General features: G+C 30.4%; 3 protein-coding genes and 2 pseudogenes across 5 annotated transcripts; 3 read left to right on the forward strand and 2 right to left on the reverse strand.

Annotated features, from left to right (window-relative positions):
* Positions 1 to 8194: 8194 nt before the first annotated feature.
* On the reverse strand, positions 8195 to 8283 carry BDCG_16419 (annotated as a pseudogene). The gene has a single exon. The product of its transcript is annotated as a tRNA-OTHER (tRNA).
* A 21557-nt stretch (positions 8284 to 29840) lies between these two features.
* On the forward strand, positions 29841 to 30745 carry BDCG_01760 (short chain dehydrogenase/reductase; the record flags this gene model as incomplete). Its single annotated transcript, XM_045417294.1, has 4 exons — positions 29841 to 29988; positions 30027 to 30088; positions 30204 to 30359; positions 30419 to 30745. 4 exons carry the CDS (start codon positions 29841 to 29843, stop codon positions 30743 to 30745), a joined length of 693 nt encoding a protein of 230 aa, XP_045274152.1.
* A 689-nt stretch (positions 30746 to 31434) lies between these two features.
* On the reverse strand, positions 31435 to 31959 carry BDCG_01761 (uncharacterized protein; the record flags this gene model as incomplete). The annotated part of the gene is made up of 3 exons (XM_045417295.1): positions 31435 to 31441; positions 31679 to 31728; positions 31822 to 31959. The coding sequence occupies 3 exons, from the start codon at positions 31957 to 31959 to the stop codon at positions 31435 to 31437; spliced, it is 195 nt and encodes a 64-aa protein (XP_045274153.1).
* Positions 31576 to 34967, forward strand: BDCG_01762 (uncharacterized protein). Its single transcript, XM_045417296.1, has 10 exons — positions 31576 to 32373; positions 32425 to 32473; positions 32560 to 32798; positions 32891 to 32997; positions 33070 to 33304; positions 33357 to 33450; positions 33507 to 34021; positions 34079 to 34363; positions 34422 to 34539; positions 34604 to 34967. The coding sequence occupies exons 1-10, from the start codon at positions 32347 to 32349 to the stop codon at positions 34684 to 34686; spliced, it is 1752 nt and encodes a 583-aa protein (XP_045274154.1). The 5' UTR covers positions 31576 to 32346; the 3' UTR covers positions 34687 to 34967.
* Positions 34968 to 69755: 34788 nt separating this feature from the next.
* On the forward strand, positions 69756 to 69844 carry BDCG_16420 (annotated as a pseudogene). Its single transcript has one exon. The product of its transcript is annotated as a tRNA-OTHER (tRNA).
* The last annotated feature ends 2245 nt before the right edge of the window (positions 69845 to 72089 follow it).

Genomic DNA, 72089 nt, shown 5'->3' on the forward strand with positions numbered 1-72089 from the left:
ATTCCTATCTCTCATGTAATCAATAGGGCTAGCGGCCCTTGGCTACACACAACTATATAGACTGGAGTTCACAAATACTATTTATAACTCAGCTTGAATACTATTATACATTTAATCTCTACATTTTATCTTTCTATCATAAATACTTCTAGTAGTTAACAGTACATATCATGTCAAGCTGCAAACACCTGAATAATCATCTGTGAGTACTTATTCTTATATTTCAAGCTCAGTCAGTCAGCAACTGTCTATTATGACTGAAAGAACTAGAAACTTACATACTTCAATCTCTGTGAACTCTACTGCAGACACTCAGAAGCAGTCATCTGAATTATAAATAATCTCTGTGAAAGAAGTCTCAGAGAACTTATTAATCACTTATAAGACATTATTCTCTACATCTCAGACAGAGAAACTCTCTGAATTCCTAAATAAATCAATCTCAGTGAAGAACATTCTTAAGCATCTCTCACAGAATCAAGCTATTTTTCTATAAGAAATGCTTACTGTCTGTAAACACTCTTAAACTAAGTCTCTAGACATGATCTTCAGAGATATCTGTAAACTGAAAAGAAACTTTCTTAAGCTGTAATCACTTAAGATCATCTATTGAATCATAATCTATAAAAGCTTTTACAAGTTTGTATTTGAAATTGACTTACAAGCCTGACTATGTGATATGAAAGATGAAGAAGCTGTCATCTATATAATAACAGACCTCTATTACACTGAAGTCAAGAACTGACTGAATTATCTAGAGAATGATTATAAGAGATTCTAATAATCTGTTCTCAAGATCTATCTAAAGAATAAGTTGAGAGACTCTGTAAGTCAGACAGAGAATATCTGAGCTGTAATCATCAATATTAGAAAAAGAGATAAGAAATCTGATGAAGACTACTTACAGCACTTTATAAAATTATAATATGAATTGAGATCTGTGAAAACAGAGCTCTGAAACAAGATCTGAATGATAATATTTATAAAGAGACTGAATAAAGATATACAGAACAAGCTCATTAAGCAAGACTCTAAGCTCTTAACTCTGAAGAAACTAATAACTCTCATTCATCACTTATAGATCACTGTGAGAGTCACAGATCTGCAGAGAGCAGATCACTGACTGATTCTGTGAGAATCAGAACAACAGAGAACAGGTTTATCAGAAAAAGATGACAAGATATAGAGAGATTTATATCTGACTGCTGAGCAGAGAGAGAGAGCTTTACAAGCTTCTGTAAACAGAGTGTATAACAGAGAGATTAAGAAAAAGAGACTCTGCTTTATCTGTTTTAAACTAGAATATCTCTGTACAAACTGTCTGAACAAATCAAAATAGAAATTTGAGAAGTCACAGACAGAGTCAGTAACAGCCTTCTTAAGAGCTCTGAAGCTGACACCTGAATCTGTTACTTCTCTGATGAAAATACTTGCTTATAGAAAGAGACTGTGCTGTGATACTGCTGCTCTACAAGTATGAAAAGCATTGATAAACTCAGAATCTCAGGTCAGTGTGATGTCTCTAAAGCTCACAGAGTGAATGAGCTGAAAGATGAAGACTGAGAACCTGCTCTTATAATAAATAGAGTATGAGAACTCAGACCTATGAGCTGAGAGACTTATAAGAGTTATCTTTGAATTACAAGATCTCTCTGAAATCTGAAGAAGATTTACAGAAACTGTGATTATCACAGATATCACAGATAATATGTACTTGAGACTTGTATAACTTCAAAGACATAATCTGCACATAGCTGTTCATGAGTCAGGTTTATACTTCTGATCAGTGTTGACAGACTCACTTACAGAGATAGAAGCAGTTGATACTGTAGAGTTAATTAGAGAAGATAAGCTCATCTATATAATAACTTTATAAGTGTCTGAGAATCTCACAGTTATAAAAACTGAGCTTCAGATATCAGAGAAATATCAAGATCTTACAGAGATGTTCAGCTCAGTAAAGACAGCTGAGCTTCTTTCTCATTATAAGAAGAATCTGATAATAGATTTAATAGAAGAGCAGAAACTCTTCTGAGAACTAATCTATAAGCTCTCTCACTATGAGACAGAGATCTTGCAGACCTATGTAAAGAAGAATCTGAAGAATGACTTTATCTGATCTTCACAGATCTCTGTGAGAGTCTCTGTGATATTTGTGAAGAAGAAGAATAAAGATCTCAGATTATATATAGACTATTATAACCTGAACTTCAAGATAATAAAGAGCTGCTACTCTCTGTCTCTGATTGAGAATATGATCAACTGTTTTACAGAAGCTGTTATATTCACATAACTGAATATGATTAATATATATACACAGCTGTGAATACAGTCTGAAGATGAATAAAAGACTGTCTTTAGAACTGTACTAAGATTATTTAAATATTTAGTGATGTCTTTTGATCTAACTAATATCTCTGTGATATTTCAGTCTTTCATTAATAAAACACTTCATGTATATCTGAATATCTTCATGATAATATATCTGAATGATGTGATGATGTACTTTATAAAGAAGAAAGAACACACTGAGCATATATGAAGTGTGTTGAAGATCTTAGATAAGACAGAACTGTATATTAAGCTTGTAAAGTACAACTTCAGTATCTACTGAATTAATTTCCTAGAATATGTAATCACTGTGAATAATATTCAGATGAAATCTTTGTGAGTTGAGACTATTCTATCATAACTGAAGTTAATTAGTATTCATGAGATTCAGATCTTTCTGAGCTTTGTGAATTTCTATAGATGATTTATCTTTGTATTCATAAGAATCTTCTTAACTCTTACAGACATACTGAAGAGTGAAAACAAGAAGAAGTCATTCTATAAATAAAGAATGAAAAGATTATTGAGAAGAGAGAACTGTAAGAACTTTCTTATCTCAGAAGCTCACAGAGTCTTTATAAGATTGAAACAGATATTTATAAACACAGTGATACTGTTTCACTTTAATCTCTTACTCTTAATCAGATTGAAGATAGATATCTTCTTCTTTATAATTTCAGAAATAATCTTATAACTACAGTTAAATGAGAACTGAGTTTCAGTAGCCTTTTTCTTATAAAAGATGCAACCTGCAGAGATTAACTATAACATTCATGATCAGAAGCTTCTTATAATAGTGAAATTCTTTCATTACTGATATCACTACTTTGAGAATCTTGTGACAGTGATTACTATTAGAACTGATCATGACAGCTTATAACAGTTTACTTTAATCAAGAAACTCTCATGATAACAGGTTTGCTGAGCTCAGAGACTGAGTGAGTTCTGATTCAAGATAGAATATATCAAGAGAACTAAGAACTCAGCAGATGAACTCTCTCACAGGCCAGACTATGTTAAGAAGGCCAGAGTGACAGATATAGAGAAGCTAGAGAAGACAGAAAAGCTTTGCAGAATGCTCAGACTGAGTGTTACAAAGAGATTGACTGAAGAGTCTCTCAATTCTCTGTGAGAGAAGAGGGAAAAGAGAGAGAAGAAGCCTGTGCAACTACTCTCTATGACACTGAGAGTTAATACTCTGAGAATCTCTGTGAGAATCCTTGAAGAGAATATCTATAATCTGAAGAATTTACAGATTTTGAGAAGTGCTGCAGAAGATCTGATATAAGAAGAAACAGAATATAAGTCTTTATAAGATCTTCTATTCAGATTGTCTGAACTGTAACTGAAGAATGAATATACTCAGTATATTCAGAAACTGCTTATAGCAGGGATCAACCCTGCAGAAACAAAGAATTGAAGAGACTTAAATAATCTCTTATGAAGAGAGGACTAGATTTATGTGCCTGTAAATGAGTTTCTATGTATAGAACTTATTAAAAGACATCATGACTCTTCTCTAATGAGTTATTTTACAGATACTAGAACTTATGAGTTGCTTGTAAGAAAATACTTCTGACTAAAGATATAAGAACTTATGAAGAAGATAGTGAATTCTTATACTGTTTATCAGAGTTTGTGAGTAGTATGATTCAGATTATATAAAGAACTTACTTCTCTACTTATTTCACAGAAACCTTGAAAACAGCTAGAAATGAATACTCTTATGAGCCTCTCTGAAAGTAAGAACATATATAATACCTGCTTTGACAGTGTGCTGATGATAGTGAATTACTTCATTAAGATAGCACACTTTATACTCATCTGCAAGAACTTGAAGTCAAAGAATTTAACTCACATCTTTGTCTGTGATGTGATCTGATTATATGAGTTATCTGTGAACATTATCTCAGACAAAGAATCAATCTTTGTAGAAGAGTTCTAATCTGATCTGATGACTATACTGAAGATCTTATAAGATCTAAGTATGACTTTTCATTAATAGACAGATGATCAGACAGAATATCTGATAAGTATATTAGAACAGTATCTGTGATACTTTGTTAATTACAATTAGAATGACTGAGTGCTTTGATTATCACTTATGAAGTTTATATACAACAACTCAAAGCATGTCAGCACAGGCAAAACTTCTTTTGAGATGCTCACTGAGACTCATCTGCAGATGATCTTGATAAATCTGTAAGAGTACACTATAGAGTGTGATAATGCCTGTGAACAGGCTGAGAGAATTCAGAAGATCTGAGAGAAAGTCTATAAATTCTTGAGAAAGGCTCAAGAGTATCAGAAGAGATACTATGACTTCAAGTATATTATAAAGAGTTTTAAGAAAGATGATAGAGTCTGACTGAGTCTAGAAAACATCATTATATGAAGATCTAGTAAGAAGCTGAATCTCTTACAGACAGAGTCTTGTAAACTTATGAAGAAAGTTAGCTTACAGTTCTATAGATTGAAACTATCACCTGAGTTGCAGATATACAATATTTTTTATATCTCTTTACTCTATGAATATAAGGAATTCTCAGAAGAGAATTCTGTAACTCATTATTCTGTTTATAAAGCACTAGAGAGTGAAAGAGAATACCAGATTAAAGAGATTGTTAACTTAGAGAAGTGAGATCACAAGCTCTGATTCAAGGTTCAGTGATAAGAGTATTCTGACAAGATGAATAAGTTCACTTAAGAATTATCTGAGTAGATAAGATATCTGCAGAAGCTGAGACATGACTTCTATACTGTGAATCTTGATAAGTCAGAATAATGTGATCTTCACTAAGAATCTGATTGTGATAAGAATATTAACACTGTCATTTATGAACTCTAGTCTATAAGATAATGAATTTCTACTGAGATGAACAGTCTGCAGTGTATGCAAGAGAAGAAGAAAACAAGTTCTTATTAAAGCTAAAAAAAAAACAAGAAAATAAACAGGGCTGTGAATGCAATTTAGAGATTAATAAAGAAAAAATAAAGAAAACTCACACTTATATTATCAATATCTGTGATACTCAATCTCTTTATAACTATCAATTTTCTCCTTCAAAGAAGCAGAGAGTATTATATTCATGATACAGATAATTGTTATATTTAGCATGAAGACTGCTAGAAATGTACAGACTTCAGAGAAGCTGAACATCAGAGTATGTATAATTGTGACAGAGTCTTGAAGACTGGTTATCTGTGTATGTGATCAGATATCTCTTATGAAGCTGTGTTCACTTTCTCAGTTATGCTGAAGTATTCAGCCTGGAAACAATTGAGATATGAAGAGAGAGCTCATCTGTTCAGATCAACTCTCATCATGAATTCATAGTATTCACATTGTCTTAATTATCTGAATTTTGCAGATACTCAGAGACTCATCTCTCATTGATAATGAGATTACAGAAATGCGCCGCGGCGCGAGGATCATTGATGAGAAACCTAGACATATTTGCATATACCTGGTCAGAGATTGTGTGGGCAGAGAGAAAGTGATCATAAGCCTGTAAGACTGCAGAAGACACTGACAACACCAGAAGCTTTATAAGAACTGTTAGCTAGAGTCTGTAAGGAATTACTTATAAGAAGACTTACAGCAAAGAAGAGAACTGTGCTGCTTGAAGTCAGAGACTGGCCTGAGAAAGAGATGAAGTGAGCCACTAGCCTGAAGATTGAATGTAATAGCAGAGCTGAAGAGAATGAAGATGCAGTTATGAGCAGCAGCACTCTCACTTCATCAGCCAGTAAAAAGTGATCAGAGAAGTCACAGGAACACTCATAAGAAGCTTGATAACAGTCAGACATTATTTGTGAAGATATTGAAATTGAAAAAATTTTTTATTCTTAAGAAGTTCTTGAATCAATATATGAACATTGTCAGAAACACTCTCTCTCTGTTATCTGAGTGAAAACACTTCATGAATGAATGAGAATACTCACAGTTTGTGAGAATGAAAGCTGTTATAGAAAAAGAGAAAAAAAGATGAGATTCTGCAGACAGATCTGAGATATTTATACTACTCTAGAGAGATTTGCTTACACTGTGAGTGATTCTGCAGAACAGTCAGATCACTCTAGTAAATAAAAGTGATTATGAATCACAGGCCTGAATCTTTCTATATGACTACAAAGAATGATTACAGACTGCAGACATCTTGATTCTATAATTCTACAGAGTTAGTGAAAGAATGAAAAATTCCTCACAATTCTACAGTGTTAAAGAACAATGATTTACAAGAATGAGTGAAAGATTAACTCATGAATATTTCTCTTTGATGAGAGTAATCTCATAAAGAGTGATTCATCTGTGAGATGAATCTGTGTGATAATCACACAAGAATCTTATAAAAATAGTTAAGAGTCAACTGAAACTCTTCTATATGAAAGATGTAAGATAAATCTGTGTGATAGTCAGAGAAGAATCTGTAAATTACAAAGAATCTTGTGAAATAAGAAACTGAGTGACAGACTCTTTTCTCTTTATAATGACAAGAGATTTTTCCTCACTGAGATTTTTTATAGATGTGAAGAGTTTTTAGTGAGTATCACTGCAGTGCTGAGCTGACTCTATGAAGTCACTCAGTAAAAGGCTTCACAGATGAAGTCTTAGAGAGAGAGAAATATGTAAGAAATCTCACTTCTTACAGATTCTTTATCTCTATTTCTATCTCTCATGTAATCAATAGAGCTAGCAGCCCTTGACTACACACAACTATATAGACTGAAGTTTGTGAATACTATTTATAACTCAGCTTGAATGCTATTATACATTTGACCTCTACATTTTATCTTTCTATCATGAATACTTCTAGTAGTTAACAGTACATATCACGCCAAGCTACAAACACCTGAATAATCACCTGCGAGCACTTATTCTTACATCAATCTATTCAAAATTAATAGTAGTTTTATTAAAAAGCATTATTAAAAAGTAATATTAAAAATTGTTATCAAAAAACATTATCTTTTATAAAGTGAATATAAAAGTTACTAAAGTAACTATTTTCATCTCATTCTTATCTCAAGAATCAGTCATCTCATTATTCTTTATCTTGATATTAAGATTCTTTATCAGTGTTTATATTACAAGTTGAGTCATATGAGTAATACAGAGAATATGATCTTATTTATTATTTCAGAAATACAAAGTCAATTTTTGCTTCAAGCTCTTCATTATAGTGTAGTTATTCCCAGTATTATTAGTTATAATTATAAGAAGTCTGAGACTAATATTTTAATAGTCATATTTAATCACAGTCATTAATATCTCTGTTATATAATTCTCAGTATAACTACTGATCAATAATTCAAATTCAATTAATGTCTCTTAATAAGTTCTGTTCTCATCAATATAATAACATATAACTCTTATAAATATAAGATTATTTATACTAGTTTATATATTTACTGTGAGAGACACTCTTCAATGATTCTTCAACTCTGATTCTAGATATTATATATTAACTTTATAACTTTATAGTGTATCTCAAGATTGAACTGAAGACAGAATCAATATAAAATATGAAGATTTGAATTAAATATTTGAAGAAGTGTTTGAAATTCAGAATTTTCAATTATTATTATTATTATTATTCTTCCATTATACTCATATGCAAGCGGAGCTTATAATGAGTCCTTGCGTGATGTTAAATACAGGCCAAGTGTTGGTTATACAGGAGGAAATACAGGTGTTGAGACCATGCCAAGATAACAAGAACATAGGAAATACAAAGGAGTGACAATTAGATACATGCGATAATAACTTCCCAGCCCAGGAACATAGAGCGATTTTATTGAAGCGATTTGTACACCTCTGTATTTATTAGAAACCTGAGGTGCTTGAGTTCTGGATTTAATGTATCCCCTGCGGGTTTCGAACCCACACACCTTGGTTTCCCACGCCAAGGTGCTACCAGGTGGCCGCATTAACCATTCGGCCACCGGGGCCAGAATTTTCAATTGATTAAAGAGAAAGATTCAGAGATATATATATATAAAGTAATTATTCACAGAAGTTATCAGATGAGAGTTATGAAATCAGAGTACTGATATATAATTATTTTCATATAATTTTCTTAAAATTAGAAAGTTAGTGTTATTAAAAATTATTATTTAATAGAGTAACTTATCAGCTCAGTAGTAATTTTCTAATTATTTTTCTTTTATTATCTGCATTCTGATGACTTCAGATATCAGAAAATTTCTTCAGAGTTATAATCAGTTTATAATGAATATTTCTGAATGAAGTTACAGTGATTATAGCAGAGAGATGACTCTTCAGTAATCTATAATATAATCTATTAATAATTATTTCATAGTTCATCTCAGTATTTGTATTGAGTTTTTCATAAATTCTATAACCTGGAATCAGATATGAAGAATGAAGTAATTATTCATTATAATTGAAAGAGAGTATTCTGTATTGAATTGTAAATAATATAGACTTTGTAATTTACAGTAATTTCTTAAAGAGTTTAAAAATCTTCAATAGAAGTAAAAGAAGTGAAAGAAGTGAATTCAGAAGATATAATAATAATTTAAGAAAGATAATAATTTATTTTCAATAACTGATCACTAATATGTGTAAGAAGAATTAATATAAGAGAAAATAATCTTATTTCTTAGCTTAGTTATAATTTTAGTATTAACTCAGATTGAATATCATTGATGTATAAAAGTAAATAAATAAGCTTAATTAATCTCTATTATATTTCTTGAAATATATTAATATTATGAAAGAGAGTCTTATTAAATTATGTTATCAGATAATATCATTAAAAATATATTAATATTGTGAATATCAATGTTGAAAAAATGTTGATACTTATATATTATAGTAATTTGTAAATCATAATAGTTAAATATATATATATATATATATTATTCCTGACTTGATTACAACTTGTACAATAATTTTTGAAAACTCAAAATTAATTTTAATTATTAATAATTATGAACTTATAACTAACTAATATAAAAAGAAAAAAACTTTTTCTACTTATTATCTTTCTTCTCTTTCTCATTCTTCTTATTATTCTTTATAATTCACTTCTTATTCTTCTTCTTCTTCTTCTTCTTCTTATCTGAGATAATAATCATCTCAAAATCTCTCTTTACTGCCTTCTCAGAGAAGAGTTTCTACTACTTTCTCTTAGTCAGATTAATCTGTGTCTTAAAATCCTGCATTTTCTGATCTGCTGTCTTGACTTTTATCTCAGTAGTAAGCAGATTAACATACTCAGAGAGTAGAACTATCTTCTTAATATTCTGAATCATGAAGCACATTCAAGATCTGAATAAGATCTTAATTCTCTTCTTCTCTGTCAGCTTCTGCTAATCAATTAGAGAACAGAAGTATTATTAAAAATTGTTATCTCTTAATAAATAAAAAACTTATCAGTTTTAACTTCTTTATCTTCTATTTTAACACTCTCTTAATCTTCTTCTATTACTGCTTATTTATAGTAATACTCTTCTTCTCTCTCTCTCTCTTTATCTTGATCTCAAATTATTCTTAAGACTTCTTCTGATTTCACTACTACTGTATGAGACTCTTCACTATCTTCTTCTTCAATCTCTTACAGATAGTGTCATCTGCATTATTTCTATACTTAGTTCAGTTAAAATCTATCAGAAGTATTACTTAAAATTATCATCATTCTACTCTCTTACAAAGTTTCTTCAAGATATTATAATATATCTTATGATCTGTCTTCTCTTACTTAAATGTTTTCTTCTTCTCTCTCTTCAATCTGTGATAGCACTCATACACCTTGATAGTTCACAGAACTGTAGAATATTTGAAGAGAAGTAACATGATTAATTTCAGTTAGTGTTGAAGAGAAGTGAAGATAGAAGAGACAGTCGGAAATAATATAATAATAGTAATAATCATAATAATAATAATGCTAATAATGATTATAATAGTAATAATGATGATGATGATGATGATAATGATAATAATAGAAGAAAGAGTGTATTAGAATATATTACTGACTTATCAAATATAAAAAGACTTAAAGAAAATATTAACAGCTTTCAGTAATGTACAGAAACAGCTACAGTATTGTATAGTAATATTATCTTTATTCAATATATACACTGTTAATATTCTTTATATACAGTTATTATATAATCTGTATAAGAAATACATGCAGAAAACAGATCTTTATTACTAGAGTAAATAATTACAGTAATTCTCTATGTTTATATTATAAAGATAAGTTATTCTCATATCTTTCTTCTTTCTTTTCTTTTCTTCAATCAATCACTAATTTCAAGCTGATATGAAAACTATTAAAACACTCTCAGAAACTCTCAAATTAAAGAGTATAAACTAATTAAATTTCAAATATAGAAGAAATCAAATTATCTTCTATAGATTCAATTATTCACTCTCTTTTAAATAAAACAGCAGTCATATCTCTCTTCTTCTCAATTAAATGAAACATAGTCTGTGAAAAGTGAGTATCATATCTGATTATCATGATTAACACAGCCTCAGCACACAGAACTGTATATACACAGTATATACTGAACTGAGAGACTGTGTGAATTGTAAATCAGTAGCAGCATCTCAGAGAGAGCTGTGTAATATAAGAAAGCTATAACTCTTGATTATATGTACAGAGAATAAATCACTGCAGTAAGTGTATATATATTAAAGTAATGCTTTTTAATAATACTCAGTTTCTGATATGATGAAAATAGAGTCTCTTGATGAGATCTGTTTTTATCAGAAGTCAGAAAATCTTATATTTCTCAAGATTATCTTCACATGTCTTGTCTGTGAAATCAATGAGAGAAATCATTAATTTCAATATTCTGCTCTTGATATTATTCAAGTGATAGCAGAGTTTACTCTGATCACACTTTTTAAGTCTATATTTTCTAATTATTGACATTTATATAGATATATACTGATTATTTGTTAGATGATATTAAAATAATAACTTATTACAGATGTGTTACTCTCACTGTGAGAGATATATGATTAATAATAAATATTATAAAGACTCTGAGAAGTAAGTATTTTAAGAGTACTACAGCTCTGTAATCTTAATTTTTTTATTTTTATTTTTTATTTTTTTATTTTTCTTTTATTTTCTTTCTCTTCTTTTTTTCTTTCTCTTTTTTTTTTTATTGTGATTTTTTCTTGTTGTTATTTTATTTTATGTTTTTTTGTTCTTTTTTGTATTTTATATTTTTTTTTATTTAAAATGATATTAATTATAATCTGTATTCAGAAAAGTAATGATATTTGATAACACTCTCTATTGAATTTTCAACAAATAAGCACCATATTATGATATTATGTAAGTGAGAAATGATTTCATGATTTCATTTAATACTATTTTCAATAATGAGATTAGAATGAAAATATGACTAAGAATTCAAACATATTCTTTATCTAAGACTAGATTTTTATTTGAAAAGTGAATCTGAAACCTTTAATATTTAAAATAATATGATTTGAGATCAATGTAATGAATATAAATTATGATCAGAAGTAATGCTTTTAGATAATATAATAACTGTAAAGTTTGATTCTGATCTCAGATACGGTCACACGGTCAGTCTACATGTGATATTATATGAGATCACATTACAGTATTTTTTGCACAGAAAAGTTGGTTTTTCTTTAATATATAGAGAAATGAACGTAGATAAGAGTATAAAGAATGTAAATACAGTATAGACACAGTAGAGAACATCTGTAAAGAAAAGAATGAAGATTATCTATCAGAGTTGTACAGGCCGCAGAGCCGGCTGTTAATCTCAATCATAAATTTGATGAGATTCATGTGATATCATGTGAGATCACATTACTGTGTTTTTTGCATGGAAAAGTTGGTTTTTCTTTAATATATAGAGAGATTAATATTAGAAATAATATATATAAATATATTTAACTATCATGATTCACAAATCACTATAATATATTAGTATCAACATTTTTTCAATATTGATATTTATAATATTAATATATTTTTAATAATATTATCTAATAATATAATTTGATAATACTCTCTTTTACAATATTAATATATTTCAAGAAATATGACAGAGATGAATCAAGATTATTTATTTACTTTTATACATTGATAATATTCAATCTGAGTTAGTACTATAATTATAACTAAGCTAAGAAAGAAGATTATTTTCTCTTATATTAATTCTTCTTATACATATCAGTGATCAGTTAATGAAAATAAATTATTATCTTTCTTAAATTATTATTATATCTTCTGAATTCACTTCTTTCACATCTTTTACTTTTATTAAAGATTTATAAACTCTTCAAGAAATCACTAGAATTTATAAAGTCTATATTATTTACAATTCAATACAGAATGCTCTCTTTTAATTATAATAAATAATTACTTTATTCTTCACATCTGATTTCAGGTCATAAAATTTATGAAAAACTCAACACAAATACTAAGATGAACTATGAAATAATTATTAACAGATTGAATTATAGATTACTGAAGAGTTATCTCTCTGCTATAATTACTATAACTTCATTCAGAAATATTTATCATAGACTGATTATAACTTTGAAGAAATTTTCTGACATCTGAAGTCATCAGAATGCAGATAATAAAAGAAAAATAATTAGAAAATTACTACTGAGCTGATAAGTTACTCTACTAGATAATGATTTTTAATAACACTAACTTTCTAATTTGAAGAAAATCATGTGAAAATAATCATATATCAGTACTCTGATTTCATAACTCTCATCTGATAACTTCTGTGAATAATTACTTTGTATATATATATCTCTGAATCTTTTTCTTTAATTAATTGACAACTCTGAATTCTGAACACTTCTTTAAATACTTAATTCAAATCTTTATATTCTATATCAATTCTGTCTTCAGTTCAACCTTGAGATATACTACAAAGTTAATATATAATATCTAGAATCAGAGTTGAAGAATCATTGAAGAGTGTCTCTCACAGTGAATATATGAACTAGTATAAATAATCTTGAATTTATAAGAGTTATATGTTATTATATTGATAAGAACTGAACTTATTAAGAGACATTAATTGAATTTGAATCATTAATTAGTAGTCATACTGAGAATTATATGATAGAGATATTAATAACTGTGATTAAAAATGACTATTGAGATATTAGTCTCAGTCATCTTACAATTATAACTGATAATACTGTGAAGAACTATACTATAATAAAGAGCTTGAAGTAAAAATTGACTTTGTATTTCTGAAATGATAAATAAGATTACATTCTCTGCATTGCTCATATGATTCAACTTATAATATAAACACTGATAAAGAATCTTAACATTGAGATGAAGAATAATAAAATAGCTGATTCATGATATAAGAATGAGATAAAAGTGATTACTCAAGTAACTTTTGTATTCACTTTATAAAAGATAATGTTTTTTAATAACTCTTTTTAATAGTGCTTTTTAATAATACTTTTTGATAATACTACTGTTAATTTTGAATAGATTGACTAATAATTTAAATATCACAGATTTGCAACATTACTAATATAATTTATATCTTCTCTAAATAATAACAATGATTTTGTCACGTCTCCGGCCGCGCCAAGGCTCTGCTGCGGTTTTACACAGCTCATTGCTTTCATACAGATGATTTCATTCTGTTTAAATGGTTTCTAATCACTTCATGACATCATTCAGATATATCATAGAAAGATCTGATTAATAAATATAAGAATCTCACTTCTATACAAGGTCAGCAGATTACTCTTTCTTAGTAGTAAGATACTGCTGAGGTATCAGTCTGACTATTCTCACTTATAGAATGAGAGAAGGGTATTCACTCATCATCTATATAGAATAACTAGATACTGACTTCTCATTAAAGAAGTCAGTGATTTATTTTTCTTCTACTGAAATATATATAAGAGTTACTGCATATCTTATACAATCTTCTTAGTATACTAAGTATCATATCTGTGATATTCTTGTAATAATTCTGTAGTCTATGAGCTTGCTATTTAAACAAGATAGTCAAGCTCACTTATACAGCTTCTTAAACAACTATCTCTATATAACACTGCTGACTAGTCATCACTTCAGTTCTGTTATATTATAATTTAAATTGCTTAATCTGATTATAAGTTTGAATCAGTTAAGCTCTAACAGACTGATATAACCTCATGCACTCATGCTGAGATCAACTCAATCTCATTCTCTGAGAAAAACACTATATTATTTTCTAGAGTGTGTACATCTCTATCTTAGCAGAAATTCAAGATTTCTGAATCTGCTGCACATTTTGATATGAGCTCTTTAATTACTCTGTCACTGTCACAGTCTCTACACATCTACATCTATTATAAAGATAGAGAGATTAAGATCAGAGATTCTTAGAGATATAAGAGAAACATATTATCTGAATTTCACAGCTTTACTTATACTCTTAAATGAAAATTTCATCTTATTCTGAATCAGTATAATACTCATGAGATATAAGTAATATACACTATCAATCTTCTTGAAGACATATCTGCAACTACTTAAGTTATTAAGAAGAGAACACTTGAGCATATTCATACTATTATAACTTAAGAAGAATTCAAGAACATTCTACTGAATTAAATTAAAGATCACTGTAATCATGACTTCACAGTGATACAGCAGTTCAACTTATTACATTAATAAGATAATGAGAATTCTTTCAATTTCAATACAAGATTTGAAGAATATTAAGGGAAATTAACTGATAATTTGAATCAATTAAAAATACAGCTTTATCTTATAAAGCTGACTCATAAGATATGAATAATAATATTATAATATCAGAGTTTATCAATCAATTATACTAAGCTTATCAATCTGACTTCTCAGATCTATTTGAATAATCAATTCTCTGAGAAAAAGATTAACAAGATCTCTTCTAAGTAATCAATGATAAGATCTAAATAGTGCTGTGATAGCTTCAGTGTAGAGAAAGTAAAGAAGAATTTCAAGTATTCTGATTATTCACTCACTGTGAAGAAATATTAAAAAAGATTTGACAAAGATCTCTGTTTCAACTGTGAAGCTAGTGATTACTATATCAGTGATTGTAAGAAGCTGAAGAAGAAAAGAAATTAAGAAGATATCTTCTCAAAGTTAACTTCTCTTCTAACAAATGTATCTATGAAAGATAAAGAAGAGAAAGAAATGAAGAATTGATAATTCTTATATCTCTGAGTTTATGTTATAATCACAATATATACTCTGAATAAAGAGATATCAGTGAGATATTTACTTAACTTCAGAGTGAATATTAACTTCATATTCTATTTCTTTTCTTTGATAAAGAATTGAAAGAAGATAGATCTGTCAGATTATACAAAATTTACTGATAAAATAAAATATCACTGTTTTGATATAATTCAAGTGAAATGTATAATCACAGACTCAGAAGAAATCTTCAAGAAAAGTAGTCTGCTTCTTCATACAGTTAATATTATAGATGAGAATGTTATTCTAGATCTTCTGTGATTGAGAGAAAACAATTCTCTCATTAACTGAGTCATTCAGATATGATAGTACTGTCTCACTAATGAAGAGACAGTGATAGAGAAATCTGAAGAGTTTCATTGAAAGAATCTGAGAAAAAGATAGAGTTAATATACTATATAGCAGATGACTGAGACTTGAGAATAGATAGAGAAGTTATCACTCTCACTGCAAGATTAACAGCAGTATTTATCATTGAAGATGAATGTATATAATGTCTCTTTACAGATTATAAGAATGTCTTTTCAGAAGAAAAAGTAGTGAAGTTTCCTGATATCAAGATATAATATAAGATTTGTCTTGAAGATGATGTAACAGTGCTGTACAGACTCTTTTATAACTTGTTTATAAAGAAATTGAATATTCTGTTTAAATATCTTGAGGAAGTGTAATCAAAGAACTGAATATACTTATTAAAAAGTTCAGCAGAGATGTCTATACTCTTTGTGTCTAAGAAGAATGATAGACTATGTCTATATGTAGACTACAGAGATCTTAATAAGATAATAGTTAAGAATCACTATTTATTACTGTTAATTAATAAGATGATCAATTAATTATCTGAAGCAAAGATGTTCTTAAAGATTAATATATAAGATATCTATCATAGAATCAGAGTTAATAAAGATAATATTTGAAAAACAGCTTTTCATACTAAGTATAGTAATTTTGAATATCTTATTTTATCTTTTAATCTTTGTAATGCTTCAGTCATCTTTCAGATCTATATAAATGAAGTACTGTGAGACCTTGTTAATGTCATCTGCATAGTATACCTGAACAACATTCTAATCTTCTCAAAATCAGAGAAAGAACATGATATTCATGTTTGAGAAGTGTTGAGTCACTTGAGATAGTATTAACTCTATACAAACACTGAAAAATGCTCATTCTACATACAGAAGATTGATTTCTTAGATTATATTATTAAGATGAACAGCATTTCAATAAACAGAAGCTGAGTCTTTGTCATTGAGAACTGACTGATATTGCAGACATACTATAAGATACAGATATGTCTAAAATTTATAAATTTCTACAGATGATTCATTTATACATATTCATGAATTACTGCTTCTCTTGCAGATCTGTTAAAGAGAAGTATGAAAGACAGAAAAATAGAACTGTTTATTCTCACTTAAGATACTGTGTAGATATTTGTAGAATTGAAACAAGCTTTTACAGATACTATAATACTGAATCACTTTAACTCTGATTTACTCAGTCAGTGTGAGACTGATATATCTGAGAATGAAATCTATAAAATCTTTTCACAGTTGACACTGAAGATCTTTCAATATTGAAAGAATCAGAGAATAATCATCTCTGAAAATACAGATAATAAAATATCTGTGAAAGAAGACTTTTTCATAAAGTCTATAAGATGCTGTGAATGAAGATCAGTGATCTTCTTCTTTAAGAAGTTATCACTTATACAGAGAAGATATGATATTCATGATTAAAAGATATTAGTAATTGTTGAATTCTTTAAGATCTGGTGATATTATCTTCAGAATAGTAAGTACTCAGTATAAGTTCTCACTGATTATGCAAATCTGTGTTACTTCTTGACAACAAAGAGCTTGACAGAATGTTAAGTCAGATGAGTGAAGCTGCTTTCAGAGTATAATTTCTATATCTGATACTGTTCAGATCACCTTAACTCTGCTAATACACTGTCTAGACAGTCTGATTATAATATCATTGATATGAAGAAGAATTCTATAAAAGAATCTCTGTTATCACTGTAAAAGAAGCTGGCTGCAGAGAGTTGAGATTCTCTGAAGCTCAGAAACAGTGCTGATAAGACAGCTGTGTAACTCAGTATAGAAGATAAAAGAAAACTCAGGTCTCTGCAGAGAACTGACACTGAAGATCATGAGCTTCTTATATCACATCTTACAATTATTGAATTAATAAAGAATGAAACAGTCTATCATCTTAAAGAATGTAAATATAGTAGAGATACAGTAGAGAACACCTGTAAAGAAAAGAATGAAGATTATCTATCAGAGTTATACAGGCTGCAGAGCTAGCTGTTAATCTCAATTATAAATTTAATAAGATGCATGTGATTAGACTGACCGGCAGAACCATGAATTTCACATTTGATCTCATTTGATCTGATTTCATACATTTCTTGATGTGAGTCTCATCAGAACCAAGCCTCAAAGAAATCTGAAAATGAATTATTTCTGAGAGAAATGGCATGAAAAATGACCAGATTTAATTCAAGAACAGTGAAATGAAAGTAATTTCTCAGAATAAACTGTGAAAGATGATCATTCTTTCAAAATCAGAATGAGACTGAGACTGAAGATTAAAATCAGTCTTATTCAGTTCATTCAGTGATTACTTATATAATCAGAATTTGATAATGATTATTGATAATACTCATGAAACAACTAAATACATTCTTGTATAAGTTTATTCTTCACTTTCTCATGAAAACTACACTTCTCTGATATACTATGATCAGAGGTATTAAACTGTCTGATAATTTCATGTTTTATAATCATGAGTTTCTTGATTGTTTTTTCTTGTAATTGTCTCTGATAATAGTGATAAATATCTTGACTTGAGTTGAACTTTCACTTCATTCTCATCTCTGTAAATGAAATTATCAGAATATCATATATTATCAGTGTAACAGTTGAATATATACTCTTAACAATTTTTCATAACTCTAGAATTGATTTGATGTGTAAATTTATCAGATCATCTTGAAGATAGTAATCAAATTCAGTTTTATAAGCATGTAGTTTTGCCTGATTTTCAGTTGTAATCAATGTATATAAGTTCTGTTTGAAAGTTAGTATTATAGTTCTATATCATATGAAGTGTTATCAAAGATCATTACTTACTAGAGAATTGTATTTCACTGTCTTCACATCTTAAACATCTGCTTATTTAAATCTCTGATAGTTGACATTGTAGTAGTCTCAGACTAATTTAATATATAAGTCTCATTTCTTCTCTGTTCAATCTTGAGAAGTATAGATATTAACTTAATAGAAGAGATCTAGTAGAGCTGCTATAGCATAGTACTCTGCAAAAGATTGTTCAGTTTTATTGTAGTAATATATCAGTTTATTTCTTACAGCAATAATAGTCTGCACTATAGTATTATCTCAGACTGAATTTCTTTTTTAGTGATTCAACTGCTTCTTAAGATGAGTAAATAAACTATTATACACTCATCAGACTGACTGCAGTATTAATGTATAAGTGTTTGAGACTGTCTTTATTATCTTATAAAACTGAAACAGTAAATTAATCACATATTTCAACTAAGTTCACTTCATATCAGAAAGTTTTAATATCTGAATCTTTTCTTAATCAGAGTATTGCACTCAATGATCAATCATCTGACACAATTAAAGAGCTTAAATAGTTATTTCATATATTGAACTTTATCATATTCTAATATTCTGTATTATATTTAGTGATGTGACTGATTTATTTATTTATTAAATATCATGAAATTATTGTTATTGTTTAGAGAAGATACAAATTGCATTAACAATGTTTCAAATCTGTGATATTTAAATTATTAGTCAATCTATTCAAATTTAACAGTAGTGTTATTAAAAAGCATTATTAAAAAGCAATATTAAAAAGTATTGTTAAAAAACATTATCTTTTGTAAAGTGAATATAAAAGTTACTTGAGTAATTACTTTCATCTCATTCTCATTCCAAGAATCAGCTATCTCATTATTTTTTATCTTGATATTAAGATTCTTTATCAGTGTTTGCATTACAAGTTAAACCACATGAGCAATGCAGAGAATATGACCTTGTTTATTATTTCAGAAATGCAAAGCTAATTTTTGCTTCAAGCTCTTTATCATAGTGTAGTTATTCACAGCATTATCAGTTGTTATTATTATTATTATTATTATTCTTCAATTATAGATGTATGCAGTCAGAGACTATGACATTTACCTGAGAAGTAAAAGTTCTCAGAGTTTTTCCTATATCTATACAGTTAACTATTATACATTCACCAATTTCAGATATGCAAAATCAGAAAATTTCAGCTCTGAATATAAAAACTGTTTACAAATTGCAGTATTTTAACATCTTCTGATACTTTGAAACCATTTGACATGATAAAAGAAAAGAGAACACAGTCTTAAAGATAGACACATTAAATAGATAGATAGAAAAGAATAGAAAGAAAAAAGTAAAGTAAAATAACAAGAGACTGTAATGAAACAAATTATTGAAAGATAGTATATAGCTGTTTTAACAGACTATATCTGATCAATTTCCTTTTCTTCATATTCAGATATTTCTAAATTCAGTCATTTTCTTATAGCTGCTTGAGTTTCTGATAGAAAGTCTATTAAGTATTTAATTCCTATCTCAGTTGAGAATAAGAATCTCATATTTAATTGAGTTAGATCATACTTGTCTTTCAATCTGGCTCTGAGACTATTATATAATGCACAGTGCATTACAATATGCTTAGAATTCTCATTTATATTATAGAATGAGCATTCTATTGAATCAAATCTATCATCAAATCTTTGTATATAAGATTTAAAATAGTCATGTTCTAATTTCAGCTGTATTATAGATGAGAATATTTTCTTTCTACATTTAATTGAAAAAGATTTTCATTTGAGTTTTATTTCAAATCATGAATAATGTATACTCTTCTTTTGTTTCTGTCAGCTTTCATTTCACTTGTCTAAACAAGATTCTTTTATTTTTGTCTTTATAAAAGATCAGAACATAATTTTTTAAACAGATCTGCTTAATTCTGAATCTTTTTTTACAACTGAATCAGCTAATTCATTATCATGAATATTCATATGAGCAGGAACTCAGTGTAGATCAATTATCAGCTTTGATGTTCTTCTCTTTTGAATTCTTAAAATGAAGTGTAAGATCTGTTCAAGATTCATTTAATTATTATAAATCTGACTATTTCTAAGTGTTTTTAAAGCAGCTTGACTATCAGAGAATATTCATATCTCTTTCAAATTATTTTCTCTTTTATGAGATTTTATTTCAATAAGTTTGAAAGCTTTCACTATTATTAATAGTTCAGCATCAAAGACTTCAGATTCACAGTCTAAATTTCAGAAATCTGAGATAAAATTAATATTATCTTCAGTATAAGCAATGTCTGTATCTAATCTATTCAAATTCTCATTTTTTGAGTCATCTGAATAAATCAGAATAGAGTCTTTTATATTGATTGTAGAAATTCTCTTCAAATGCTATTCATATTCTTTCTCTTTAGATAGTTCACTTATTTATAAGTCTATAAGTGATTCAAGCTTTTCTCTTCAGAGAGATAACTTCTCATGATCAACTTTTTCAATATTTAAAGAAGAAAATTGATTTTTAATCAGTGAGCATAGTCTGTACAGTTGAGAAGACATTTTCTTTGAAGAATTATTTTTATTTCAATCAAGAAATTTATTTTAATTCAGTTCATTTTCAGAGTTAACTAATGAAAATGAGAAAGAGACTCTTTCTCTGATTATATAATTTGAGCTCATCTTTATAACACTCAGAGCATAGTTTATACAGATCTTTTCAAATCTAATAGCAGGAGAGAGAATTAAAGCTTCAATTTTTATTGCTTTAATAGAAGATGATTTGAATGCTCTCAGAATTCTTCTCAAAGCTCTGTTTTACAGACTTTGAAAGAGTTCAGTGAAATTTCCTTGATTATTTTACTAAACTTGAACTTCATAATCAGCTACTGAGATAATACAGGCTATATATAACTGTCTCATATTCTGAAAGAATAGATCTCTCTCTGTATTTAATAGTCTGATAATGTTATTCAATAGTCTTTCTGCCTTGACAGTTCTTTGTTATTATTATTATTATTATTCTTCAATTATAGATGTATGCAGTCAGAGACTATGACATCTACCTGAGAACCTTTAGTTCTCAGGGTTTTTCCTATATCTATAGAGTCAACTATTATACACTTATCAATTTCAGATATGCAAAATCAGAAAATTCCAGGCCAGAATACAAAAACTGTTTACAAATGCAGTATTTTAACACCTTTTAATACTTTGAAACCATTTGAAAATATCATGACAAAGGAAAAGAGAACATAGTCTTAAAGATAGACACATTAAATAGATAGATAGAAAAGAACAGAAAGAAACAAGTACAGTAAAGAGAGACTATAATAAAATAAAATTATTAAAAGATAGTGTATAGCTGTTTTAACAGAATATATCTAATCAATTTCCATCTCTTCATATTCAGATACTTCTGAATTGAGTCATTTTCTTGTAGCTGCTTGAGTTTCTGATAAAAAGTCTATTAAGTATTTAAGTCCTGTCTCAGTTGAGAATAAGAACCTCATATTTAATTGATTTAAATCATACTTCTTCTTTAATCTGACTCTGAGACTATTGTATAATATATAATGTATTATAATATACTCAGAATTCTCATTTGTATTGCAGAATGAGCACTCTGTTGAATAAAATCTATCATCAAATCTTTGTTTATAGAATTTGAAATAACCATGTTCTAGTTTTAGCTGAATTATGAATGAGAATATTTTCTTTTTGCATTTAATTGAACAAGATTTTCACTTTGATTTTGTCTCAAATCCTGAATAATGTATACTCTTCTTTTGTTTCTGTCAGCTTTCATTTGACTTGGTTAAACAAGATTCTTTTATCTTTCTCTTTATAAAAGATCAGAACACTGTTTTTTAAATAGATCTGCTTAATTCTGAACTCTTTTTTGCCCCTGAATCAGCCAATTCATTGCCATGAATATTCCTATGAGCAGGAACTCAATACAGATGAATTATCAGTTTAGATGTTCTTCTCTATTGAATTTTCAAAACAGAGTTTAAAATCAGTTCAAGATTCATTTAATCATTATGAATCTGACTATTTCTAAGTCTTTTTAAAGTCACTTGACTATCAGAGAATATTCATGCCTCTTTCAAATTATTTCCTCTTTTATGAGGTTTTATTTCAATGCGTTTGAAAGCTTTCACTATTTCAAATACTTCAGCATCAAAGACTTCAGATTCACAGTCTAAATTCCAGAAATCTGAGATAAAATTGATATTATCTTCAGTATAAGCAATGCCTGCACCTAATCTATTCAAATTCTCATTTTTTGAGCCATCTGAGTAAATCAGAATAAAGTCTTTTATATTAATTGTAGAGATCTTCTTCAAATACTGTTTATATTCTCTCTCTTTAGATAGTTCACTTATTTATAAGTCTATGAGAGATTCCAGCTTTTCTCTTCAGAGAGATATCTTCTCATGATCAATTTTCTCAACATTTAATGAAGAAAATTGATTCTTAATAAGTGAACATAGTCTATACAGTTGAGAAAGCATTTTCTTTAAAGCATTATTCTTATTTCAATCAAGGAATCTATTTCAATTCAGTTCATTTCCTGAGTTAACTGATGAAAATGAAGAAGAGACTCTTTCTCTGATTATATGATTTGAGCTCATCTTTATGACTCTCAGAGCATAGTTCATACAGATCTTTTCAAATCAAATAACAGAAGATGGAATTGAGGCTTCAATTTCCATTGCTTTAATAGAAGATGATTTGAATGCTCTCAGAATTCTTCTCAAAGCTCTGTTTTATAGACTTTGAAACAGTTCAGTGAAGTTATCTTGATTGTTCTGTCAAACTTAAACTTCATAATTAGCTACTGAGATAATACAGGCTATGTATAACTGTCTCATAGTCTGAAAAGATAGACTTCTCTCAGTATTTGATAGTCTGATTATACTATTCAGTAGTCTCTCTGCCTTAATCATTCTTTGTTGAATATGATATTTAAAATTCAACTTGAAGTTTAACCATACTCCTAGTCATTTGACATTCAAACTGGGTTTAATCTCTTTATTCAGAAGAGTTAGACTTAGTTCTATCTCATTAAATCTGAGAAAAAAGTGAATTAACTCAGTTTTATTCATATTAAATTGAATTAGATTGATATCTGCTCTAACAAAGATTTCCTTTACTGCTTTCTCAATCACTTCTAAATTTTCTTTGATTGTCTTTGAACTGTAGAGTAGATCAATATCATCTATATAACTTGAAGATCTCACTATTTTCATCTCTCTATTCTTGAATAAATATGCAGTGTATATTGCAAATAAAACAGGTGAGATTGAAGATTCTTATGAATCATAAGAACTACTATCTAATGTTAGAACCGTGTAATGGGATCTGTCGAATTGACAATGGAACTATCAAAAATTCTGGTCCTGGTCCCAGACACGGTCACACGGTCAGTCTACTTATGATACTTCTATTTTTATCTCAGTTTTATCTTGTTTTCTTTCATCAAAGAATAGTTGTATAATTCTTTTAGATATGAAATAATTAACTCATTTTATTAGAGAAAGTGACAGTTTTAACATCTTCAAAGTTTGAATCATCTTAGACTTTGAAACATGATCAAATGCATCTTTTATATCAATAAAAACTGCAGTTGAGACCAGGCCTTCATACTTTGCTACTTGAATATCATGAATAACTGAGAGAACAGTGTCAATTGTAGAACATTGTTTTCTATCTCTCATTTATTCATTAAATAGAAGAGAATCACTAATAGAGCTTATAAAAGATAATCTAGTAGCTATTATCTTTTCTAGAACTTTTTTCAAACAGTTCAACAGAGATATTACTCTATATAACTTAGAAACGGAAGCTTTTCTATTAGATTTTATAAGAATTACTTCAGTAGCTTCTCTGCAGCATTCAGAATGATAATCATTTCTTAAGAGAGTGAAAAAGAGCTCAAAATATTCATTCTTCAAGTAGGAATATGTGTTTTGAATAATTAAATGATTAATTGAATCAGGCTCTGCAGCAGTTTTAATTGAACTTGAGAATATTACTGACTCTAGTTCATCACATGTAAGCTCAGATCATTCCCAGTTATTTTCAATATATTCATGAAATGACATATTCTTCTCTTCTAAATGTGATGAGTTTTGAAAGAGAATTCTTATAAAAGCTTGACATTTTTTCTTAAAAGAGTTTGCTGTATATAATTCATTCTGAAATTCATATTCTAAGGTTGAAAGCTTTACTACACTTCTTGTTTTAGTATAGTTGAAGGCTTTAAAAACTTCTTTTTCTTATGCTTCTTCAAGAAATTTGTTTCAGCAATCTGTTTTGACTTTTTTAATATCTGAAAAATATTCATTTCAAATAGCTTTGAACTCTTCATCAGATATTAAGTTATTCTTTCACTCTCTCTTAGCAGTGACTAATGACTTTCTTTTAGAAGTGATATTCTCATTTCATCAAGGTTTGAAATACTCAGAAGACTTTTTCTTTGAAATATTTTCTGCAATACTTTTTAGAAGAATAGATATAATCAGCTTTACTCTATTCTCAAGCATTTCATTTGAGATATCTTGACTTTGATTCTAATAGAGCTCACTCTGTCTTTCAGATTTCAGCTATTTTACTCTTTCTTCAACTACTTTTCAATCAGCTTTTTCAAAGTTATACTGATTAGAGAGAAGAGAATTTTCACTTCTTTATTTTTCACTCAGTTCAATATCAAATTGAATGATCTCATAATCTGATTCTGAGGTTTCATTTGAATCAATAAACCAGTTTATAAGTCTTTTTTCAATTAGATTTTATGACATGAAAGTTAGATCTATAATAGATTTCTGTTTCATGCCTTTTCTAAAGAAAGTTTATTAATCAGACTTGTTAACTAAATCTATTGAATACTTAAAAGTTTATTCAATCAGTTTATCTGCTCTTACTGCTCTTGTACACTCTGAGTTCTATCAGAGATGATGTGTATTGAAGTCTTCTATAATTATAGAGTTTTTTAAGGAAGTTATATTCAAAAATCCTCTATCAATTATTCAGATGTTGATGTTTTCTTTCAATGACTTTTCATTATAGATATTTATAAGTTGAATAGTATCAAACTCATTCTCTTTATCTATAATATCACTCACTAGAATATCAGAGTCAGATATGATATCAAATCTCAAATTAAATTAATATCTTGATCTTTTTCTCTCATAGATCACTACTCTTGATTTTATCTCAGATTTTTCAGAAAGAAAGAAGTAATAGCTTGAATAAGAAATAATGTACTTTTACTCAGTATCAAAGTTTGATTCTTGAAGAAGTACAAAGTCAACTTTTTATTCAAATACAATCTGAAGATAAGAATAAATGTAATTTGAGTTTCTATTCACATTATTTTGAATAAATGTGATTTTTGAAGAGTTTTTAAACTTTTTTTGTTGTTTTTGTTGTATATTCATACTAAGAGAGAGTAGAGATAGAGTAGAATCTAATCTCTATCATCAGATAGTAAATTATAACTATTTTGAAAAGTAGAAATCTCAACTGCTTGCATTATATCTAGTTTATCATCAGAGTCATTTCTCACTTCTCTAATCTTAACAGAAGTTTAAGAATTCAAATTCTGTTTACACTTAGCTGAAGAATTGAAGTTTGAAGATCTAGATAGTTGAGAATTTCTTCTTTTTAAGTTTGCAGTTGTAGATTTACTAGCTTGACTTTTCTCTTCAGTTTTAGATTCACTTTAAGCTTCATCTTTTCTTAAGTTCTTCTGAGTTCTTGAAGTAAATACACATTCTTTTGAGCTAGATGCATGTTTTTCTTTGCAATTGAAGCACTTAAGCACAGTATGTTGACATATTTCACCTCTTTTTAAGCATATTTCATATTTATGCTCACTAGTTTTGTGATCTCTAGCACAGAATGTGCATTTTGAGTCTCTGAAATAAGAGATTGTAAAGTGTTCACATCTTTGACAGTTTGAACACTGTGTTTGAGCTTTGAGATTCATTCTTGAGTCTTTGTATTCATGAACTCTCATTTTCAAACCTGCTACTCTTACTTTAAAGACTCTTGATTATTCAAGTGTCTTTGTATATACTAGAACAGAGACATTCCTTCTACTCTGTCTGAACTCAATTGAATTAAGTCATACAGGCTCTTTTCTCAGTTGAATAGAATTATATTCTTTCAATTCATTTTTAAGAAGTAGCATTTCTTTCTCACAGTCAAAGATTTCAACTGAAATATCATGAAGAATGAATTTATCTCACTTTTCATCTCTCTCAGATAGAATTATTGTGTTTAACAGAGATTCTACTGCTAACTTTCAGAGATTCTCATTCTGAATAAGGAATTCTGCACTGAATTCAGACATTATGAGCAGAATGATGAAGTTTTCAAAGAAGAATAGCTCAATTGAAGCTATAACTGATTTTTAAACTTCAATATCAGTCATTAACTGAGAAAAGAACTGCTGATTGATTTCATTTCTAATTCTGAAAATGAGATTTGAGTTTAGCTTATTTCTCTGTAAGATGTTCTGATTTGAGACTTTGAGAATAAGTCTTCTATTTCTGAAGATTTGAAGATTTTTCTCTTTCTGCATTTTTTTCCTCACTCTTCTATCAATAGAAGTATGAGCAGTATTCTTCTCAGTTTTCTCAGAATTTTAAGCAGATTTTGAGACAGCAGATTTAGAGACAGCAGGTTTAGAGACAGCAGATTCAGCTGTTTGAGCATATGTTTTCTTCTGATTTAAAGAAGAAGAAGAAGAAGAAGTAGAAAAGAAAGAAGAGCAAACTGAAGAGTCAGTAATTATATTAGAAATTTTCAAAGTTTTTAGAACTGTGTTTGAAATTCCAAGTTTGAACTTGATCACTTCCTGTAGTTATCTAGTCTGAGTATGAAGAATTAACAGAACTTCTTCATTCATCTCACTCAGACACTGCTTTTCAAGAATTTTACTTACTTTTTCAAGTTTCTGTATTTCAAGAACTTGTTATTTCTCTATTTCTTCTTTCTTTCTTCTCTTCAGAATTTCAATCTCAGAAATAGTATTTGAGAAAGCATTCTTTTCCACATCAACTGAGTGTACTTTTGAACTCATTATTCTTACTCAATGAAAAGTTGATCAGACTAATTCAATTGAGATATTTATTAAACTCTTTTGAATTGAAAAGTTGATCAGACTGTTTCAATTAAGAGATTTCTAAGTCTGTTTTCAATTGAAAAGTTGATCAGACTATTTCAAAAGAAGAATAACAGACTTTTATGTATAAAACACCTGATTTTTTTCACACTAGTTCAGTAACTAGGTTAGATTTTTGAAGTGAATCTAATAAACTAAAATTGATTTTTAAGATAAATCAATAAAATCATTACAATCTCTTTCTTGAGATACAGTGAGAAAAAGTATAATATCAATTGATAATAAATCAGATAATATGACAGTTTTTAAGAGAAAAACTGACAAAAAATAAATCAATTTTTTGCAGAGAAATTGATTAAAACTATTCAATTTTATTCTAAATCATTCAATTCTCCTCACACAACAAGTGTACAACTCAAATCAGTTAATAAAGAGTGTAAAAAAGAATTAAGTATTAATAAAATCTCTTCAGTCACTGAAAAAGTAATTCTTACTTAAAAGAATATGAAATTATAACAGAAAATAACTCTGTTTTTAATTCTTTGTAAGAATATTGTGTAAAACTCAGAGAAAAACATCTTACTTTTTCAAGAGAAGTAAAAAACTATTTCTAAGATCTTTTTTTTGCATTAAATACTGCAGAAGAATGAGATAGAAACTGCTAAGATATACACTACTATATACTCTCTATCAAGACTTTTCCTCTTCAAAGTCTTGATATTATAGAGAATATAAGTCTGTTTCTATATAATAATGTAAATATTGCCAGCGGGATGTAGAGGAACTGGTTATTTATATCTCAAAATAGAAGACTTTCTCAATAATTATATCAATATAGAGTTAATTCTCAAATTCAATAGAAATCTAGTATTGCTGTTCTCAATCTCTTGCAGAATCTATTGAATATTGAGGTATTAAAACTAGATTTAATATATCTCACTGTGCAGGGATCAAAGGCTCAGTCAGACCTTGAGATATACTGATTTTATAGTTGTCGTGTCTGCTGATTATGTATCAAGTACAGTTGCTGAGGTATCTCTTTGTATTTTTCTGCTGGGAATGGGCCAGATCGGGAGGGGCGGTACAAGAGTGGAACTTGGTGTTAATGTCCTAACAGTTCTTTGTTAAATATAATATTTAAAATTCAACTTAGAGTTTAATCATACTTCTAATCATTTAACATTTAAACTGAGTTTAATCTCTCTATTTAAAAGAGTTACAGATAGTTCTTTCTCATTGAATCTAGAAAAGAAATGAATTAACTCAGTTTTATTCATATTAAATTGAATTTGATTGATATCTGCTCTGACAAGGATTTTCTTTACAGCTTTTTCAATCACTTTCAAATTCTCTTTGATAGTTTTTGAGCTGTAGACTAGACCAATATCATCTACATAACTCGGAGATTGCACTATTTTTGTGGCGGGCTGCGCCCGATCAATTATATAGACTATTCCGTTACACTCCACAGATTCCAACTGCTGTAATGGGATCAGTCGAATTGGTAATGGGACTATCAAAAAATCTGGTCCTGGTCCCAGACACGGTCACACGGTCAGTCTAGGACTCACATTACAGTGTTTTTTACATGGAAAAGTTGGTTTTTCTATAATAAATAGAGTATATTAATGAATGTATAGGTTGTAATGAATGTAGAGAAGAGTATAAAGAATATTCATTGAGATATGAACATTCGAAGTTGATTGTAATTGATGGTGGAAACGAGCGTTAGGTGCCTGATTACGTTAATTGTTGGTCTCGCCCCCAGACTAGGGATAGACTGCCGTAGATTTTAGCAAAATCGTTTCCCGCTCACTCTCGCTCATCATTACTAATTACTGACGTCAAGGTTTACGTTGGTTAATTGAGACTGAAAATGGATCTCTCTCATATTCATCGCAACCCTCTCAAGCTGGAACATTTACACCGTTAACCAAATTTCGCCACCGCTCTGATTACAGGCGCGGGCAGCGGGATAGGGTTCGCTGTGGCCCAGCTGTGCCGCTCGCACGGCATGAACCTCATTCTCGTAGATATCCACGCCGATAACCTGACCCATGCCCATTCGATCCTGGGCGACACTCCGACGGCTAAGACGCTCACGCATATCATGGATGTCAGCTGGCTTCCTGGGAATATCTGTCGCGGAAAGTCGGAGAGATGTTTCCTGGTGGGGTGGATCTGTTAATGCTCAATGCAGGCGCGAACTTTAAGCCGAAAGTCCCGGGGATGCCCTGGGAGGATTCGGAGTATTTCCAAAAGGTTTGTGGTTTACCTTTTTTTTTTATCCTTTGACATCACTACTCTTCAGTAGCGGATGTCCATTATGGGGGTGCTACTGCTAATCTGTATACACGCCCGTATATATGCATCCTAGACATTTTCCACCACCTTCATGGGTGTCGTAAATGTACTGTCTGTATTCCTCCCAGTGGTTACCGCCTCAGCCGACGAGCCGCGAGCCATCATAATTACCGGCTCAAAGCAAGGCATTACGAATCCGCCGGGAGGCAAAATCCAGCATACAACGCAAGTAAGTCTGCCGTGAAATCCATTGCGGAACACCTCAGTCACGATCTCCTCCCGAACAAGAACGTTTCTACACACCTTCTCATTCCCGGGTGGACGTACACTTCCATGGCGGGAAGCAGTGGTGTTTTGCCCGATACCCAGAAACCAAAGGGTGCATGGCTGCCTGAGCAGGTGGCAAGGTATATGTATGACAAGATGGGCAAGGGGGAATTTTATATCATTTGTCCCGACGACGAAGTCTCTGAGTCACTCGACCGGGCTAGAATGGCATGGGCAATGGAGGATGTTATGGAACGCCGGCCACCGCTGTCAAGGTGGAATGATATGTGGAAGGATGTCGCGGCAGAATGGATCGAGAAGGATTCGGCTTTGAGGAAGAAAGCCTGACGGTCAGGAGGAATTTTGTAGTTGAAACGGATGTTATCTTGTGAGTTTTTGCGACGTGATTTCGATGCTGGCATTTTTAATGAACTCCGGAGCAGGATATCTAGCATGAAAACGGGTGATGAAATATTTGTGAAAGTAAAAATGTTAAAAACATGGCTGTGTAAAATATGTGGACACCAAACAGAAACTCCCTTCCACCCATAAGAATTTGAGTGTGCAAAACCCAGAGTCAAGAACTTTACATTGGAAATATGCTGAGATGATCATCCCCTTTCTCTAACCGTTAATACAAGATCTGGGTTGTGGTCTCTCCAGTGCTGCTCCTACCCCTGTAACCCTTTTTGATAAAGGCTGAGCGGAATCAAATGGTCCTATTATAGTGACTTTCAAAGAAGCCAGAGTATAATCAGAAAATAAAATAAAACGATGCCAAGATATGTCGCAGGACAAAATCCAGCTTCTCAACTTCGGTTGTGCATATATTATCGTACAATAAAAGGCCAATAATCAAAAGTCGTTCCTGAGGGAAATATATTCATGGCCAACCGCTCACTTCGGAAGAGTATTCATGTATTTACGTGTTTCGTCGGAGGATAGAAGGGAGTGATATCTGGTGAGATGTTCGGAGGGAGGTTTAGGGAGGTTGCGCAAACGGGGGAAAATGGCGGAGATCGGAGATCGGTATTTGATTACAATCTAGAGTAAGAAGATATTAGAATGTAGCACAGATAGCGAATAATGCCTTTTATCGGAGGTGGAGAAATATGATGCTGCTATTCCCTCCAAGTTTCGAGCTTTCCCCGTGTTTTCGAGAGCTTTAAAAAATATCCCTTTTCTCTTTCTGCAGCGCAAACATGGATTGAAAAATAGCAAAAATATAGCAGCACCGTGAAATAGGCCATTTTAACCCCAGAACAGCGCCGGTTGACTTACTGAGGAATAAGCAGTTCGCTAAGACTGCTATGCAAGAATGCGACGGCGGCCTATCCGACAAAGATTTATACGTTAGCCAAAGCCGAATTCCACTGCAAAAGCCCAGGACTTCCCGGGCCATTTTCTGTTCGACAAAATCTTACCCCGAATACCACCACGCTTTTCACAACGGAGGCATTATCAGGAGATGTGATGTTGTGATAAACGGCAGAGAGGCCCGATTCCGGCTGACGCTTCTTTGCTGAGCCGGACTGTACGATGACGCGCTGCTTAGGAGCCATTCTGCGAGATGTATTGTTTATGGAAACAGATGAGGGGTTGCTTTTGGGCGGTAATATTATTGTTATACTGAGATAGCTGGGAGAAAACCTGTCATGTGGAGGGGCGAGTTGGTGATGATGGAGAAAAATCCTTGAAAGCTTCTTGTACACAACTGCGCCGTTGGTGTGTGTCGCGTGACGTAGTTTGACTATGGAGCTTCAAACCGATAGCTTCCAGAGTTAAATATAAGAAGAGAATAACAGCCTGCGTCCTGCACTTTGCTGGTTTCTTGTTTGTCAATTTACAGCTTCATACTTTCTAATGTTCCTTGCGTCTATTCTGAAACATCCTGAAATTTGACACGTCAGTTCATCTCCCTATTTTCCAGCTAACTCCAACGCCCTACTATGGCCAGCATAGATGATCTATTCAAGGTATTTGCACGCCCTGACGACTCAAAGCCAGTGTACTAACAAACTGAATAGAAGCCATTATTACCGTCTAAACGTAAATCCGAACCTTTGCGTGATGCCAGTACGTTTTCGCCAATGCCTCCCACCTGATCTTATAAGCATGCAAACAAACATGAGCGTCTAACTATTGAAACCGTTTCCCTTTAGGCGCACTGTATAAAAGCGCCAAAGTAGATGCCAACGGCGATGTGAGCAGTAGTCGGGCGGCTGCCGTAGAAGACGCTCCTGACGAGGATAATCAAGTTGGTCCTGAGCTCCCACCGGACTTCAACCCGGACAAGGATATCCTAGATGACGAGGAAGGGCGATTTTTTGGTGGTGGCATATCGCGCGACACGGCTGGCGCATTAGACTTTGTTGAAAAGCTAGATCAAGGAGATACCAGAGTGAGCACAGCGAAATTCTACCCTTCGTCCTTAATTTGTGAATTGCGCTCTTTGACAACAAGCTAATATCCACACTCCTGGCCGAATTAAAGCCGGAGAAAATCGACTCCGCGTGGCTACGACGATTGGCGCTGAACTTTGAGAAGAAGATATCTAAGAATGCAGAACTTCGCGCAAAGTTTGAAAATGAACCGCAAAAGTGAGTGTATTGGCTGTACTACTTCCACTCCATCACCTTGTGGGGCTAATATTCTAATGATATGTCACTTAGATTTATGGAGTCGGAAGCAGACCTTGATGCAGATATCAAGTCCCTTTCGATCCTGTCAGAACATCCAGACCTGTATGAAGAGTTTGCCAGCTTGGGCTGCGTCGGCTCTTTAGTTTCGCTATTGTCTCACGAAAACACGGATATAGCAATTGACGCGATCGAGATTCTAGGCGAATTGACTGATGAAGATGTCGAGGCCGAGCAGGAAGAGTGGGATGTTTTGGTCGCTGCTATGGTAAGGCCCATTTTAGGCTGCCAGGGAAGATACTTTTACTGACTTTTTGAAGGTGGATGCGGATGTCATCGCCCTCCTAAGTCAAAATCTTGCGAGGCTTGACGAGGGGAACGATGCGGACCGAGCTGGGGTTTATCACGTCATGAGTAGATTTTTAATAATCCTGAACATGAGCTTCGAGAAGCTAACACACAAGCTACAGGCGTTCTTGAGAATTTCGCATCGCAACTACCCATCTCCGAAAAAATCGGCCAAGATCCAGATATGATACCATGGTTGAAAGGTCGAATACAGAAGAAAGAAACATCAGTGTCACAGAATAAGCAGTACGCCGCCGAGATTCTTGCAATCTTGGTTCAATCGTCCGTCAAAAACAGGCAACGACTTCTTGAAAATAACCTGGTAGATGTTTTGTTGCAGCTTCTTAGCATGTACCGAAAGCTCGACCCTGAAAAGGATTCTGACGAAGAAGAATATGTGGAGAATCTTTTCAATTGCCTTACCTGTTTGGTAGATGAGGATGAAGGAAAAGCAAAATTTATCGACGCAGAGGGTGTCGAGCTAGCGCAGATTATGTTAAGAGAAGGCAAAATGAGCAAGCCAAGGGCGTTGCGCGTCCTTAGTCATGCCGTTGGCGGGAAAGGGGGTGCCTCCGTTTGTGAACGGCTTATCGAGGCGGCTTTATTGGGAACTATATTTGGGATGTTCATGAAAAACGTACGTATCCCATATTTATTATTTCTTCCATGTCTGATAAAACTAATCCCCGCACAGCAGGACCACCAATCGACAGAACACCTGCTGGGAATATTTTCTTCACTCCTGCGGCTGCTTCCTGGAGAGTCCTCCAGTCGGATACGGACGCTTGCAAAATTCATGGAAAAAGACTATGAGAAAATTAAGAAGCTGGTTAAACTGCGATGGGAATACGCGTCGAAAGTCTCGGAAGTTGATCAATTAATTGATCAGGAACGAAAATCTATGAGCTCGGAAGAGCAAGAACTCATGAGTCTTGAATGGCTCTCTCGACGCCTTGATGCAGGGCTCTTCTGTTTGCAGGTGTGAAGAACAATTTTCAAACTCTTTTGTAGATGGAGGTATCGCTAACAATAAGCAGACAATTGATGTCATCCTGGCGTGGTTGGTGGCCGAAGATGACGGAGCGAAGGCGAAGGTCAAATCTCTCCTTTCAGACCGTGATGAGGACTTGGCTATTGTAAAAACCACATTGCAGGGTATGTTAAATAAAGTGCCACTTCTACCAAACAGTTTCTCGCAGGAGCTAATGCCTCATTTTAGAACAACTGAACGGCCTAGATGAGACATCGACAGATGAACTAGACACGAGGGAAATGCTTGGGACACTACTACTATTCCTATGATGAAGGCTTATATATCTAGGTAGTTTACTAATTATTATTAAACGAATGTAAAATTGAATAGCTTATACCCATCCCATCTTGTGGGATGATAAATCTCCTGTATTCGTGTGGGAGGAGCTAGCTACATTATAGCCATACGGGAAGAACATAGGGTTAATGTTGGCCGTTACGGCCGTTGCGGTTAGCGATCCCACTAGATCACGTGACCCACCACTATATTATGCTCTTGTAGATAGATTATCATTATTATTATTCTTCAATTATAAATGTATACAGTCAGAGACTATGACATCTATCTGAGAACTTTTAGTTCTCAGGGTTTTTTCTATATCTATAAAGTTAACTATTATACATTCATTAATTTCAGATATATAAAATCAGAAAATTTCAGCTCAGAATATAAAAACTGTTTATAAATTACAGTATTTTAACATTTTCTGATACTTTGAAATTATTTAATAATATTATGATAAATGAAAAGAGAACACAGTCTTAAAGATAGATATATTAAATATATAGATAGAAAAGAATAGAAAGAAAAAATAAAGTAAAAAAAGACTGTAATAAAATAAATTATTAAAAGATAGTATATAGCTATTTAAATAGATTATATCTGATTAATTTTCTTCTCTTCATATTCAGATATTTCTGAATTTAGTTATTTTCTTATAGCTGTTTAAGTTTCTGATAGAAAGTCTATTAAGTATTTAATTTCTATCTCAGTTAAGAATAAAAATCTTATATTTAATTAATTTAAATTATACTTCTCTTTCAATCTAACTCTGAGACTATTATATAATATATAGTATATTATAATATACTCAGAATTCTTATTTATATTATAAAATGAGTATTCTATTAAATTAAATCTATTAATAAATCTTTATATATAAGATTTAAAATAGTTATATTCTAGTTTCAGCTATATTATAGATAAGAATATTTTCTTTTTATATTTAATTAAATAAGATTTTCATTTAAATTTTATTTTAAATCTTGAATAATATATACTCTTCTTTTATTTCTATTAGCTTTTTATAAGAATAAGTACTCACAGGCGATTATTCAGATGTTTGCAGCTTGATATAATATATACTATTAACTACTAGAAGTATTTGCAGTAGATAGATAAAATGTAGAGATTAAATATATAATAGTATTTAAGCTGAGTTATGAATAGTATTTATAAACTCTAGTCTATATAGTTATATATAGTTAAGAGCTGCTAACTCTATTAATTATATAAGAGATAGAAATAGAGATAAAGAATTTATAAAAAGTGAGATTTCTTACATACTTCTTCCTCTCTAAGACTTTATTCATGAAGTCTTTTACTAAGTGACTTCATAGAATCAGCTCAGCACTGCAGTGATACTTACTAAAAACTCTTCATATTTATAAAAAACCTCAGTAAGGAAAAATCTCTTATTATTATAAAGAAAAAAGAGTCTGTCACTCAGTTTCTTATTTTATAAGATTCTTTATAATTTACAGATTCTTCTCTGATTATTACACAGATTCATCTCATATCTTTTATATAAAAGAGTTTCAGTTAACTCTCAATTATTTTCATAAGATTCTTATATAATTATTACACAGATTCATCTTACAGATAAATCACTCTCTGTGAGATTACTCTTATTAAAGAGAAGTATTCATAAGTTAATCTTTCACTCATTCTCATAAATTATTGTTCTTTAATACTGTAGAATGATGAGAAATTTTCTATTCTTTCATCAACTCTATAGAATTGTAGAATCAAGATATTCACAGTCTATAATCACTTTTTATAGTTATATAGAAAGATTCAGATCTATGATTTATAGTCACTCTTTATTTACTAAAGTAATCTGACTATTCTGTGAGATTACTTACAGTGTAAATAAATCTCTCTAGAGTAGTATAAATATCTCAGATCTGTTTATAAAATCTTATCTTCTTTTCTCTTTTTCTATAACAGCTCTCATTTCTACAAACTGTGAGTATTCTTATTTATTCATAAAGTATTTTCACTCAGATAATAGAGAGAAAGTGTTTCTAATAATATCTATATATTAATTCAAGAACTTCTCAAGAATAAAAATTTTTTCAATTTTAATATCTTTATAAATAATATCTGATCACTGCTGAGCTTCTTATAAGTGTCTTTATAACTCTAATCACTTTTTACTGACTGATAAAGCAGAGATATTATTATTTATAACAGTGTTTTTATTTTCTTTAACTCTGTCACTGTATCTGATCTTCAGATCAGTAGTTAATCTTATATCTCTCTCAGATCAGTCTCTGACTTTAAGTAGTGCAGTTTCTCTCTTTACTGTAAGTCTTCTTATAAGTAATTTCTTACAGATTCTAGCTAACAGTTCTTATAAAGCTTCTGATTTTATCAGTGTCTTCTGCAGTCTTACAGATCTACAATCACTTTCTCTCTGCTTACACAATCTCTGATCAGATATATGTAAATATATCTAAATTCTTTATCAATGATTCTCACACTGCAGTGCATTTCTGCAATCTCATTATTAATAAGAGATAAGTTCTCAGATATCTGTAAAATCTGAGTAATTAAAATAATATGAATATTATGAATTTATAATGAGAGTTAATCTGAATAGATAAGTCTTCTCTTTATATCTTAATTATTTCTAAGCTGAATACTTCAGTATAACTGAGAAAGTGAATACAGCTTTGTAAGAGATATCTGATCACATGTGCAGATAGTCAGTTCTCAAGACTCTACTAGCTCTGATGACTGAATGGTTAATGCGGCCACCTGGTAGCGCCTTGGCATGGGAAATCAAGACACATGAGTTCAAAACCCGCAGAGAATACATTAAATCCAGAACTCAAGCATCTCAGGTTTTTAATAAATACAGAGATGTATAAATTGTGTCAATGAATTGCTCTATGTTTCTGAGCTAAGAAGTTATTATTGTATGTATCTAATTGTCACTTCTTTATATTTTTCTATGTTCTTGTTATCTTGATATGATCTCAACATCTGTATTTCCTTCTGTATAATCAATACTTAATCTGTATTTAACATCATGCAAGAACTCATTATAAGCTCCGCTTGCATATAAGTATAATGAAAGAATAATAATAATAATAATAATAATAATAATAATAATAATAATAATAATAATCAAGACTCTGCTATAATTATATATACTCTGATATTCAGCTTCTCTGAAGTCTATGCATTTCTGATAATTTTCATGTTAAATGTAATAATTATCTGTGTCACAGACATGATACTTTCTGCTTCTTTGAAGAAAGAAATTAATAGTTATAAGAGAGTTGAATGGTACAGATATTAAAAATATAAGTGTGAATTTTCTTTGTTTTTTCTTTGTTAATCTCTAAATTATGTTCACAGTTCTGTTTTTGTTTTCTTGTTTTTTAGCTTTAATAAGAGTATGATTTCTTCTTCTCTTTGTATACACTGTGAACTGTTCATCTCAGTAGAAACTCATCATCTTATAGACTAGAGTTTGTAAATGACAGTGTTAATATCTTTATTACAATCAGATTCTTAGCAAAGACTGCATTATTCTGACTTATCAGAATTCACAGTATGAAAGTCATGTTTCAGCTTCTACAGATATCTTATCTACTCAAATGATTCTCAAGTGAACTCATTTATGTTATCAGAATATTCTTGTCACTGAATCTTAAATCAGAGCTTGTAATCTCACTTCTCTGAGTTAATAATCTCTTTAATCTGATATTCTCTTTCACACTCTAGTGTTTTATAAATAGAGTGATGAGTCACAGAGTTGTCTTCTGAGAATTTCTTATATTCACAGAGTAAAGAGACATGAAAAACATTGTATATCTGCAACTCAGATGACAGTTTTAATCTGTAAAACTGTAAGCTAACTTTCTTCATAATCTTATAAGACTCTGTTTACAAGATTATTATTATTATTATTCTTCAATTATAGATGTATACAGTCAGAGACTATGACATCTACCTGAGAACTTTTAGTTCTCAGGGTTTTTCCTACATCTGTAAAGTTAACTATTATACATTCATCAATTTCAGATATGTAAAATCAGAAAATTCCAGCTCAGAATACAAAAACTGTTTACAAATTACAGTGTTTTAACATCTTCTGATACTTTGAAATCATTTGACAATATCATGACAAAGGAAAAGAGAACACAGTCTTAAAGATAGACACATTAAATAAATAGATAGAAAGAAATTGAAAGAAAAAGATAAAGTAAAGAGAGACTGTAATAAAACAAATTATTAAAAGATAGTATATAGCTGTTTTAACAGATTATATCTGATTGATTTCCCTCTCTTCATATTCAGATATTTCTGAATTTAGTCATTTTCTTATAGCTGCTTGAGTTTGTGATACAAAGTCTATTAAGTATTTAATTCCTGTCTCAGTTGAGAATAAGAATCTTATATTTAATTAATTTAGATTATACTTCTCTTTCAATCTGGCTCTGAGACTGTTGTATAATACACAGTGTATTACAATATACTCAGAATTTTCATTTGCATTGCAGAATGAGCATTCTATTAAGTTAAATCTATCATCAAATCTTTGTATATAAGATTTGAAATAGTCATGTTCTAGTTTCAGCTGTATTATAGATGAGAATATTTTCTTTTTACATTTAATTAAACAAGATGTTCACTTGGGCTTTGTTTCAAATCTTGAATAATATACACTCTTCTTTTATTTCTGTCAGCTTTCATTTCACTTATCTAAACAAGATTCTTTTATTTTTCTCTTTATAAAAGATCAGAATATAATTTTTTGAATAGATCTGTTTAATTCTGCACTCTTTTTTACAGCTGAATCAGTCAATTTATTGTCATGAATATTCATATAAGCAGGAACTCAGTGCAGATGAATTATTAGTTTTAATATTCTTCTTTTTAAATTTTTAAAACAGAGTTTAAGATCAGTTCAAGATTTATTTGATCACTATGAATCTGACTATTTCTAAGTCTTTTTAAAGCAGCTTGACTATCAGAGAATATCCATGCCTCTTTCAAACAATTTCCTCTTTTATGAGATTCTATTTCAATGAGTTTGCAAGCTTTCACTATTACAAATAGTTCAGCATCAAAGACTTCAGATTCACAGCCTAAATTTCAGAAATTTGCAATATAATTGATATTATCTTCAGAATAAGTAATAGCTGTGTCTAATCTATTCAAATTCTCATTTTTTGAGCTATCTGAATAAATCAGAATAGAGTCTTTTATATTGATTGTAGAAATCCTTTTCAAATGCTATTCATATTCTTTCTCTTTAGATAGTTCACTTATTTGTAAGTCTATAAGAGATTCAAGCTTTTCTCTTCAGAGAGATAACTTCTTATGATCAACTTTTTCAATATTTAAAGAAGAAAATTGACTTTTAATCAGAGAGCATAGTCTGTACAGTTGAGAAGACATTTTCTTTGAAGAATTATTTTCATTTGAATCAAGAAATCTATTCTAATTCAGTTCATTTCCAGAGTTAATTGATGAAAATGAAGAAGAGACTCTTTCTCTGATTATATAATTTAAGCTCATCTTTATAACTCTCAGAGTATAGTTTATACAGGTCTTTTCAAATCTAATAACAGAAGAAGGAATTGAAACTTCAATTTTCATTGCTTTAATAGAAGATGATTTAAATACTCTTAGAATTCTTCTCAAGACTCTGTTTTACAGACTTTGAAAGAGTTCAGTGAAATTCTCTTGATTATTTCATCAAACTTGAACTTCATAATCAGCTACTGATGTAATACAGACTATATATAACTGTCTTATAGCCTGGAAGAATAGACCTCTCTCTGTATTTGATAGTCTGATTATGTTATTCAATAGTCTTTCTGCCTTGACAGTTCTTTGTTGAATATAATATTTAAAATTCAACTTGAAGTTTAATCATACTTCTAATTATTTGATATTTACACTGGGTTTAATCTCTCTATTTAAAAGAGTTAGAGATAGTTCTTTCTCATTGAATCTAGAAAAGAAATGAATTAACTCAGTTTTATTCATATTAAATTGAATTTAATTGATATCTACTCTAACAAAGATTTTCTTTGCAGCTTCTTCAATTACTTTCAAATTTTCTTTGATAGTTTTTGAGCTGTAGACTAGACTAATATCATCCACATAACTTGAATATTATAGTATTCTCATATTTCTATTTTTAAATAGATATGCAGTGTATATTGTAAATAAAATGAGTGAGATTGAAGATTCTTACAGTACTTCTATTTTTATCTCAGTCTTATCTTATTTCATTTCATCAAAGAAAAGTTATATAATTCTTTTAGATATAAAACAGTTAACTCATTTTATTAGAGAAGGTGACAGTTTTAACATCTTCAATGTCTGAATTAACTTTGACTTTGAAACATAATTAAATGCTTCTTTTATATTAATAAAAACTGTAGTTGAGATCAGATCTTCATGCTTTGTTATTTGAATATCATGAACAACTGAGAGAACAGTGTCAATTACAGAACACTGTTTTTCATCTCTTATTTATTCACTGAATAAAAGAGAATCACTGATAGAGCTTATCAAAGATAGTTGAGTAGCTATTATCTTTTCTAAAATCTTTTCTAGACAGTTCAATAGAGATACTACTCTATATGACTTGAGAATTGAAGTTTTTCTATTAGGTTTTACAAGAATCACTTCAGTGACTTCTCTTCAGCATTCAGAATGATATTCATTTTTTAAGAGATTGAAAAAGAGCTCAAAATATTCATTCTTTAAGTAGAAGTATATATTTTGAATAATTAAGTAATTAATTGAATCAGGCTCTGCAGCAGTTTTAACTGCACTTGAGAAGATAGCTGACTCTAATTCATCTTGAGTAAGATCAGGTCATTCTCAGTTCTTTTCATCAATATAGTTAAGAAGTGATATATTCTCTTTCTCTGAATCTGAATCTGATAAGTTTTGAAAGAGAGTTCTTATAAAAGCTTGACATTTTTTCTTAAAAGAGTTTGCTGTATATAATTCATTCTGAAACTCATATTCTAAGATTGGAAGTTTTGCTACACTTGTTGTTTTAGTATAGTTAAAAGCTTTAAAAACTTTCTTTTCTTATACTTCTTTAAGAAATTTATTTCAGCAGTCTGTTTTAGCTCTTTTAATATCTGAAAAATATTCATTTCTGACAGTTTTAAACTCTTTATTAGAAATTACATCATTATTTCAATCTCTTCTAGCAGTAGTCAATTGTTTTCTTTTAAATGTAATATTCTTATTTTATCAAGATTTTGAATACTCAGAAGACTTTCTCTTTAAAATATTATCTTTAACACTTGCTAGAATAATAGATGTAATGAGCTTTACTCTATTCTCAAGCATTTCATTTGAGATATCTTGATCAGAATTTCAATATAGCTCACTCTGTCTTTCAGATTTTAACAGTTTTATACTTTCTTCAACTATCTTTCAGTCAGCTTTTTCAAAGTTAAACTGATTAGAGAGAAGAGAGTTTTTACTCATTTATTTCTCACTCAGTTCAATATTAAATTGAATAATCTCATGACCTGATTCTGATGTCTCATTTGAATCAATAAATCAGTTTACAAGTCTTTTTTTCATTAGATTTTGTGATATAAAGATTAGATCTATAATAGATTTCTGTTTCATATCTTTTCTAAAGAATGTTTATTGATCAGACTTGTTAACTAAATCTATTAAATATTTAAAGAATCATTTAATCAGATTATCAGCTCTTACTACTCTTTTGCATTCTGAATTTTATCAGAGATAATGTGTATTGAAATCTTCTACAATTATAGAGTTTCTTGATGAAGTTATATTCAGAAATTCTCTATCAATGATTCAGATATTATTATTTTTCTTTCATGACTTTTCATTATAGATATTTATGAGCTGTATTATATCAAACTTATTCTCTTTATCTATAATATCACTCACCAGAATATCAGGGTCAGACATGATATTAAATCTTAGATTAAATTGATATCTTGATCTCTTTCTTTCATAGATTACTACTCTTGACTTTATCTCAGACTTTTGAGATATAAAGCAGTAGTAGCTTGAATGAGAAATAACATATTTTTACTCAGCATCAAAATTCAGCTTCTGAAGCAGTATAAAATCAACTTTTTATTTAAATACAATTTGAAGATAAGAATAAATACAATTTGAGTTTCTATTTACATTATTTTGAATAAATGTGATTTTTGAAGAGTTTTTAAACTTTTTTTGTTATTTTTTTGTATATTCATACTAAAAGAGAGTAGAGTAGAATCTAATCACTATTATCAGATAGTAGATTATAACTATTCTGAAAAGTAGAAATCTCAACTGCTTACATTATATCTAGTTTACTATCAGAGTCATTTCTCAATTCTCTAATCTTAACAGAGATTTAAGGATTCAAATTCTGTTTGCATTTAGCTGAAGAATTGAAGTTTTAAGATTTAGATAGTTAAGAGTTTCTTCTTTTTAAGCTTACAGTTGTGAGTTTACTGACTTGACTATTCTCTTCAGTTCTAGATTTACTTTGAGCTTCATCTTTTCTTCAGTTCTTTTGAGTTCTTGAAGTAAATATACATTCTTCTGAGCTAGATGCATGTTTTTCTTTGCAATTAGAGTATTTAAGCAGAGTATGTTGACATATTTCATCTCTTTTTGAGCATGTTTCACATTTATACTCACTAGTTTTATGATCTCTGATATTGAATGCACATTTTAAGTCTCTGAAATAGAATATTGTAAAGTGTTCATATCTCTGACAGTTTGAACACTGTGTTTGAGCTTTGAGATTCATTCTTAAGTCTTTGTATTTATGAACTCTCATTTTCAAATCTGCTACTCTTACTTCAGAGATCTTTGACTGTTCAAGTGTCTTTATATATACTAGATCAGAGACATTTCTTCTGCTTTATCTGAACTTAATTGAATTTAGTTATTCAGGCTCTTTTCTCAGTTGAATAGAGTTATATTCTTCTAATTCATTTTTGAGAAGTAGCATTTCTTCTTCACAGTCAAAAATTTCAACTGAAATATCATGAAGAATGAATTTGTCTTACTTTTCATCTCTCTTAGATAGAATTGTTGTGATTAACAAAGATTCTACTGCTGATTTTCAGAGATTCTCATTCTGAATAAGAAATTCTGCACTGAATTCAGACATTGTAGTCAGAATGATAGAGTTTTCAAAGACAAATAACTCAATTGAAGCTATAACTGATTTTTGAACTTCAATATCAGTTATTAACTGAGAAAAGAACTGCTGATTAATTTCATTTCTAATTCTGAAAATGAGATTTGAGTTTAGCTTGTTTCTTTGCAAGATATTCTGATTTAAGACTTTGAGAATAAGTCTTCTATTTCTGAAGATTTGAAAGTTTTTCTTCTTTTGCATTTTTTTCTTCACTTTTCTATCAATAGAAGTATGAGCATTATTCTTCTTAGTTTTCTCAGGATTTTGAGCATGTTTTAAGATAGCAGGTTTAGAGACAGCAGATTCAGCTGCTTGAGCATATATTTTCTTCTATTTTAAAGAAGAAGAAGAAGTAGAAAAAGAGAAAGAAGAGTAAGATAATAAGTCAGTGATTGTACTAGAAATTTTCAATGTTTTTTAAACTGTGTTTGAAATTTCAAGTTTGAACTTAATCATCTTCTGTAGTTATCTAGTCTGAGTATGAAGAATTAACAGAACTTCTTCATTTATCTCACTCAGACACTGCCTTTCAAGAATCTTACTTGCTTTTTCAAGTTTCTGTATTTTAAGAACTTATTATTTCTCTATTTCTTCTTTCTTTCTTCTCTTCAGAATTTCAATCTTAGAAATAGTATTTGAGAAAGCATCTTTTTTCACATCAACTGAGTGTATTTTTGAACTCATTATTATCACTTAATGAAAAGTTAATCAGACTGTTTCAATTGAGATATGTATTGAACTCTTTTGAAAAGTTAATCAGACTATTTCAATTAAGAGATTTCTAAGTCTGTTTTCAATTGAAAAGTTGGTTAGACTATTTCAAAAGAAGAATAAAAGACTTTTATGTATAAAATATCTGATTTTTTTCACACTAGTTCAGTAACTAGATTAGATTTTTGAAGAGAATATAATAAACTAAAATTGATTTTTGAGATAAATCAATAAAATCTTTACAATCTCTTTCTTGAGATACAGTGAGAAAAAGTATGATATCAATTGATAATAAATCAGATAATATAACAGTTTTTGAGAGAAAAACTGACAATAAATAAATCATTTTTTTGCAGAGAAATTGATTAAAACTATTCAATTTTATTCTAAATCATTCAATTCTTCTCACACAACAAGAGTGCAACTCAAATCAGTTAATAAAGAGTGTAAAAAAAAATTAAGTATTAATGAAAGCTCTTTAATCACTGAAAAAGTAATTCTTACTTAAAAGAATATGAAATTATGATAGAAAACAGCTCTGTTTTTAATTCTTTATAAGAATATTGTATAAAACTCAGAGAAAAACATCTTACTTTTTCAAGAGAAGTAAAAAACTATTTCTAAGATCTTTTTTTTTTTTGCATTAACTCCTGCAGAAGAATGAGATAGAAACTGCTAAGATATACACTACTGTATACTCTCTATCAAGACTTTCTCTCTTCAGAGTCTTGATATTATAGAGAATATAAGTCTGTTTCTATATAATAATATAAATATTGTCAGTGAGATGTAGAGAAACTGATTATTTATATCTCAAAATAGAAGACTTTGTCAATGATTATATCAATATAGAGTTAATTCTCAAATTTAATAGAAACCTAGTATTACTGTTCTCAATTCCTTACAGAATCTATTGAATATTGAGGTATTAAAACTACATTTAATATATCTCACTGTGCAGGGATCAAAGGCTCAGTCAGACCTTGAGATATACTGAATTTATAGTTGTTGATATGCTGTTGACTTGTTCTGTTGACTTATTGTCTGCATGTATCAAATACAGTTGCCAAGGTATCTTTTTTTATTGTTCTGCCGGGGATGGGCCAGATTGAGAGAGGTGGTACAAGAGTGAGACTTGGCAATGATGTCTAGATACACTGAAGACAGATCACAGAGGTTGCACTTCAGAAGTGTCTGTTGATTATGTGCTTGATATTATTGCTGAGGTATCTTTTTGTATTTTTCTGCCGGGGATGGGCCAGATTGGGAAGGGCAGTACAAGGGTGGGACTTGGCGTTGGTGTTTTGAAACATCAAAGATGGACAGGGTTTTCGCGGAGGTTGCTTCTCAGATATCTCCACAATTACAGATCGGGGATCTTCCAAAATCGAGAAGATTGGCGCATATGGCTAGGTCTCTTCACCTTACAATTTGTATGGCAATCTGGCCCGGGGTTGTGGTAGGGGAGAATGAGGGATAATCCCACACAGGAGTTTCGAACAACGTCTGATTCACATTTGGCTGGATAACTCCACCACCACACGGGGTATGCGGTCGGCGATGGGGCCAAAATGCTCGTATGATCGAGGGCTTTTCGATGGATCTATCGGCGGGTTCTTATTCGAAAAATCGAGCGAGTTCGTGGCGGAGCGGTTGATGAATGATTCAGTCTTTATCTCTTGTAGTAGAGCAGTGTGTCAGAAGTTATTGAGAATTCATTATAACAATTCTTATACAGAGCACTTCAGGTTAGAGAAGACTGAGAAGCTTCTAAAATATAAATATATTTAAGACAAGCTTCAGACAGATGTTAAAGAGTATATTGAGACTTATAATGTCTGTTAAAGAATAAAGATCTCATGATATAAGTAATACAGTAAGTTGACATCACTGCCTGTTTCAAAGAGCTTATGATATCATCTATCAATGAATTTCATAGTTGATCTGTCAAAGTCAATAAGAGTTAAAGAATATGACTCAATTTGGATTGTTATTAATCACTTCACAAAGATAATTAGATATATTTTTATTTATAAAAAGATTAAAGCCTCTGAATTAACTGACCTGTTTTTAGATATTATTACTCATGATCACAGTGCTCTGAAATCATTGATAACAGATCAAGAATTCCTCTTCATTAGTAAGTACTGATCAGTCTTTTGTTATTATCTTATAATAAGACATCTTCTCAGTACTGCATTTTATTCACAGATAGATGATCAGATTAAACATCAGAATCAGACATTAGAATAGCATCTTTAAGTATTTTATTCATATTATTAGAATAATTGATTTAAACATCTTCTGATCACTGAATTTATATATAACAATGTAAAGAATGTAATCTTAAAAGTATCTTCTTTCTATGCTTATTATGAATATAATTCTTCATTACTCAGTGACATTACAGATGATGTTTTAAAGAAGAGAATAGTTAGTCAGAATGTTGAATAGATACAGAGAACAGAGTACTTCTCAGTATCAGAAGTAAAAGTGAGATTGAAACTTTTAAATAAAATTCATAAGAAAATAGTAAAAAGTATTCATCACACTCAGAAGTAGTAGATAGAATACTATAATTAAAAACATCTTTCAATGAAGTTCTTAATAGAGGATTAAGTACTACTTTCAGCAAAGAATATCAAGATAACAAGACTGTGTAAGAAGCTCAGTGAGTAGTGACTAGAATCTTTCTCAGTAATAAGAGTTATTATTATTATTCTTCAATTATAGATGTATACAGTCAGAGACTATGACATCTACCTAAGAACTTTTAGTTCTCAGGGTTTTTCCTATGTCTGTAAAGTTAACTATTATACATTCATCAATTTCAGATATGCAAAATCAGAAAATTCCAGCTCAGAATACAAAAACTGTTTACAAATTGCAGTATTTTAACATCTTTTGATACTTTGAAACCATTTGACAATATCATGACAAAGGAAAAGAGAAAAAGAACACAGTCTCAAAGATAGACACATTAAATAGATAGATAGAAAGAAATTGAAAGAAAAAGATAGAGAAAAAGATAAAGTAAAGAGAGACTATAATAAAACAAATTATTAAAAGAAAGTGTATAGCTGTTTTAACAGACTATATCTGATTGATTTCCTTCTCTTCATATTCAGATAATTCTGAATTTAGTCATTTTCTTGTAGCTGCTTGAGTTTCTGATAGAATGTCTATTAAGTATTTAATTCCTATCTCAGTTGAGAATAAGAATCTCATATTTAATTGATTTAGATCATACTTCTCTTTCAATCTGACTCTGAGACTATTGTATAATACACAGTGCATTACAATATGCTCAGAATTCTCATTTGTATTGCAGAATGAGCATTCTATTGAGTCAAATCTATCATCAAATCTTTGTATATAAGATTTAAAATAGCCATGTTCTAGTTTCAGCTGTATTATAGATGAGAATATTTTTGTAAGAATAAGTACTCACAGGCGATTATTCGGGTGTTTGCAGCTTGGTGTGATATGTACTGTTAACTACTAGAAGTATTCATAATAGAAAGATAAAATGTAGAGATTAAATGTATAATAGTATTCAAGCTAAGTTATGAATAGTATTTGTGAACTTCAGTCTATATAGTTGTGTGTAGTCAAGAGCTGCTAGCTCTATTGATTATATGAGAGATAGAAATAGAGATAAAGAATCTGTGAGAAGTGAGATTTCTTATATACTCTTTCCTCTCTAAGGCTTTGTCTGTGAAGTCTTTCACTGAGTGACTTTATAGAATCAGCTCAGCACTGCAGTAATACTCACTAAAAACTCTTTATATCTATAAAAAACCTTAGTGAGAAAAAATCTCTTATTAGTGTGAAGAGAAAAAAGTCTGTCACTCAGTTTCTTATTCTGTGAGATTCTTTATAATTTACAGATTCTTCTCTGACTATCACACAGATTCATCTCACATCTTTTATATAGAAGAGTTCTGATTGACTCTCAATCATTTTCATAAGATTCTTATGTAATTATTACACAGATTCATCTTACAGATGAATCACTCTCTGTGAGATCATTCTTATCAAAGAGAAGTATTTATAAGTTGATCTTTCACTTATTCTCATAAATCATTGTTCTTTGACACTGTAGAATTATGAGAAATTTTTCATTCTTTCATTAACTCTATAGAATTGTAGAATCAAGATATCTACAGTCTGCAATCACTCTTTATAGTCATATAGAAAGATTCAGATCTGCAATTTATAATTACTCTTATTTACTAGAGTGATCTGACTGTTCTGTGAAATCACTCATAGTGTAAGTAAATCTCTCTAGTGTAGTATAAATATCTCAGATCTGTCTATGAAATCTCATCTTCTTTTCTCTTTTTCTATAATAGCTTGTATTCTTACAAACTGTGAGTATTCTCATTCATTCATGAAGTGTTTTCACTCAGATGACAGAGAGAGAGTGTTTCTGACAATATTCATATATTGATTCAAGAACTTCTCAAGAATAAAAATTTTTTCAATTTCAATATCTTTGTAAACAATATCTGACTACTGCTGAGCTTCTTGTAGATATCTCTGTGACTTCTCTGATTACTTTTTATCAGCTGATGAAGCAGAGATGTTACTGTCTATAACTGTGCCTTTATCTCTCTCAGTTCTGTCACTGTATCTGATCTTCAGATCAGTGACTAACTTCATGCCTTCTTCAGATCAGTCTCTGACTTCAAGCAGCACAGTTTTCTTCTTTACTGTAAGTCTTCTCATAAGTAATTCCTTACAGACTCTAGCTAATGATTCTTGTGAAGCTTCTAGTGTTATCAGTGTCTTCTACAGTCTTACAGATCTACAATCACTCTCTTTCTACTTGTAAAATCTCTGATCAGACATATGTGAATATGTCTAGATTTGTTATCAATGATTCTCACACTGCAGTGCATTTTCACAATTTCATTATCAATGAAAGATGAGTCTCTGAGTACTCACAAAATCCAGATAATCAAGGCAATGCAAATGTCATGAATTTATAACAGAAGTTGATCTGAACAGATGAGCTCTCTCTTTGTATCTTAATTATTTTCAGACTGAATACTTCAGTATAACTGAGAAAGCAGACACAGCTTTATAAGAAATATCTGATTATACATGTAGATGATCAGCTTTCAAGATTCTGCTATAACTGTATGTGTTCTGATATCTGACTTCTCTAAAGTCTGTGCATTTCTGATAATCTTTATATCAAATATAATAATTATCTGTATCACAGATATGATACTCTCTGCTTCTTTGAAGAAGAAAATTGATAGTTGTGAGGAAATTGAGTGTCATGAATGATAAGAATATGAGTTTAAATTTTCTTTATTTTTTCTTTATTAGTCTTCAAATTGTGTTCACAGTTCTGTTTATTTTCTTATTTTTTAGCTTTAATAAGAATATAATATCTTCTTTTCTTACATACACTGCAGACTGTTTATCTCAGTAGAAATTCATCATCTTATAGACTAGAATTCATAAATAACAGTGTTAATATCTTTATTACAATCAGATTCTTAGTGAAGACTGTATTATTCTGACTTATCAGAATTTATAATATAAAAGATATATCTCAGCTTCTATAGATATCTTATGTGTCTGAATGATTCTTAAGTGAACTTATTCATCTTATCAGAATACTCTTATCACTGAATCTTGAATCAGAGCTTATGATCTTATTTCTCTGAGTTAATAATCTCTTTGATCTAATATTCTCTTTCACTCTCTAGTGCTTTATGAACAGAGTGATGAGTCACAGAATTCTCTTCTAGAAATTTCTTATATTTACAGAGTAAAGAAATATGAAAAACATTGTATATCTGTAACTCAGATAATAGTTTCAATCTATAGAACTGTAAGCTAACTTTCTTTACAATCTTATAAGACTCTGTCTACAAGAGATTCAGCTTTTTATTAGATCTCTATATAATGATATTTTCTAGACTCAGTCAGACTCTATCATCTTTCTTAAAACTCTTTATAATATACTTAAAGTCATAGTATCTCTTCTAATACTCTTAAGTGTTTCTTAAGAATTCATGAGCTTTCTCTCAGATCTTCTGAATTCTCTCAGTCTGTTCACAGATATCATCACACTCTATAGTATACTCTCATAGATTTATCAAGATTATTCACAGATAAGTCTTAATAAGCATCTCAAAGAGAGTTTTATCTATGCTGATATGCTTTAAGTTGTTGTATATAAACTCTGTAAATGATAATTAATACACTCAGTCATTCTGATTGTAATTGACAAAGCACTGCAGATACTGTTTTAATATACTTATCAGATATTCTATCTGATCATCTGTCTATTGATGAAAAGTCATACTTAGATCTCATAAGATCTTCAGTATAGTTATCAGATCAGATCAGAACTCTTCTGTAAAGATTGATTCTCTATCTAAGATAATATTCACAGATAATTCATGCAATCAGATTATATCACAGATAAAGATATGAGTTAAATTCTTGAACTTCAAGTTCTTATAGATGAGTATAAAGTGTGCTATCTTAATAAAGTAATTCACTATCATCAGCACACTGTCAAAGCAGGCATTATATATGTTCTTGCTTTCAGAAAGGCTTATAAGAATATTTATTTCTAGCTGTTCTCAAGATTTCTATGAGATGAGTAGAGAAGTAAGTTCTTCATATGATCTGAATCACATTACTCATGAACTCTGATAAATAGTATAAGAATTTACTATCTTCTTCACAAGTTCTTACATCTTCAGTCAGAAGTATTTTCTTATGAGTAACTCATGAGTTCTAGTATTTATAAAATGATCTGCTAGAGAAGAGTCATGATATCTTTTAATAAATTCTATACATAGAAACTTATTCATAGATATATAAATTCAGTTCTCTCTTTGTAAGAGATTATTTAAGTCTCTTTAATTCTTTATTTCTGCAGAGTTGATCTCTGTTGTGAGCAGTTTCTGAATATACTGAGTATATTCATTCTTTAGTTGCAGTTCAGACAATCTGAATAGAAGATCTTATAAAGACTTATACTCTGTTTTTTCTTACATCAGATCTTCTGCAGTGCTTCTTAATATCTACAAACTCTTCAGATTATAGATACTCTCTTCAAGAATTCTTACAGAGATTCTCAGAGTGTTGACTCTCAGTGTTATAGAAAGTAGTTATACAGACTTCTTCTCTTTCTCTTCTTTCTTCTCTTACAGAGAATTAGAAGACTCTTCAGTTAATCTCTTTATAATACTCAGTCTGAGTATTCTGTGAAGCTTTTCTGTCTTCTCTAGCTTCTCTATATCTGTTATTCTGATCTTCTTAATATAGTCTGATCTGTGAGAGAGTCTATACACTGAGTTCTTAGTTCTCTTAATATATTCTATCTTGAATCAGAACTCACTCAGTCTCTGAGCTCAGTGAATCTGCTGCTGTGAGAGTTTCTTAATTAAAGTAAACTGTTGTAAGCTATTATAATCAGTTCTAACAGTAATCACTGTTATAAGATTCTCAAAGTAGTGATATCAGTGATGAAAGAATTTCACTATTATAAGAAGCTTCTGATTATAAATACTATAGTTGATCTTCATGAGTTATATCTTTCATGAGAAAAAGATTACTGAAACTCAGTTCTCATTTAACTGTAGTTATAAGACTATTTCTGAAATTATAAAGAAGAAGATATCTGTCTTTAATCTGATTAAAAGTAAGAAATCAAAGTAGAATAGTATCACTGTATCTGTGAATATCTGTTTCAATCTTATAAAGACTCTGTGAGTTTCTGAGATAAGAAAGTTCTTACAGTTCTCTCTTCTTAATAATCTTTTCATTCTCTGTTCATAGAATGACTTCTTCTTATTTTTATTCTTCAGTATATCTGTAAGAGCTAAGAAGATTCTTATAAATACAAAGATAAACTGTCTATAGAAATTCACAAAGCTCAGAAAGATCTGAATCTCATGAATACTAGTTAGCTCTGATTATAATAGAATAGTCTTAACTTATGAAGATTTCATCTGAATATCATCTATAATGATTATATATTCTAGAAAATTAATTCAGCAGGCACTGAAGTTGCACTTTATAAGCTTAATATACAGTTCTGTCTCATTTAAGATCTTCAATATACTTTATACATGCTCAGTGTGTTCTTTCTTCTTTATAAAGTATATTATCACATCATTCAGATATATTACTATGAAGACATTCAGATATACATAAAGTGTTTTATTAATAAAAGACTGAAATGCTGCAGAGACATTAGTCAGATCAAAAGATATTACTATATATTTAAACAATCTCAGTATAGTTCTAAAGACAGTCTTTCATTCATTCTCAGACTGTATTTGTAGTTATATATATATATTGATTATATTCAGTTGTATGAATATAACAGCTTCTGTGAGACAGTTAATCATAGTCTTAATCAGAGATAGAGAGTAGTAACTCTTTATTATCTTAAAGTTCAGATTATGATAATCTATATATAATCTGAGATCTTCATTCTTCTTCTTTATGAATATCACAGAGGCTTCTGTGAAGAACTATGAAGATCAGATAAAGTCATTCTTCAGATTCTTCTTCATATAGATTTGCAAGATCTCTGTCTTATAATGAGAGAGCTTATAGATTGATTCTCAGAAGAGTTTCTACTCTTCTATCAAATCTATTATCAGATTCTTCTTATAATAAGAAGAAAGCTCAGCTGTCTTTACTGAGCTGAATATCTCTGTAAGATCTCAGTATTTCTCTGATATCTAAAGCTCAGTTTTCATAATTACAAGATTCTCAGACACTTGTAAAGCTATTATATAGATGAGCTTGTCTTCTCTAATTAACTCTACAGCATTAACTGATTCTATCTTTATAAGTAAGTCTGTCAACACTGATCAGAAGTATAAACCTGACTTGTGAACAGCTATGTACAGATTATGTCTTTAAAGTTATATAAGTCTTAAATACATGTTATCTGTGATATCTGTGATAATCACAGTTTCTGTAAATCTTCTTCAGATTTCAGAGAGATCTTGCAATTCAAAGATAATTCTTATAAGTCTCTCAGCTCTCAGATCTGAGTTCTCACACTCTGCTTATTATAAGAGCAGATTCTCAGTTTTCATCTTTCAGCTCATTTACTCTGTGAGCTTTAGAGACATCACAGTGATCTGAGATTCTGAGTTCATTAATACTTCTCATACTTATAAGACAGTAGTATTACAATGTGATCTCTTCTCATGAGTAAGCATTTTCATTGAGAGAGTAATAGATTCAGATGTCAGCTTCAAGACTTTTAAGAAGGCTGTTGCTAACTCTGTCTATAACTCTTCAAATTTCTATTTTAGTTTATCTGAACAGTTTGTATAAAGATATTCTGATTTAGAACAGATAAAGCAGAGTCTCTTTTTCTTAATCTCTCTGTTATATACTCTATTTACAGAAGCTTGTGAAGCTCTCTCTCTCTGCTTAGTAGTCAGATACAAATCTCTCTTTATCTTATTATCTTTTTCTGATAAATCTGTTCTCTGTTATTCTGACTCTTGCAGAGCTGATTAGTGATTCACTCTTCACAGATCTGTGACTCTCACAGTGATCTGTAAGTAATGAATGAGAGTCATCAGTTTCTTCAGAGTCAAGAACTTAGAGTCTTGCTTAATAAGCTTATTCTGCATATCTTTATTCAGTCTCTTTATAAATATCATCATTCAGATCTTGTTTCAGAACCCTGTTTTCACAGATCTTAATTTATATCATAATTTCATAAAGTGTTGTGAGTAGTCTTCATCAGATTTCTTATCTCTTTTTCTAATATTAATAATTATGATTCACATATTCTCTGTTCAGCTTATGAAGTCTCTTAACTTATTCTCTAAATAGATCTTGAGAATGAATCAGTAGAATCTCTCATGATCATTCTCTAGATAATTCAGCCAGTTCTTGACTTCAGTGTAATAAAGATCTGTCATTATATAGATAACAGCTTCTTCATCTTTTATATCACACAGTCAGACTTGTAAGTCAATTTTAAATACAAACTTGTAAAAGCTTTTATAGATTGTGATTTAATAAGTAATCTTAAATGATTGTAACTTAAGAAAGTTTCTTTTCAGTTCACAGATGTCTCTGAAGATCATATCTAGAGACTCAGTTTGAGAGTGGTTACAGATAGTAAGTATTTCTTGTAGAAAAATAGCTTAATTCTATGAGAGATGCTCAAGAATATTCTTCACTAAGATTGATTTATTTGAGAATTCAGAGGATTTCTCTGTTACAGATGCAGAGAATGATGTTCTGTGAGTAGTTGATAAGTTCTCTAAGACTTCTTTTATAAGAGCTATTCATAGTTCAGATGACTGCTTCTGAGTGTCTGTAGTAGAGTTCACAGAGATTGAAGCATACAAGTTTCTAGTTCTTTCAGTTATAATAAGCAGTTGCTGACTGACTGAGCTTGAAATGTAAGAATAAGTACTCACAGATGATTATTCAGGTGTTTGCAGCTTGATGTGATATGAACTGTTAACTACTAGAAGTATTCACAATAGAAAGATAAAATGTAGAGATTAAATATATAATAGTATTCAAGCTGAGTTATGAATAGTATTCATGAAGTCCAGTTTATATAGTTGTGTGTAGCCAAGGGCCGCTAGCCCTATTGATTACACAAAAGATAGGAATAGAGGTAAAGAATCCGCGGGAAGCAGGATTTCTTACAATTTTCTTTTTACATTTAATTGAACAAGATTTTCACTTGAGTTTTGTTTCAAATCTTGAATAATGTATACTCTTCTTTTGTTTCTGCCAGCTTTCATTTCACTTGTGTAAACAAGATTCTTTTATTTTTCTCTTTATAAAAGACCAGGACATAATTTTTTGAATAGATCTGCTTAATTCTGCACTCTTTTTTGCAGCTGAATCAGTCAATTCATTGCCATAAATATTCATATGAGCAGGAACCCAGTGCAGATGAATTATCAGCTTTGATATTCTTCTCTTTTGAATTTTCAAAACAGAGTTTAAGATCAGTTCAAGATTCATTTGTCTATTATGAATCTGACTATTTCTAAGTCTTTTTAAAGCAGCTTGACTATCAGAGAATATTCATGCTTCTTTCAAACAATTTCCTCTTTTATGAGATTTTATTTCAATGAGTTTGAAAGCTTTCACTATTGCAAATAGTTCAGCATCAAAGACCTCACATTCACAGCCTAGATTTCAGAAATCTGAGATAAAATTGATATTATCTTCAGTATAAGCAATGCCTGTGTCTAATCTATTCAAGTTCTCATTTTTTGAGTTATCTGAATAAATCAGAATAGAGTCTTTTATATTGATTGTAGAAATTCTCTTGAAATGCTGTTCATATTCTTTCTCTTTTAATAGTTCACTTATTTGTAAGTCTATAAGAGATTCAAGCTTTTCTCTCCAGGGTGATAACTTCTCATGATCAACTTTTTCAACATTTAAAGAAGAAAATTGATTTTTAATCAGAGAGCATAGTCTGTACAGTTGAGAAGGCATTTTCTTTGAAGAATTATTTTCATTTCAATCAAGAAATCTATTTCAATCCAGTTCATTTCCAGAGTTAATTGATGAAAATGAAGAACAGCCTCTTTCTCTGATTATATAATTTGAGCTCATCTTTACAACTCTCAGAGCATAGTTCATACAGGTCTTTTTCAGTAATAAGAGTGATAAGTAAGCAGATATATAAGTTAAAATTATTCTCAGAATTGAAATTAATTCATTCTATTTTTCATATTTTCTATTTAAAGCTCTATAAGTAACACTCTGAGACAGAGCTGTCTCAGCTGAATGATATTAAGATTGAGAGTGATATTAAATATCTTATAGAGAAAATATTGAATAAGTAAATATATTATAATAAGCTTCAATCTCTCATTAAATAAGAAAGTTATTCATTATCAAAGAATTCATGAGAATTACTTAAGTATTTGAAAAATACTGAGAAAGAGATTGTAAGCTATAAGACAGCTAGTAGAGATTACTCTGTTATATATCAGAGACATTGAATAAGAAATACTATCTAAAACTTCTTATTTTTTTTCAAAGAGTTTTTTTAGAGATAATCTTACAGTGATGAGTCAGTATCTTATAAACTTTACAACACTCTTCTTCTATTTTCTCTTAAAAAATCTTTTAGAACTTTAATAAGATTATACAAGTATAAAATTCCTGAAGCAGTTAGAGAAAAGAAATATTTAAAATTAATAAAAAGATTAATATTATTAACTTATAAACTGCTGCTATTCTAATAGAACTGCAGCCTGCTGAAAAAGTAAAAAGAAGAATCAGAGTCTACTTATTAATAATTACACTCTCATTAAACTCATTCTTCACTGTTGAAGTCTTTAGTATTGATATCTTTATCTATTAAGAAGTTAGCACTGCAGCACTGCAGAGAAGTATGCTGTAGAAGAGTATAAGAGATACTTAAAGTATCAATTTATTAATTTATAAAGCATCTCAGTTATCTGCTTTAATTGAAGTGAGATTGTCTTTAATCTAGACTGACTGTGTCACCGTGTCTGAGATCAGATGTAACGTGGCGGAACCGAAGCAGTGACTAGTCAGCAGCGACATGTAGAGGTAGTTGTTTGAGAAGCTGTATGAGTGAGCTTGACTATCTTGCTTGAATAGCAAGCTCATAAGCTACAGAGTTATTGCAAGGATATCACAGATATGATACTTAGTATACTAAGAAGATTGTATGAGGCATGCAGTAACTCTTATATATATTTCAGTAGAAGAAAAAGACAAATTGCTGACTTCTGTGATGAGAAGCCAGCATCTAGCTATTCTATATAGATAATGAGTGAATACTCTTCTCTCATTTCATAAGTAAGAATAGCTGAAGTGATATCTCAGCAGTGTCTCATTGTCAAGAAAGAGTAATCTGCTGATCTTGTATAGAAGTGAAGTTCTTATATTTATCAATCAGATCTTTCTATGATATATTTGAATGATGTTATAGAGTAGTTGAAAACTGATTCAAACAGTCTGTGAAATGAATGAAATCATTCATATAAAAGTAATAAGCTGTGTGAAATTATAATGAGGCCTTGATGTAGCTGAGAGTATGACAATACTCTTCTCTTTAAGAGCATAGTCTCTATGTTCTCAAGATTACTGAATTAGAAATTATCTTTGTTATATAGCAATGATTATCAACTGATTAACAGTGTGTATGCTGTGTATGATATAAAGAAATAGATGAGTTTTTCTACTGACTGTATAGATCTTTCTTTTCTCATCTTCATTCAAATCAAACATATAATAAGTGAGTTTCTTATATATTGATTTGAAATGTGAAAAAATGTAGTTAATAAGTGACTTACAGATCTCTCATTATATTTCATTCTATATATGAAATTCCCTGCAAAAGTGGTGTGTTTTAGAGACAAAGCTAATAGTAGTGACAGGATTTTTTGAAAAGATTTCTCTCTTTCATGACACATTTTTCTTCCCCCTCTCTCATCTGCAATAGTGAGTGCATGGGAGCATCATTCTTGAAAGATAATAAGAGGCTTATTCTGACATTTTCTAGTGAATAACAAACATCTTTGTAGTGCGGCGGCAGCCTCTGTGACTGTCAAGAAAGCCAGGTTGAAGGTGAAGACAGCAGTATCAATGAGTCATGAGAGCATCACTTTCATTATCACATCTTCTTCTTCTTCTTCTTCTGCTTCTTTTACAGCTGTGGTGATAGTTGCTGTGTCTTATAGTGAGGTGTCAACTCTTCTGCTGATTGATTTGTCTGTGTTCAGTTCATTCCCTGCCTCTCTCATCACTGTTGCAACACCACTAGACTGGCCGCTGGGACCATGAATTTCACGTTTGGTCCCATTTGGTCTGGTCCCATACATTTCTTGGCGTGAATCCCGCTGGGACTGACTATCAAAAAAACAGGTAAAGTGACTATATATGAGATCTTAAAATGAAACCATGACTTGAAAAAAATGAGAAAGTGGTCCCATTTGGTCCCATTTAGTCCCATTCTTGGCATAAAGTTACTATTTTTAGACATTTTAAGGTTTTTTTTAGACTATTTTTAATTTTTTAAAAAGTAACGCTTTTTGGTAACGCTCAAATGAGATTTAAAGTCATTTAAAGCAATAAAAATACTTTAAATTGAGAAGTGGAAATCATGGTCCCATTTGGAAAATGTGACAAGAGTAGACAGTAAGTCCCACTGGGACAGTATGGGACTACTATCTAATGTTAAAACCGTGTAATGAGATCAGTCGAATTGGTAATGAGACTATCAAAAAATCTGGTCCTGGTCCCAGACACGGTCACACGGTCAGTCTAAACACTACCTTCTCTGTTCATCAATAAAGTGGCATATGACTCTGTGTGATCATTCAGAGAGAAACTCAGAGAGAGCTTGGTTTCAGAGACAGTGGCTCTGAGAAGCTCAATTCATAGTTTCTCTTCTACACACCTGAGCCCTGCTCAGAATGCTGCTGAGTTGAGTCTGCAGAGTCTCATGATTTCTTTGTCTTCTCTCTGTGAGAAGGCTCTGATGCAGTCTCTGATCAGTACTGTCACTTGTCTGTACTGTGCTAAGCAGCTGAAGAAGGAGAGGATCTTGTGTACCTGCTTCTTCTCTTACTTCTGTTATTTTCATTGTATCTGCAACAATAACTTCTGTCTCTCTGTAAGTATTCTCTCACAGAAAGACATCATATCAGCTCTGATAAGAAGTCTAGATACTCAAGCAGTACAGAGTGAGAATCTCAGAGCTTCAATATTGATAGATTTCATTAAGACTGAAAAGATCTCTTTTACTTATCTGTAAAAGAAGATGAAAGCATGAATCTCTGAGATGAAAAAACATCTCAGAATGACTGATCTCAAGAAGAAATCAGCTGATATCACTGTTAAAAGTATCACAGAGATTAATCACTGATTGAAGAGAATCTCACTTCAATTGAAACAGATGACTGAGATGCTTTGTAAGTTGATAAGTTAATATTTCATATATTTCTTCTACTCTTCTGCAGTGCTGCAGCACTAACTTCTCAGCAGATAAAGATGCTAATACTGAAGACTTCAACAGTGAAGAATGAGTTTGATAAGAGTGTGATTATTAATAAGTAGATTCTGAGATTCTCTCTTTTTACTTTTTCAGCAGACTGCAGTTCTATTAGATTAGCAGCAGCTCACAGATTGATTAATATTAATCTTTTTATTAATTTCAAATATCTCTTTCTTTTCCTTATTAACTGCTTCAGGAATTTTACACTTGTGTAGTCTCATTAAACTTCTAAAAAATTCTTTGAGAGAAAATAGAAGAAGAGTGCTACAGAGTCTATAAGATATCAGCTCATTATCATGAGATCATCTCTAAAAAACTCTTTGAAAAAAATGAGAAGTCTTTAAGCAGTATTTCTTACTCAACATCTCTGATGTATAATAAGATAATCTCTACTAGCTGTCTTATAGCTTGCAATCTCTTTCTCAGCATTTTTCAAATGCTCAAGTGATTTTCATGAATTCTCTGACAATGAATACTCTTCTCATTTAATGAGATATTAAAGCTTACTGTAATATGTTCACTTGTTCAATATTTTCTTCATAAGATATTTAATATTACTCTTGATCTCAATGTCATCTGACTGAGATAGCTCTGTTCTGAAGCATTGCTTATAGAGCTCTAAATAGAAAATGTAAAAAACAAAATGAATTGATTTTAATTCTGTGAATAATTTCAACTCATATGTCTGCTTATTCATCACTCTTATTATCAGAAAAGATTCTAGTCATCACTCACTGAGCTTCTTACACAGTCTCATTGTCTTGATATTCTTTACTAAAAGTAGCACTTGATTCTCTATCAAGAACTTTATTGAAAGATGTTTTCAATTATAGTATTTCATCTACTGCTTCTGAGTGCAGTAGATGCTTTTTATCATCTTCTCATAGACTTTGTTTAAAAGTTTCAATCTTGCTTTTACTTCTAGTACTGAGAAATACTTCATTCTCTGTATCTGTCTAATATTCTAACTGTCTATTTCTCTCTTTGAAACATTGTCTGTGATGTCACTGAGTAATGAAGAATTATATTCATAATAAGTATAGAAAGAAGATACCTTTAAGATTGCATTCTTTACATTATTATATATAAATTTAGTAGTTAGAAGATGTTTGAGTCAATCATTCTAATAATATAAACAGAACACTTAAAGATGCTGTTCTAGTGTCTGATTCTGATATTCAGTCTGATTATCAGTCTGTGAATGAAATGCAGTACTGAGAAGACATCTTATTATAAGATGATAGTAAAAAGCTGATCAGTATTTACTGATGAAGAGAGATTCTTGATCTGTTATTAATAATTTCAGAGCATCATGATTATGAATAATGATATCTAAAAACAGGTCAGTCAATTCAGAGGCTTTAATCTTTTTATGAGTAGAAATATATCTAATTATCTTTGTGAAGCAGTTAATAATGATCAAAATTGAGTTATATTCTTTGACTCTTATCAACTTCAGCAGGTCAACTATGAAATTCATTAATAGATTCTGTTATGAGTTCTTTGAAACAGGCAGTGATATCAACTCACTGTATTATTTATATCACAGAATCTTTATTCTTTAACAGATATTATAAGTTTTAATATACTCTTTGATATCTGTCTGAAGCTTGTCTCAAATATATTTACATTTTAGAAGCTTCTCAGTCTTCTCTAATCTGAAGTGCTCTGTATAAGAATCATTATAATGAATTCTCAATAACTTCTGATGCATTACTCTGCTACAAGGAACAAAGACTGAATTATTCAGTAGTAGAAGTTCACATTCTTCTAGTTATCAGTGACTTGATTTCTTAGCAGTACTGTCCTGCTCAGAGTCTGTCTCTTTCAAGTTTAAACTGAATTCTTTCTTCTTCAATTTTTGAATTCAAGCTGCAGTAGAGATGTCTCTCTTCTGTAACTTATTAATGAATTTCAAAAGTAGTTGAGTTGAAAGATTGTAGACTGTTTTATTCTTTATTAATTCAATAATTATAAGATATGACATGAGAAGCTCATGATCTTCAGTATCAGTTCTCTGTGAGAACCTGAGTTCTCTTTCACCTTCTATACTAAGTCATGCAGCTGTCTCTTCAGTGCTGTTTCTGAGCTTTAGAGAATCTCAACCCTCTGCAGTCAGCTTCTTCTGCAGTGATGACAGAGATTCTTTTATAGAATTCTTCTCTGTATTAACAATATTATAATTGAGCTGTCTAGACAGTGTATTAGTGAGATTAAGTCAATCTGAATAATATCAGATATAAAAATTATACTCTGAAAGCAGCTCTGCTCATCTGACTTGACATTCTGTCAAGCTCTTTATTGTCAAGAAGTAATGCAGATTTGTATGATCAGTGAGAACTTGCACTGAATACTTACTACTCTGAAGATAATGTCACTAGATCTTAAAGAATTCAACAATTACTAATCTCTTCTGATCATGAGTATCATACCTTCTCTGTGTAAGTGATAACTTCTTGAAGAAGAAGATCACTGATCTTCATTTACAGTATCTTATAAACTCTGTGAAAAAGTCTTCCCTCACAGATAATTCATTGTCTGTTTTCTCAGAAGTAATTATTCTCTGATTCTTTCAACATTGAAAGATCTTTAGTGTTAACTGTGAAAAGATTTCACAGATCTTATTCTCAGATGCATCAGTCTCACACTGACTGAATAAGTCAGGATTAAAGTGATTCAGCATTGTGATATCTGTAAAAGCTTATTTCAATTCTGCAAACATCTGCACAGTGTCTTGAGTGAGAATAAACAGTTCTGTTTTTCTGTCTTTCACACTTCTCTTTAACAGATCTGTAAGAGAGACAGTAATCTGTGAATATATATAGATGAATCATCTGTAGAAATTCACAAATTCTTGAAACATCTGCACCTCGCGGTACATCCGTGGCACTGGCTAGTTCTCAATGACAGAGATTCAGCTCCTGTTCATTGAAATGTCATTCATCTTAATAATATAATCTAAGAAATCAATCTTCTGCATGTAGAATGAGCATTTTTCAGTATTTGTATAGAGTTGATACTGTCTCAAGTGACTTAACACTTCTTGAACATGAGTATCATGTTCTTTCTCTGATTTCAAGAAGATTAAAATGTCATTCAGGTATACTATGCAGAAGATGTTGACAAGGCCTCACAGTGTCTCATTTATATAGGTCTGAAAGATGACTGAAGCATTACAAAGAGTAAAAGATAAAACAAGATATTTGAAATTGTCATACTTGATATGAAAAGCTGTTTTTTAAACATCATCTTCATTAACCCTGATTCTATGATAGATATTCTATATATCAATCTTTGAGAACATCTTCACTTTAAATAATCAATCAATCATCTCATCAATTAATGATAATGAATAGTGATTCTTAATTATCATCTTATTAAGACCTCTGTAGTCTATACATAGACATAGTCTATCATTCTTCTTGAGTATAAAGAGTATAGACACCTCTGTCAGACTCTTTGATAAACATATTCAGTTCTTTGATTGCACTTCTTCAAGATATTTATACAGAATATTCAATTTCTTTACAGACAAGTTGTAAAGAGATCTGTACAGTGCTGTTGCACTGTCTTCAAGACAAATCTTATATCATATCTTGATGTCAGAAAACTTCACTGCTTCTCTTTTCAAAAAGATATTCTTAAAATCTGTAAAGAGACATTGTATACATTCATCTTCAATAACAGATACTGCTGCTAATCTTGCAGTGAGAATAATAACTTCTTCATCTATTCTCAAGTTTCAATCACCTGCTATATAGTATAGTAACTCAATCTTTTTCTCAAGATTCTTCTGATGAAACTCTTCAGATTTCTCTATCACTGTCTCTTCATCAGTGAGATAGTATCATCATATCTGAGTAACTCAGTCAATGAGAGAATTGTTTTCTCTCAATTACAGAAGATCTAGAATAATAATCTCATCTATAATATTGACTGTATGAAGAAGCAGACTGCTCTTCTTGAAGATTTCTTCTAAGTCTGTGATCACACACTTTGCTTAAATTATGTCAAAACAGTGACATTTTATTTCATCAGTAAATTTCACATGATCTGATAAATCTATCTTCTTTCAATTCTTTATCAAAGAAAAGGAATAGAATATGAAGTTAGTATTTATCTCAGAGTCAAGTAGATATCTCACTGATATCTTCTCATTCAGAGTATATATTGTAATTGTAATATAAACTCAGAGATGTGAGAATTATTAATTCTTTTCTTTCTCTTCTTTATCTTCCGCGGATATGTTTGTCAGAAGAGAAGTCAACTTTGAGAAGATATCTTCTCAGTTTCTTTTCTTCTTCAGCTTCTTACAATCACTGATATAGTGATTATCAGCTTCACAGTTGAAATAGAGATTTTTATCAAATCTTTTTTAACATTTCTTTACAGTGAGTGAAGAATTAGAATACTTGAAATTCTTCTTTACTTTCTTCACACTGAAGCTGTCATGATACTGTTTAAATTCTATTATTAATTACTTAGAAGAAGTCTTATTAATCTTTTTCTTAGAGAATTAATTATTCAAATAGATCTGAGAAGTCAGATTGACAAGCTCAGTGCAATTGATTAATAAACTCTGATATTATGATATTATTATCTACATCTTGTAAGTCAGCTTCATAAGATAAAGCTGTATTTTTAATTGATTCAAATCATCAACTAATTTCTCTCAATATTCTTCAAATCTTACATTGAAATCAGAAGAATTCTCATTATCTTATTAATATAATGAGTTAAACTACTGTACTACTGTGAAGCTGCAGTTGTGATGATCTTTGATTTGATTTAGTAGAAAGTTCTTGAATTCTTCTCAAATTATAACAGTATTAATACACTCAAGCTCTCTCTTCTTAATGACTCAAGTAGTTACAGAGATGCCTTCAAGAAGGTTGACAGCATATATTACTCATATCTTGTGAGTATTATACTGACTCAGATTAAGGCAGAATTTTCATTTAAGAGTATAGATAAAGCTGTGAAATTCAGACAAGATATTTCTCTTATATCTCAGAGAATCTCTGATCTTAATCTCTCTATCTTCATAATAGATTTAGGTGTGTAGAGTTCATGATGATGATAGAGTAGTTGAAGAGCTCATGTCAAAATGTGCAGCAGATTCAGAAATCTCAGATTTCTGTCAGAATAGAGATATACACACTCTAGAAAATGATGTAGTGTTTTTCTCAGAGAATGAGATCAGGTCAGTCTCAGTACAGGTATATGAGATCATATCAGTCTGTTAGAGCTTGACTGATTTAAACATGTAATTAGATTGAGCAATTCAAATTATAATATGATAGAACTGAAGCAGTGACTAGTCAGCAGTGATATATAGAAGTAGTTATTTAAGAAGCTGTATGAGTGAGCTTGACTATCTTGCTTGAATAGTGAGCTCATAGACTACAGAGTTATTACAAGAATATCACAGATATGATACTTAGTATACTAAGAAGATTGTATGAGACACACAGTAACTCTCATATATATTTCAGTAGAAGAAAAAGATGAATTACTGACTTCTGTAATGAGAAGCCAGTATCTAGCTATTCTATATAGACAATGAGTGAATACTCTCCTCTCATTCCATGAGTGAGAATAGCTGGAGTGATACCTCAGCAGCGTCTCATTACTAAGAAAGAGTAATCTGCTGACCTTGTATAGAAGTGAGGTTCTCATATTCATCAATCAGATCTTTCTAGAATATATCTGAATGATGTCATAGAGTAGTTGAAAACCAGTTCGAACAGTCTGTGAGATGGATGGAATCATCTGCATGGAAGCAATGAGCCGTGTGAAACCGCAACAGGGCCTTGGCGCGGCCGGGAGCGTGACATCAGAGTCAGAATATTTGATAGTTTTATTATCAATTCAACTGATCTCATTACACTGTTTTAACATTAGATAGTAGTTTCATACTGTCTCATTGAGACTTACTATCTACTCTTATCACATTTTTCAAATAAGAGTATGATTTTCACTTCTTAATTTAAATTATTTTTATTGCTTTAAATGACTTTAAATCTCATTTAAGCATTATCAAAAAGTGTTACTTTTTAAAAAATTAAAAATAGTCTAAAAAACACCTTAAAATGTCTAAAAATAGTAACTTTATGCCAAGATGTGATTCGGAAGAACATATGACTGTCGGATAATAACGCGGCCGCTTCTGAACTTGCTTACGAGTGTAAAGAGGCCATAGCGGCCACTAATTAATTTAGTGCATGATATATAAGAAGCCAGTGTACATCTGTAATTGTATACTGACTCAAGCAATCTTTGAATCACATCTGATAGCATGTCTAAAAACTGATGAGAAGTGCAGGCTTCTTCAGAGTGTGATAATTTCATCTATAAAGCAATTTATAGTTATCATGTCAGTGTGATTCTAGAATGTCTCAAAAGATAGTGTATAAAGAGCAGTGAGTAGAAGAGCATCTGATTGATACTACTTCACTTATTGAGAAAAAACTCCATGCTCAGTTGAATACCATGTATGTGAACAGATAAGATATGAGAAAAGAGATGAGAGCAGTGAATCAGATTTAAAGAAGATCACTCTTCACTCAAAGAGATAAAAGAAGAGAGTGATCATTATCAGAGTCATATAATAATAACAGAAATTATATAATAATATAGTGATATAATGATACAGTGATATAATAATAGATATTATTCAATTAATGAGAAATCACTGAAATGAATATCTCTTCTAGTTAATATGAATAACACTCTTCTCTGCTATCTGAATTGAAAGATATGCAGAATCTCTCAGAGAATTTACTTAAAGCAGTAAGAAAAGTGACTGAAATCACTGAACTGAGATCAAAGCTCTGTATATATAGAAGAATTCTAAACAAGATCAAGATCTTATATACACAGTGACAGACTGAGATGAAAGCTAAATAACAATTGACATTTGCTGTAGATCAAGCATTCACTATAAAAAGCTTCACTGATACAATTATTATTATTAATAAGAATAGAGAAAACCAGATCTTAGATCTGCAGTGAGAGATTGAATATTTACACAGATAGATGACTACACTGAATCTAGAGATCTTATTATAATTATTCATAATCTCTTCAGAAGTATACACATTATCAGAGATCACTGTACAGAATAAGAATCTGAGTATGAAATATATCAAGCTGAAAGATCTGATGAAGTTATTAAGCTTTAATAATGACTGAAAAAATAATGCTGCAATCAGCTGACTAAGTCAGATGTAATCATATTATCAGATTGAATATGAACTCACAGACAGACAGTCAACAGAATTTTAATAAGTCTTAAGATCTATCATATTTCTACATGAAAAAGCAAAGTCATTATAAATAACTGATGAAAAGATGAATCTCACAGATTTGAAGTGATATTCATTCTCATAAATATGAAATGAGTTTTTCAAATGAATCTTACACAACTTTGAGAAAGTGAATGTATGAGATAAGTATTATAAATACTTCACTGAGTGTAGATAAGTGAGTAATCTTATATTATACTTCATACACTTCAGCTTATACTATCTTATATTGAATGAAGAGCTTTCAACATCTTTCTGTTTACAGATCTTTATTCATAATCTTACATCTGAGTTGAGAGTGAAATGAAAATACTTAATCTCATAATCAGATACAGTGAAAGAAGCATACAACATTCTTATTATATAGAAATAAGTGAGTTAATTATAACAGAAAATACTGTAATCAAGTATGTCTCAGCAGAGAATGAGTAATCAGACTTCTATAATATAAGTTATATACTCAGATACAATGAATCTAGATCTGAATATCATTGCTAAAGTACTGAATCTCTCAAAAAAGAGATTCTCTAAGTGAAAATCTTGATATTGTGAGTATTAAGCTTGCTTTAACTGTGAATGTTAAAATCATAATATAAAAGATTACACTCAGTATGCACAGTTAAGAGAAGTAAGAAAGTTAAAAAACTAGTAGAATCAGTGAGCTCAGAGATACTTACTGATATTCTATGAAAAGTCTTCAAAATAAAAGAGATGTCTATATTAAATAACTCTCTGAATTCTGTGAATATCAAGAAGAAGCAGGTTTCTGAATGAGATGTGAGTGAGAATGATGAAGCAGATACTCATCTTAATATCTTGAGATCTGAAATGTTAATGTATAAGAGGCAGTTGAGTAAGAATTGAGAGATGACTGTAAAAGTGTTAGCAGATACAGAAGCTTCTATATAATATATTAATAATTATATAATCTGAAGACTGAAAGAGGTCTGCTGAGTGAAGAATTCTCAATATATAAGATTATTTGATAATCAATATTTAATATTATCTGTAAGAGTAAGAGTTCTCTTGCACTTCAGAGAATGATTTTACTATATTTAGACATGAGAGCTGCAGAACATGAAATACAACCTTATTCTCAGACTCAATTAATTTCAAAGATTTAATTCACAGATTCAATGATGTATATGTTATATACAGTTGACTGATAGAAAGAAAACAGTTCATACAATTCTATCAACTGATATGAGAAGGACATTTCATGTCTCTAGTATAGAAGAGTTAAATCTGCTTACATATTAATAAGCAAAGAGAATGATTTATATGATCTCATGTGAAAGCATTCTGTATATCATACAGAACTCAAAAGCAGAGGAAATCAAGATAAAGAATATACAGAAGAATAAGTATATGAAGAAGCTTCTGAAGAAGTATGAGAAGATCTTTCAAACAGATCTTTGTTCAGAATTATCACTGGAATGAGAATTCATACATGAGATTGATATAGAGAATGCAAAATCAGTCAATCAGAATACATACTCTCTGTCACAAACACATCTTAAAGAACAGAAGCATCCCATCACAGATCTTCTAGAATATGATCTTATATAACTCTCATCAAGTGCATGAGGCTTTCCAGTTCTATTTATAAAAAAGACAGGTGAGAAGTGATGAATGTGTATCAATTATTAAGCACTTAACAAGCTTACAATCAAGAATGAATATTCATTATCACAGATTCAATATCAGTTAAATACAGTTGAAAATACTTAATATCTATTAAAGATCAATCTTCTCTTAGAATACTAACAGATCTATATAGATGAACTGTCAGTTCTGTGAACTGTGTTTAATATACAATGAGAGAAGTTTGAATTCCTGATCATATCATTCAGTCTGATAAATGTGTCTATCATCTTTCAAATAATAATGAATACAATTCTTTATAAACAGAATGAAATCTCATACTGTGTATATCTTGATAACATTCTAGTCTTTTCAAACTCATATAATAAATATCTGAAGTATCTTGACAAAGTGCTTACAACTCTGACAGAGTATAAGCTCTATATCAAATCAATCAAGTGTGTGTTTGAAATGAAAGAGTTGAAGTTCATAGAACATGTAGTGAGTGATGACTATATACATCTCATCTCAGAGAAATTGAATATCATAGTAAATTAACTATAACTGAGAAATGTATATCATGTACAACAGTTTCTTGAGTTGATCTCATATTATCACAGATTTATCAAGAATTTCACATAAATATCTATATCACTCTCAGATCTCTTAAGAGAAATGAATGCAAATCTGTGAAAGAAGAAGTTTTATTCAATTATCTGAAATACTGCATGTGAAGAGACTTTTCTCACACTGAGAAAATGTGTAATAACATTCTCAGTGTTTATTCAATTAAATCATGATAAATCTTTCTACATTGAGACAGATGCATCTGAATGAGCTATCAGAGACACTCTTCTACAGATGAACAAGAACAGCAAGCTGTACTCAGTGATGTATAATGATAGAAAACTATCAAGTGCTGAGCTCAATTACTCAGTATATAAAAAGAAATTGCTAGTAATCAAGCACATGCTGGTATTATAGAATAAATATATTGATAACAGATATATAATAACAGTAATCATAGATCATGAAAGTCTCATCTATCTACAATTGATAATAAAACCTTTTAAACACTTAGCATATTGAATCTCAGAGTTTCAAGTGTATAATCTTCATATCAAATACTGAAAGAAATCAGATACTGTGATACCTGATGTAATCAGTTACAGACTTAATTTCATAAGTAAGAGTTCTGTAAATCAGATACAAGAAAAGTTCACATTAAATACACTGAGAGAGTACAAGAAATCAGCCCCGGTGGCCGAATGGTTAATGCGGCCACCTGGTAGCACCTTGGCGTGGGAAACCAAGGCGCGTGGGTTCGAAACCCGCAGGGGATACATTAAATCCGGAACTCAAGCATCTCAGGTTTCTAATAAATACAGAGGTGTACAAATCGCTTCAATGAATCGCTCTATGTTCCTGGGCTGAGAAGTTATTATCGCATGTATATAATTGTCACTTCTTTGTATTTTCCTATGTTCTTGTTATCTTGACATGGTCTCAACACCTGTATTTCCTTCTGTATAACCAACACTTGACCTGTATTTAACATCACGCAAGGACTCATCATAAGCTCCGCTTGCATATGAGTATAATGGAAGAATAATAATAATAATAAAGTACAAGGAATCAGAATGAGTGAATGCTATAATCTCTTACTTAAAGAATAATAAGATATTGAATGATAAGTATTTTATAAGAGTAGTAGAAGAGATGCTTCTGAACTTCAAGCTGAGAAAATTGAAAAATAATGTTATACTTTACTATAATCTAGAATATGCAGAAGCTCTCTATCTAGAATCTTTATTTAAACATGACTTAATAACTCACATGTACAAGAAATTCAGTCACTTAGAAAGCTCTGAACTCATGAGTATACTTGAATTAAGAGTATACTGATCAAGCATAGCTGAGAACATTCAGATATACACTCATGAGTGCCTGAATTGCCAGATTATGAAAGAATCTAAGAAAGAGTTAGAATGTGAGAAAGTATAACATCAGATAAAGTATATGATACAATCATTTAAATAATGAAGAGTGAATCTCATAGACATATTATCATGAATGCTAAATGAAAATCAATGAATAATCACTGCTATTGATTACACTACTGACTGGCCAGTTATGAAAGCAGTTTCAGAGATGATAGAGAAGATGATGACAAAGTTTCTACATAATGAAATCTATGTCAACTATAAAATGCTGCATGAGATTCTAACTGATAACAGTGCAAATCTCATAGAAAAAGTGATGAGGCATTTCATGAGTCAGTTACAGACAAGATATTGTGAAACAATGTCATATCATCTGCAGATAAATGAGAAGATGAAACACTTGAATAAAATCTTGAATAATATGCTGATGAAATATCTAGTGAGTAAGTCTATAAGACTATGAAATGAATATCTCAGACAGATACTATTAATCACACAGATTCAACAGCATGCAGTCTCTCAGCATTCATCATTCTACCTGTTGTATGAATTGCATCCGCGCATCTCAGAGAATGCTTTGAAAAAGATGAGAGAGAAAACAACAGTTATGAACACAGTAGTAGCAGTTACAGACACAACAGTCACAGATGTAGAATCAAGATTGAAAGAGATCAGTTATATATGTATAAAAGCTAATAAGTTACTTCTGAATCAAGCAATTCTCTTGAAAAGAATATGAGACTCACTAGTTAAGAAATCAAGTCTCAAGATAAGAATATGAGTTCTCATACATAATAAAAGTTCTGAGAAGTTTCAATCTAGATGATTTGAGTCATATAAAATACTTAAATCACATTCTCTGAGAACATACACATTGAAAGAATCAGAGAGATGAGTCTTATACAACTTAATAAATAATTTATAACTTATGAAAGTAAAGATACAAGATCTGAGTGAATTATAATTATTCACAGCACTATTATCAGTATTGAAAAATAAGAGACTTACAATTGAAAAGTCTTATAAAGTAAGAGAAATCATAGACACTTACAAATCAGATGATCTCACTTATTTCAATCTTTTTATAATTATAAGAAAAGAATGAAAAGTAATGAAGAAATCAGACAAATATCACACTTCAATAAGTAATAAGACTGTAGCTGATTATATGATAATACACTGCAGATAGTGAGTACAATATAATAAAGAGCAGTCTTAAAGTGACAGACTTGTATATAAGTCAGATTGCAGAAGAAAAAGAAATTCAGAGTTGAATTTAACTATTTACATCAGTTCAATTGCAGAGATCACAGAGAATGAACTATCTGAAACATTCACAGATATGTGAAATCAAGTCATCTTAATCTCTGAGAATACTCAGAGATCAGATAAGATTAGTTTTGATGAGCTGTTCACTATAGTGATCTGAGTGAGTGAAGAGAGACAGTATAATGTGTGAGATAGAATTAGAGAAGATGAAAGCTGCTGAATCTAGTCACTGAATACTGTATTATATAGAGATTATATAAGAGTAGTGACTAGCAGATAAAGAAAAAGCATAAGAAAAGAAAAGAGATAATGAATTAATTATCAATTATAAAAATCACCTGTAAAAGATAAATGTTATTATACACATCTTATTGAT

The sequence above is a fragment of the Blastomyces dermatitidis genome (assembly GCF_000003525.1).
Source record: "Blastomyces dermatitidis ER-3 genomic scaffold supercont1.2, whole genome shotgun sequence".
Taxonomy (NCBI): Eukaryota; Fungi; Ascomycota; class Eurotiomycetes; order Onygenales; family Ajellomycetaceae; genus Blastomyces; species Blastomyces dermatitidis.

Excerpts from the sequence above, each read along its gene's own strand:
- BDCG_01762 (XM_045417296.1), top strand. The coding sequence starts at position 32,347 with ATGGCCAGCATAGATGATCTATTCAAG. Across the intron at positions 32,374-32,424 it reads GCATAGATGATCTATTCAAG|AAGCCATTATTACCGTCTAA; the intron begins GTATTTGCACGC and ends CAAACTGAATAG. Across the intron at positions 32,474-32,559 it reads CGAACCTTTGCGTGATGCCA|GCGCACTGTATAAAAGCGCC; the intron begins GTACGTTTTCGC and ends GTTTCCCTTTAG.